Source organism: Lissotriton helveticus, chromosome 2_1 (genome assembly GCF_964261635.1).
Source record: "Lissotriton helveticus chromosome 2_1, aLisHel1.1, whole genome shotgun sequence".
In the NCBI taxonomy this organism is placed as follows: Eukaryota; Metazoa; Chordata; class Amphibia; order Caudata; family Salamandridae; genus Lissotriton; species Lissotriton helveticus.
The window spans coordinates 439,946,949-440,019,037 of NC_136059.1; positions in this window are offsets into that span (position 1 = coordinate 439,946,949).

The window sequence follows — 72,089 nt, forward strand, 5'->3', positions numbered from 1 at the left end:
AAACTCAATCGTTTGGGAAGATGGTTAAAAACACACTCTATGTGCTCCTTCTGAAGGGATCCATGGACCAAAAGGCCTTTGAGCATGCCGTATTTAAAGATCTGGAAACACACCCTAACCCTAAGACCTTTGGAAATGTCAGCACTGCCGAACATCAAGCGCTACGGACGTTGCAGAGTGACACCTCTATAACCATAAAGCCGGCAGACAAGGGTGGAGGGATAGTTATCCAAAACACTAGAGACTACGAGCAAACCTGTAATGACCTGCTTGGAGATACCAGAAACTATACCTCACTCACAAGAGATCCCACTACAGATCTCACTAACAGGATCACAACCTTGGTCCGTCATGCAGAGGAATGCGGACATTTGTCTAAAAACGAGGCGGACTTCCTTAACAACCCTAGCAACGTTGTACCATACTTTTACACCTTGCCCAAGATGCACAAAAACCGATTGCCACCCCCCGGACGTCCCATCGTGTCGGGGATCGGTTCGCTTCTGGAGCCCTTGTCACAATTTTGTGACCACTTTTTGAAACCTCTAGTACAATCCCCTCCCACGTACCTCAGAGACACCAAGAGCCTCTTGAAACTACTATCAGAAATCACGTTCACCGAAAACACAGTTACCCTAGTGACCCTCGATGTAGAAAGCCTCTACACGAGTATTCCACAGGACGATACCATCAATGTCCTTGGAAAATCACTAGACTCAATCGAATGGAACCACCAGACACCTAAAGCCTTTATCATCGAATGTGCCACCATAGCCCTAAAAGAGAACTTTTTCTCTTTTAAAGACAAACTGTTCCTACAATGCTCAGGGACATCTATGGGCAGTGTTTTTGCTCCCAGTGTGGCCGGATTGTATGTTGCGGATTTTGAGGCCAAATTTATATTGCCACCTACTGCAGCATTCTCTACTTATATGCTTTTATGGAAGCGTTACATCGATGACATTCTGCTTCTCTGGACAGGGAGTGATAGTGAACTTGACACTTTTCTGATCTGGATCAACACGCTAGACCAGAATCTGAGATTCACCAACACTATAAGCAAAACAGATATTGTCTTCCTTGATGTGGTCATCTCTGTTGTTGGCACTGGGCTCACCACTAAGACCCACCATAAGCCTACAGCTAAAAACAATCTTCTGGACTTTAGAAGTTTTCATCCTCCCCCACTCAAAGAGAATCTCCCGTATGGGCAATATCTGAGACTCAGAAGAAACTGTAGTGCCCTCTCTGATTTCAAGGAACAGTCCACCTGTCTTACAGAGAAACTGAAAGACAGAGGTTACCCAGCACCTATCCTGAGCAAGGGTCTGAAAAGAGCAAGAAACCAACCAAGAGAGGCACTCTTGGAAGATAAGGTGAAGAACCCGGATTCAATACCACTGACTTGTGTGACAACATACAATAGCCTGTCCAATGTAATGAAAAAGACAATTAATAAACATTGGAATATTATCACATCTTGCAAAGAAAACTGGGAGAAACCGCTTTTTTCTTTCAAAAAAGGTCGAAGCTTGAAAGATGCCTTAGTACATACTCGGCCAAAAGAGAAACCTACCAACAATGTGCCATCAATAACCACAGCGTGGGGTCTACCAAAAGTCACTGGGCACTACCCGTGTTCTGACTGCGTTGTCTGCCACTTGACAGAAGCAACTAAAACTTTATCATTGGAACCAGGTAAAATCTGGGTACAGAGAGAACATACTAACTGTAACTCAACTAATGTAGTGTACCTGATTACCTGCCCGTGTCAGCTTCGCTATATTGGCATGACCACACGCAGGGTTAAACAGCGCATATGCGAACACCGGAGTAATATAAGGTGCAAAAAGGTAACCACTAAGCTGAGCCGCCATTTTCTAGACAGTAATCACACACCCAATGATATGAGGTGGACTGTAATTGAAGCACTCCAGGGGACCACTAATATCACAAGCAGACTCTTTGAAAAGGAGCAACGCTGGGTGTACCGTCTGGGCACTAATACCAACGGCCTTAATGATGACATTCCATGGAATACTGTATTATCTTGAACAGGATGCCTTAGCGCCTATGTGACAATATGATTCACTGCTCTGTATAATGATAAGGTTCCCTTTGAGTTAATGCCTTTCTGTGCCCTTTACTTTTGCCTCAGCACATACCTGTAATAAGAATCTGTGCCACATGCCTGTACTTTACAGAGCATCAGTTTTCCCACTATTCACACCGCTGATAATTTATTACACTATTACTATAACCAGAGTGTACAGTTAGGGCGCTATCTGTCAATTTTAATAGACGCCCGTTTCTGTTCTCATGACGCTGGCAAATTGATTTACAATCCGTTTTCCCGTGTTATATTTTTCCAGCCTCAGACTCGACTGAATAATGTTTTGCCCTGGCTAAACCACGTCCCTCCCATTCTGGGCTGGTGCGTGTCAAGCCTCCATTCCGGCAATGGGCGGGCGCGTTCCAAGCCTCGTCTTGGCTGGACACGCCCACCAGGAAGAACGCGACGCGCAGCTCACATGCTCTAATACTCAGTTACCGGCCCCGCTCTCCATCGTCGGGGTCCGGTTCTGAGGCAGATCCTAGGTTTCTAGCGGGCTGTGAGCGTCAAGGGCGTGAGTGTACCTGGATCATATACAACGCTGATCTGCTACGAAACGAAGCTAAGTACCGCCCGTAAACCGGGGACCTAATGGCTAAACCTCTTTTCAATTTCAGGATGTGCCAGGCACGCTCCAACCCCCCTCCTGAGACCCATGGTGCAAGTAGCGCCACATTTTAAAGTGAGATATGTGTGTGATACTATCATCGTAGGGGGTCACAGACCTTTTGGTCCATTGATCCCTTCAGAAGGAGCACATAGAGTGTGTTTTTAACCATCTTCCCAAACGATTGAGTTTTTAAGACACCCTTATCACCCCACTTCCCAGAGTTACCGATATCATCCCCATAGGGTTATGTGGATGGTGTTAAACCTAGTGTTACTTTGGGCACACGAATTATGCCACATCATAAGGAGCACGACAACCAAACGCAATGGCATTTAATAATTGTTGTCTGTTTGTGTTTGTGTTTGTATGTGTACTTTCACTCCACAGGTGCAGAAACTCTCCTGAATTTGGAGGTTTTTTTTGGGATCGAGCCTTTGCTCTCCCTTTTTATGCACTTTTTTTCACCTTTTTTTCACTTTCACGTCCCTAGGTTAGGGTGGACGATTAGAGAGTCCATACCGCCGGGGTATAGTCCTGATGAATGCCTTGGTAAATTTACGCCTCTTAAATGGCAGAAACATGTTGACTGACTGATTTATTGTATTTCTCTGAATTTTACCATTCCTAAACCTTGGCAACTAAATTCAGACACATAATACTTGTAAATACGTGTCTTAGGGATCATCCATTAAAAAAAAAAATCCTGATACTCTTCCAGACACTTTTAATTTCACTCACCCTCACAACACGCCCTTCTTCACACAACCAGCTCCGCAGTCTTTCTGGCGTTGTAGCACACCGAAGAGGCACTCGGCCTCTTTGGTGGGGCCCGATGATGAAGCATGACACTGACTAGGTCGGTGTGTGAGGGCTTTCCTATTCACCCTAAGTGAGTGTGTGATCCTTTTCTATCTCGCTCCAATTTAGTGGCTATTCTGAGACTGATTTGGCCTCTCTCTTTTTGTTTATCTACATTGAACCGGGGACTGAGAGAAGCCTCCTTGACTCTCCCTACCTCTCCCATTGTTGTTTTGTTTCTACATCTGGTTCATCATCACAGGTTCACAGCACCCTCTGTTTCACCACTGCCACCCTCTGGTACACCCATGCCACCCTCTGGTACATCACTGCCACCCTCTGGTTGGTTTATCACTGTAGATTATGGGGGTGAAAAAAAGCAAGCACACCTGCCCTGGTTCAACTGACATGAATTAATTTGGGGTTGATTAATGTGTCACTGAATTTAAACTTCCAGTCTGGCTGGCACCTGCTTCCTTATCTGTAATTTGCTTTCTGTTGCAGTGCAATTTTTTTTCACAGGACCTTTGTGGCCTACTTGTAGCTATTCTCTGAGCCTGCTGTGAGGGTCAGAGCAGGGTCATAGAATAGTTGCTAGTAGGCAACTGAACTCTGAAGGGGCCCCTCAGGAAGCACTACAGGGAATGGTTACTAATGATAAGATTGAACTTTTGCACCTGCTGAGTGCTTTCAGTTTTGTCTGTAATTGCTTTCTGTTGCAGTGTAATTTTTTTAACAGGACCTTTGTTGTATACTTGTAGCTATTCTCTGAGCCTGCTGTGAGGGTCAGAGCAGGGTCATAGAATAGTTGCAAGTAGGCAAATGAACTCTGAAGGGGCCCCTCAGGAAGCACTACAGGGAAAGGTTACTAATGATAAGATTGAACTTTTGCACCTGCTGAGTGCTTTCAGTTTAGCAAAAATCCAAATATCCAGCAGCATCCACAAAAAGTAACCCTTCCAGGTCAAGATCCAAATCAAAGTGACCAGCACATGAAGAAAGCACTGGGAGGAGCCTGCTGGACAGGAACAGGAAGTTGGAGACTGTGGGGCACTTCCTTCCTCCCACCCCCCCCCCCAAAATGGACTCCTTGCAAAGAAAAAGTGCAGGCAAATGTCAACCTGAGGAGTTATTCTGATAAAAATCATAATTTTCAAGGTTTATGCTGCCTGCTGGTGGATTTCTTGTGCGAAATTGCAAATTTTGCAATCTCGCAATTGCGAGATTGTCGCTGCCCGCCGCATCTACGTGTTCGCAAGTGTTTACTCCCGCCAAATTGTATAGTATTCTAGTTGGCAAGTGCGACCAAGCAAAAAATCCGCTTCGCACGGATTTTACGAATTTTCGGCAAGTTCGCGAGAGTTCGCGGATTGCGAATTTGGCGACAATCTGCCAAATCCGCGAGCGGAACGGATTTTACGCCCATGCTTAATCTCAATTCTTTGATCAGCATTCCTAATGTTCGTACAACTGGCCCCAGGTTACATGTGTCCACACTCAGAGTAATATTGGCTTACTCTTGTGTGGGTGGGTGACATTCGTTTCTAAACCCCTCTTACTCTTCTCTAATCCCATCCCCCTTAGTGCTAAATTGCTCCCTTTCCCACCCACCCCTGGATCCCCTCCCAAATTTACTACAAAAACACATACTTACTTGTGCAAAGACTCTGAAATCGGGTCAAAGAACTCCGGACAAATAAGTATATGCAAAACTTAAACGTTGTACATTTTCTAGTTCAGTTTGTAGTACTGTAAAACAGATTACAAAGTGCAGTTTGAGAATCAGGCCCATAGTCATTAGAATTGCCTCACTATCCTTCCAAGGATGATGTAATCTTCACGTTTTCTGATTATATACTCCCATTGCATTTAATACATTTCATATATTCATTTATTTGAGTGCACATTTCTCATTTTTTAATGCCAGCTGCATTTGCATATTGCTGGCACATTTATACTGTATAACACTTGCTACATTAGGGTTTGGTAGTCTAGCAGTTAATCATATATGCACTCACATAATTTATGTTTTATAAAGTTAAGTGAAAGCGTAGCAAGTTTAATGCTAAATTTAGCATGTGACATAATTTGACTTTTCACACTATAGAAAAGGGTGTTTAAGATGGGTACAGACGAGTACAAGGCAGAGAGGATTCTTCAGCTTCCTGGGAGACTGGGATCAAGCAAGCTAAAGCTGTAAATACAATCTGTGAAGGTCACCGGCGGACACCTTGGAGCCCACCAGGCCATATCAATTTACAGAGACATTTACATTCTTCATACAAAAAAACACTTCAGTTGTTCAAATAAGGCATATGGGTGAGAGGTCCCAGTAGAAACTCTTGTAGGTATGTTTTGTGCTAAAACAGCTTAGCAAGAGGCACCAGGGAGGGGCTGGAGAGCAGACTATCATTTCATGCAGGGAAATGTTAGAAGACCATTACAATGTTTCCATTCTTTTGAGTATGCTATTTATTATTCGTATTTATTTTATTTTATTTTTATTTGCGGTTTTTATAGAGCGCAACACTCATCCCAAGGGATATCACGGCGCTTAAACCAGATAGCAACTACTGATGGCGGATGCTAAGAAGCTAGAGTTTGGGGAAGAGGTGGGTTTTCATTTTTTTCCGAAACTGGAGATAGTTTGTGGTATGTCTCAGGTCGGTGGGGAGCTCATTCCACCTTTTTGCTGCCAAGTAGGAAAAAGAGCGACCCCCTGTTCTAACTTTATAGATGCATTTCGTCTTGTCCAAAGCAGATTGACAAGAGCGTAGGTTCCTAGTGGGAACATAGAATTAGATTTTCCCTTGAAGAATTGTGGGGCCAGTTTTATGTAGAGCCCTGTGGGCATGGCTAAGCAATTTAAAGGCAGCCCTCTGACGCATCGGTAGCCAATGGAGTGTCTTTAAGCATTCCGATGCCGAGTCTAGTTTGCCCTTGTTGCAGATAAGTTTGGCCGCCAGATTTTGCAAAACCTGCAGGCGAGAGAACAGATGTTCATTCATCCCTACAAATAGTGCCTTGCCATAGTCCAGGCGACTGACCAGTAGGGCCTGTGTGACTGAGCGTCTGCAATCCAGGGGTATCCATGGGAATATCTTGGCTAGGAGTTTTAGAATGGCAAAGCCCTTGCCACAAAGGGATCGAACATGATCCTTCATGGACAAGACATCGTCCATGATAATTCCCAGGTTCCTGGCATGTTGCTTTGGAGTGGGGGCCAAACCCACTGAAGGTGGCCACCATGTGTCTTCCCATACACGTTTGGCACCACCGAACAGCAGAATCTCTGACTTACCTGCGTTCAACTTTAGGCAGTGGGCATGCATCCACTGGGCCATTTCGGAGAGGCAGTCATGTAGCTTGGTTTTGGTTATATCAGGCCTTTCGTCCATGGTCACCATCAGCTGCGTATCGTCCGCATAGGAGCAGATGCCGATGCCCCACTTCCTTCCAATGTCGGCAAGAGATGACATATAGACATTGAAAATAGTGGGGCTCAATGAGGCGCCCTGGGGGACCCCGCAGCTGATGGGATTGGGCATGGAGTGGAACTGACCCATATGTACTGCCTGAGTGCGGTTGCTCAGGAAAGACTGTAGCCAGTTCAATGCCGTGGATTGAACTCCTTTACTCCGAAGTATGTTCAACAGGCAGTTGTGGGATACCGTGTCAAATGCCGCTGACAGGTCAAGCAGTATTAGCGCCACCGCTCCACCTTGATCGGTGGAGGATCTGATACTGTCCGACACTGCCAGCAGCGTTGCCTCGGTACTGTTATTGGCTCGAAAGCCGGTCTGGGAAGAGTCCAAAAGGGAATTACTTTCTAGGTACCTGGTCAACTGTACATTCACCAGTTTCTCTAAAACTTTAGAGAGGTAGGGAAGCTGGGAGATCGGTCTGTAATTCTCTGGGTTGAGAATGTCAGATCCCGCCTTCTTCAGAAGGGGGGGTCACAGAGGCGTGTTTCCAGGCATCCGGGAAGATGGCAGTACTTAAAGATTTATTAAAGAGTTGTGTGATCAGGGGGCAAAGCGTGGACGCAACTCTTGAGAACACGAAGTGGGGGCAAGGGTCCAGGGGGGAGCCATCTTTCGCTGTGGTCAGGGCTGCTAGGACCTCATCTTCGGAGAGTGGTTCGAAGCCGGTTAAACGGGGTGCATTTCCTAGGTCTGATGGAGCAGTGAGGACTTCAGATAGCATCACAGTCTTGGATGGGTTGTCGGAGTTGCTTTGAGTATTTTGGGGAGTGAAGGTAGAGTAGATTCCCTTGATTTTTTCAGAAAAGAAGGTGTTAATGCGTTCACAAGCCTCAATCGAAGGGGTGAGTGTTTGTGAAGTACTAGATGGTTTGCTCAGTTCCTTCACTATTTTGAACAGTTCCTTCGCTGAGTTACTGTTTTCCTGAATGTGCTTAGCAAAATAGTCCTTCTTTGCATTTTTGATGGCCAAGATATACTGCCTCCGTTTATGGACATAGTCTAATCTGGCTTCACTGTCTTTAGACTGTCTCCAAAGATGTTCAGATTTTTGACATTCCTTTTAAAAAAAATGTAGGTGAAGAGTATACCATTTTTCTGTTATAGATTTTTTCCTGGTTTCCCGCATCGGGGCAAGTTTGTTTAGTGTTTGCAGTATTCCAGTATTTAGTAGGGCAACATCATTGTAGACAGGGGAGCCATCCAGTAGTTTAACATTAGCCTCTTGGAAATGTTTCTCAAAGTTGGATTAATTGATTAGCCTCCAAGCTCGTTTGGAGATCTGAGGGACTACCTTAGATTTCGAAGATTTACCGGGAAGGTCAAATGAGAAGGATATAAGGGAATGGTCCGACCAGGATAGGGGGTGGACCTCTCTTATGTTGGTGGATTCAATGTTAGTAAATAGTAGGTCCAGTGTATGACCAGCTCTATGGGTGGGGCCCACTACCCACTGCTTGAGATTGAGGATCCCCATGTCGTATTCCAGCTGGGAAGTACCTGGGGCATCCATTTTCTCATAGTGGATGTTGAAGTCGCCAACAATTAGATAGTTTTTATTTGGCACTGTTTTGTTTATCTTTATAGCTACAACCATACACATTATTTACACTAGAATAGGGTGTTGATTCTAATAGTCATAAAATATATTCATAGTGTGTATTTGTGAGTATGTCTATTCACGATGAAAATAGATTTGGAACCCATTAAGAACAAGTAATCAAGTGTGTCTCATAGGACTGATCATTGCCCAGAATGCACCATTCATGTGTAATACTCAGGTGATTCGTACACCAGGTTTACTGTTTCTTGCTGGTAAATTGGTAGCAAGCCTGCCCTTTTTCCAGAGGGTCTAGAAAACCTAAGCTCTGGCTGTATTTGCTCCAAATCTTGATCCCTTCGAGGTATATGCTGATAATGAATATGAAATCCATACATTTTTAGATGCACAAATTGACAGTTGCAATATTTATTAGACCATTAGAATGTTGGTAGCTCAACTGAAAACAATAGAATGCTCTGGCCTTGCAATGGTCGGTAGAAGCCCGGAGCTCCAACATTCCAATGTTGTCAGTCACAGCTGTTGCTGTGAACAAAGCCTCACAGCAAGCAAGCGTGAAGACGGTGAGGACAGTTCAAGTTCCTTTCCTGCTTTTGTGGAGTGATGACATCTTTCATTTTAACAATAGGCTGTCTTGTTAAAGTTGCGGATGACATAGCTAGGAGAAAGATCACCTCATTCATTTAACCAATCGAATCGTGTAGAACTGTGAAAATGAAACATTCGCGGGCTGGTTTATAAACATTTTGGGGTATAAATATTTTTGTGGGAAAATAATTGGGCAGGAGCTGTTCCTATAAGAAGAGAGCCTTTTGCTGCTGTATTCTCTCTATGCTACTCTGGCTGGCTATATTCCTTGCAAATACTGGGTGTGACATGCTGTCAGCCCGACCCTGATTTTCTTGAACAAAATCTATCCTGATTACCTTGCACTTCATCGGCTGGCAATTTGCTCAAGCTATTCCTTTACGGCTGAAGTGTTAGCTATTTCTGACTATTGCACGTGGTATATTAGTTCATTTACTCTAGGTTTGTATGAATTTTGTATTGCATATTGATATTTCAATGTATTGGTTCCTTTGTTTTTCTCTCTCTCTCTCTATCTCCTCGCACTTGTTATTAAAATGTGATGTATTTTTGTCGTGAACTGTATCTCTTTATTGTGATTATTCCTGTAACATTGAAATAATATTGAATTGACATTACTAATGTATTTGGTGTATTGACCATTCGTATTCTGATGATTTAGATAAAAGTGACTTGTTAAGTATATAGAGTTTGTCTTTATTACTCAGGCCTGCCAAGTATCACGCAACAGACGTGACACTAACGCATTTCAGTGTGGTGTTCCGCATCACCGCACTGAAATGCATTGTCACGCATTTTTAAATGGCACTGTCTCTCTGCTGTACCAGCCGCGCTACCCAGACTGCTAGCGCACGCCGGTGTTCCGTTGTTTTCCACTGCCCATCTGTATGCCCTCCCCCCTCGCTTTTGCGCATGTGTGTCATCGTATGCATGCATACCATGGAATTTGATGTATTTCTAAGCTCCCCTTGTTTTTCCGTTTTAGACTAGTGCGAATGTGCGTTATTGTACGCATGCGTACTAAGGAATGTTTCATTAATTTTGCTCTCCGCGGCAGCAGTACTTTCGGATCTTTCCTTCTGGTTTGCGGGTACTGTCGCAATTATGGCACTCGCAGCACTGTCTGCCTGCTCATCAGACGTTCATCTTGTGAGCCCACAGTGAATTCAATTAATCATGATTACCGAGGCGAGCTCACGTCATGGAGTCGATCGATGACCGGCAGTTGCAAAGGCCTCCCAGGACAGTCTGTCACCGGAGTGCAGCAGACTCCAAAAACAGCCCTGGACTAAGGAAGGAGGTGGGCTGATAACAACCCCTAAGTACCAGCCACTCGAGTTTTGAATTGCACCATGCTTCTGCCTAGAGGTGATTCAGTTCACATTGACAGATTGCAGGGGAGGGAGGGGGATGAGGACTGTGGCCAGAGCCGACCTAGCACCCCGCTGCAGAAAGTTCCCGACAGCAGTCACCCTGCCTCCCTGCCCATACATATCTCTCTCACGTACTCACTGCTTACCCATCCCACCTGTTGCCTTGAAAAGACACAGGGCCTCAGAGTCCGACTCGAGAGCTCACTCATCTCTGGCCCGCCCTGTGAATACAGGCAGCCATGGTTCACGGTGTGCACAGAACGTGCTGCTCCCTCAGGCGACACGGTAAGCCCTCCTCACACCCCACTCAGGCTCTACTCCTGCCATGCCCGAGGATCTTTAGAGATCTCTTCTTGGAAACTTCTTCGCACTGCGCCATTCTCACGTGACCCACACTCAAGCCATCACTTAGGAGCATGGAAATGAGCGTAATTCAGCTCAGCATTTACACCAGTCTCAACTGGTGCCCCTCACTTTCTATATTCTTATAGTAATATCTGTCTGGCTGCAGTGTAAGTTATACAGTACTTTTTGGAGTCCCGGAGTGGAGAGAGCCTGCATCCTCGTGACATAAGTCACTCAGCATTTACTAACTTGTTTTACTCGGCCAATGCCAGTGATATAATAATTTTTGGTGTCAGTGAGCAGAGCGCCAGAGGCTAATTTGTTTAATAATGCTGCCGGCTGTCAGTGACATGTATGCCTCAGTGGCGTAGTGCTACTTCTTGCCAAATCAGAAGCCTGTGTGTGCCATAGTCCAGGAAACAGCACTCTTAATTTTTAATTTAGGCAGCTCATCTGTCAAGTGCTCTCTGTGCCTGCAGCCTGGGTGTCCCCTTAGGGGTGTGAGAGGCACAGTAAGGCCAGAGGAAGTGCCTCAGAACCCAAGGAGGGCTAGAGTTCCTGGTTGGCAGTGGTGTGTTTAAGAGGCAGAGCGGCACACACATTCACACATGTAGCATGACCCTACTTGAGTTCTATATGTGTGTCTGTAGCCTCGGTGTGCCCTTAAGAGTGTGAGTGGCATAATAGGGCAGAGGGAGCGCCTCAGAACTCAGGAAGGGCTGGAGATGCCAGGGGTCAGTGCCATGACGTGCTTAGAAGCAGAACACCTCGCACATTTACACCAAAAGCACACGCTGCACCTGCTCTCTGTGCCTACAGCCTGTGTGTCCTCTTAGGAGTGTGAAACGAATGATAGGCCCGACGGTGCGCCCTAGAACTCAAGGAGGGCTGGAACTCCTGGGGGTCAGTGGCATGAGGTGCTTAGAAACAGATCGTCTCACACATTCCCATCTAAGTGCCCTGCCATTTCTGGTGCTTTGCTGCAGTTTTAAAGTCTTCTTGGACTGTCTTGTTGCTCTAATGGGTGTAATTTCTGATATTTATATGTTTGCTCATCTCCGTTGCTTGATTTTGATCGCGAGAATGTGTCACTCATAGTCATTTAAATGTCACTCATAATTGCAGTGAAATTATAAAAATGTCACACATAGCAATCTGAAACCTTGGCAGCTATGATTACTGAATTATTTAGCATTGATGCATACTGTGACTATTATGTTTTGTTAAGCTTTTCCTTCATTTTAGGTCCTCATGAAGGAAATAGCATCTGTCTCTTATCTGAGTCCTTATTAGTTCTCCAAAGATCTTTCGGAGGACCAGATGTTTGTAAATGGTTATTGAGCTTTTATTAGGCTCAAACTCTTAGATGTAATGAAAGTTTCATACATGATATTGGAGATATTGCGAAGGAGTATAAAATGTACACTGCTTCCACTGGATCTGTTTCTGGTAGCGCCATTGGATGGTTACTTAGACTAAACATACTAGGTAATGAAGAAACGGAATTAAGAGACAGACGTTTATTGACTACATACCTTTATGTTATATGTTTTGGTCGGTCGTTGACCTTAATGGAAGTAACGGGTCAGTCGTTGGCCTAGGATCCCGGGATAAGCCTAAGGGTAGTCTTAGTGTGGCATACACTAAGTTGTGTTGTCTGATGTTGATGCAGTAATGAGCAATGGTTGTATTGTCGGTACTTGCACAGGGAATCTTGATGTGTGAATAGCGAGGCTTATTTAGGTCACTTCGGAAAGCGCATCTGGAGAAGTCCTGACAGTTTTCACTCTGGTCAAGGTTTTGCTGAAAGTAAAAGAATTCTCAGAACGTATGTTCTATCGATTTTTCCTTTTAGTGGGGCAGACAAGTTGTTTTATGTTGTTTGTTTTTGTTAAAGGCTTTGAAAAGACGCAGACGATGATTTTGTAAAGGGAGGGTCAGTCGCAGGAGTTGAACTGAAGTCACAAAGGGCCACTCTGCGATTTGTCAGCTAGTGAGAAATCGTCACAAAAAGTGCAGCGCTGGTATAGTCTAATTGTTGTGAGTCGCGCCGGGATTGGACAGCGTGATTAATTCTGATTGGTAGCAGAGAACCATAACACGGAAGAAGTATTTTTGAAGACTTTACTTACATAGTTTTACTGTTAGCGTAAGAGATTATGAACTTATTGAAGTTGTTAAAAACTTTATTTAGTAAAGATAAGCCAATACCTATTAAAGAAGGATTTTCTGTAGCTCCTGATGGAACTCCCGCTTCATTCATGTCATTAGAAATGAGCTACCATACCTGTACATGGTTAGAAAATTGGATGAAATATACTGAGCAGGATGGTAATTTATCATTTCCAGAGAATGGGACTTTTAATCCTAGAATCTTAGGAACTTTAAGGAGACAAATGAATAATTTGAGACCTAATCCTATAGCTATACAGTATGAAGCTCTTGAAGAATGGGAAAGAGAAAGGTATCAGACTAGATACAAGAATACTGTGAGTAGATATTCAGAAGACAAATGGGATGCTCAAAAGAAAACCTGGAGAAGAGACATAGTAGAAAGAGCAAGGATGTTTCCAGTTATGGTAGCTGAGACTAATGAGGTAGAAAATGTCAAGGAGGAAATGAGGAATGTTGACGAACAAAAATCTAGAAAAACTGAATTAGTTGAGAACATTTATGACATATATGAAGAGTTTTAAAATAAGTTATTGATGAATAAACCTCCACCTTAATAAGAGGGAGTGAACAGAGTAGAAACAAATTCTTTACCAAGTGCTACATTAATTCAAGTAGATGTATCCCATGACAAATCCCTTGTGAGACAGAATCAAAATCCAGTTAGAAGGGAGTTGCCGAGAATAGTAACGCCATTGAACCCAGAAGTTTTGTCAGTCCCAGTGACTATTGGTCCATTTGTTCCATTGTATAGTGATGGACAAGGAGTTTCTCAAGAGCATATTTTAACAATACCGGATAGAAATATGAGTGGAGTTCATACAGTCTACAGAAAAGTAAATGAAAGTAATCAGGGATTCATGGAAAATAGTGGATCAAATGTGAGTATAGTTCCAGGAGAAGAATCAGAGCCATTAATTAGTAGTATTTCAGAAAGATTAGTTGAAACACCAAAACGAGGTATATATATAGATCCAAAAAGGTTATTGCAGGTTGCAAAAAGAATGACACCTACATCAGGAGGGTCCAGAAGTGAAATAGGTGAAAATACTCAAAGATCATTAGGTCCTTCTCCGGAAGAATTAGATGAATGCATAAAAGAAATACCACCTGGTTGCAGTATGCAGAATAATGATTCAAGCATAGATTTGAGCAAATTAAAAGCAGATTTGGAAGAAATGATTTTACGTACAATTCGCTCAGAGAGACTAGGTAAATATCTGGATGAAGAATTACTTTTTATTTGTAAAAATATTATGAGGAAAGTAAGAAGCTTACATGAGAAGTTTTCTGAAATTGCACAAACCTAAGGAGTGGACATAGAAAAATATAAAGCTTTACAGAAAACAAAAATCTAAAGCTTTATAGAAAACATACGGGTTGGATTTTAGTGACAAAGATTTGGAGAGTTTGAATGTTTTAGGAAAGCGTTTGCAAATTGAGGAGTGAATCAGCACACTAAAGAGTTGGGGAGAATTGGATCGATGGAAAGGAAGATGGGCCAAAAAGAAGTAAGAAACCTCAGTAGCTTTACCATTGTATCCTGTGAGGGAGACAGGAGCTGAAGCAGCTGATGCAACAATATATCCCATCAGAGAAGTACCAATAGGTGGGTTTGTTCATGTCCCATGTCAAGGCAGGACATGTTATCATTTACTAATGATTTCTCAAGATTGAGAGAAAAACCACTGGAATGATACAAACAGGTGGAAAGGTTTGTGAAAGTTTCAAAGGTTTTATGGAAGGATTTAGATGGCTTGTTTGATATTGTAGTTCCAGCTGATTCGCAAGATTGTCATAGATTAGCCAAAACAAAGAATATTCAAGAGATCCAAAGACAGGAGCACCATCTGAGGAAGTCATGAAAAAGTATAATTAGGTCATTACATATTTGAAAAGGAAATATTTCATCAAAAGAAACAGATTGGGTAAGAATTGGCAGGACTACTCAGGAATTGAAGGAGTCAGTACAAGCATATCATGAAAGTCTTCTACACGTTTTTAAACAGTACAGTGATATTAAGAACATCACTGAGTAAGATATGGGGCATTTTGGGGACAGGTTTGTGTATGGATTGAGACCAGAAATAAGTGCCATGATTCAGCAAGATTTAATTTGTTTGCAGAGTGAGCCAATTAATGAAATTCTTGGTTATGCAAAGTATTGCGGTGATGACATTGAGATGAGACAGAAAAAGTTCAAGGGGAAACTAATGTTAGCACAGATGAAAGCGGCAAAGAAAGGAGGGTTTTTGAATACAGAACTTACAGAAGCTTACCAAGGAAATGGTCAGACTATTACTGGTATGAGAGGTGTAGAGTCAAATGGAAACACTGTGACACAAATGATACATCTTCCACAAGGAAGAGGTAGAGGTAATATGGATGAGTTGAAAACAAAATGTCCTTGTCATGCGTGAGGCAAGTTTGGAAGCACAAATGTAGAAGTATACAGGTAAACACAGGTGATACAGGAAGTCATGGAATGAATCAGATGCAGATGAATCAGCAACATCAGAATCAGCAGATGTCGGTTGGCAGAGGACAGGGTCTGCAGATACCACAAGCCCCTATGCAGAATGTAAATGGTAAAGTACAATGCAACTCTGGGTTTACCTATAAATGATCAATTAAATTCAAATGTGCAGGTGTCTTCGCAGTATTTGATGCAGTTGGATGGAAATGATTCAGATACATCTCAATGACAGTGCCTGAGGGAGGAGGAGGAGTGTGTGCTTGGCACATCCGTAGAGGTAGATCAGTGCGGTCCCTATGTGGATGGCGAGGTTGCCGAAAATTAAATTACGTTCCTCGTAGATACTGGTGCAACCAGTTCCATTGTGAGAACAGTGGAAATTCCCAACCTACCCCTCTGGGGAGAAAGAATCCAAGTTCTAGGAGTTTCAAACAAATTGATTAAAACCCCAGTGACTAAACCAATGAAATGGGAGGTTTCCAAGATTTGCACAAATTTGTGGTGTATGACAAGGGTGCAGTTAATCTGTTAGGAAGGGACTTGGGGGCATTCGTCATCTATATTGACATTGTGGTGGCGATAGGGGCTGCGCCTTATGTAAAAGGCAGCATTAAGCCACTTAACGTGGCTTAACGCTGCCTTGCACATAAGGCCCCCTTTCGTGCCATGCTTAGTGTGAAAGGGGTGAGCAGTGGGTGTTGCGGTGGGCCTTCCACCTCAACACCCATTCATCTTGATACTACCCCCTATGTACAAGGGTGGCATACATAGGAGGCAGCGCCAAAAATTAAGACCAGGGAAAAATTGGTCTTAAGAAGGCAAAACGAGGAGAAATGCATTATTTCTCCTCGTTTTTGCTTTTTCCACGTGTGCTGCCTCGGGCAGCACACGTGGAAAAAGCAAAATGCCATTGTTTGTTTAAGTGTAGGAAGGTGTCCTTCCTGCACATAAACAAACTTTTGAATAAATGCCATTTTGTCACTTTCATGTGTGCTGCATGAAGCAGCACGCATGAAAGTGACAGGATAGCATTTCTAGGACTGTGTATGTGCAGGAAGGGACACCTTCCTACACATAAACAATCCTCCCCTGCACACAGACACCCTTGCACTCTGGTGCAAGGTTGCCTGCGTTGGTGCTAAGTTGCTAAACTTAGTGCCATTACAGGGGGAAACGAAAGGCTGCACCCCTTTCTTGTAAATATGGTGCAGCCTTGGGTTTCAGAAGTGGAAGAGAGAGGCGTTAAGCCAGGAAGGCTCCAGCCTCTCTCCTCTACTTCCTTGTACATATTCCCCTTGATGTGTAAAATGAATTGATCCATCTAGTGTACACCAGATGGAATAGCATTTCATGCAAAAGATGAGGACCTAGGGCCTGATTCACAAAAATAATCTGAGACAAAATCCTAACTTTATGACTTTCAGTATTCACAGAAGGCATTTAGGAGTACTAAAGTTAGGATTCCTAACTTTACTACTCCTAAACTGAGAAAATCCTAACTTTACGACTTTCTGTATTCACAGAAGACATTTAGGAGTTCTAAAGTTAGAATTCCTAACTGTACAACTACTAAACTGAGAAAAATCATAACTTTATGACTTTTGGTATTCACAGAAGACATTTAGGAGTACTAAAGTTAGGATTCCTAACTTTACAACTACTAAACTGAGAAAATTCCTAACTTTACGACTTTTGGTATTCACTAAAGGCATTTAGGAGTAGTAAAGTTAAGAATCCTGACTTTAGTACTCCTAAACTGAGAAAAGTCCTAACTTTCGTACTCCTTTTAACTAATTTTAACAATAGACTGTCTTGTTAAATTTCCGGATGACATAGCTTGGAGAAAGATCACCTAATTAATTTAAGCATGGGAATTGTGTAAATGAAACATTAGGGGCTGGTTCAGGAACATTTTGGAGTATAGTTATTTTCCGGGGAAAAGAATTGGGCAGTAACTGTTACTATGAGAGGAGAGCTTTTTGCTGATTTAATCTCTCTATGCTACTCTGGCTGGCTATATTCCTTGCAAATACTGGGCGTAACATGCTGTCGGTTCGAACCTGATTTCATTGAACAAAATCTAGCCCTATTACCTTGCACTTCATCAGCTGGTGATTTGCTCAAGCTATACCTTTCCGGCTAAAGGGTTAGCTATTTCAAACTATTGCACGCGGTGCATTAGTTCATTGACTCTAGGTTTGTATGAATCTTGTATTGCATACTGATATTTCAATGTTTTTTTCCTTTGTTTCTCTCTCTCTCTCTAGCCCCTCACACTTGTTATTGAAATTTGATGTATGTGTTGTGAACTGTATCTCTTTATTGTGATTATTCCTGTAACATTGAAATAATATTTAATTGATCTTACTAAAGTATTTGGTGTATTGACCATTCATATTTTGATCATTCAGAAAAAAAGTGAATTTGTCTTTATTATTGAATTATTTGACATTGATGCATACTGTGACTTTTATGTTTGGTTAAGCTTTTCCTTCATTATAGGTCATCATGAAGGAAGTAGCATCTGTCTCTTATTATCTGAGTCCCTATTAGCTCTCCAAAGATCTATCGGAGGACCAGATGTTTGAAAATGGTTATTGTGCGTTTAGTGGGCCCACACGCTTAGATGTAATGAAAGTTTAATACATGATTACAGAGATATTGTGAAGGAGTATAAAATTTAGACTGCTTCCGCTGGATAAGTACATAACCACATGAAGACAAGAGTTGATCCCTACAAGTCCATACAAATGATGTATGACAGCATATCACCTGCTACTGCCACTGATGTTCCCCTCAAAGTCAACTGCTGAACAATTGAACAATTGTCCTTGAACATGGTGGTGGTAATGTCTTCCTTGACACATCAACTGGAGAGAAAGCTATTAGGAAGTTGAGTTATGAGAGTATGGAAAAGAAAAGAAGGGTTTTAGTTGACACAAACGTTATCAACACAGATAGATGTATGTGAGACATTCGCCAATTCCACTCACAGCTATAAAAGGCTGAAAGAGAATACATTGATAAAAAATGTGAAATGATACTGAGAATGTACAAATGTTGACATATTGTGATGGAGGTATGATGGTCACAGAGTTACATGACAAATGTTTGCTATACTGCTGAATTGCTTCTGCCAGGATGTCTGCTGATATCATCTGAGGTATTGGCCACTGTATAGACACTAGGGCCATTTTATCACTGTAGATGACAAGAAAGGGTTTATATAGTAGAATGGTGTATTGATACAAACAGCATGAAGATCCAGTGACATGTCGTTGCTACACAGTATATCAATGCAAAATTGTATGATTGAGGACAGACAGGCATTGTTAACCAATAAGAAGAAATGTTACAGAAACAGGATCAACAATACCTCCAACATACATAAGGAGGTGTTCAAAACTGTTCAAGAATCAACCTCAACAGCTATAGTAGCCTTTAGGGTTAACTCCCACTCCAATATTTTGTGATCAACTAAATAGCTGTTTTGTTTTGTAGCTTAAATTGATGCAATCAAAAATTAAATAGCTCAAGAAATTTTCCGGCCAATCTACATGCTAGACAAGATCAACGCAGATTTCTTTTTTAAAATTCTTTAAGGTAATTTGGTAACAATATATAATATGGCTTTTAAAATTAAAATCAGGCTTACCCTTAGATCTGTGCCCATTGACCATCTTTTTACAGTTAGGGTCAGTACTGGGTGACTATTCAAGTATTAATTAATACATCACTAGCACAGGGGTTGGTTCCTACATCGTTTGAACAAACAGTGGTCCTACTTCTTGTGAAACGAAATCGAATGATGACCCTTCTATACTGAAGAACTACAGGTCCATATCTTTACTTCTGTATGGTGCAAAAAGTATTGAAGCATGTGATGCCAAAATATGGAGTCATCACCTTGAAGCTACTAACTTCCTGGATCCCTTTCAATTAGGCCTCAGACCTAGACATAATACTGAGTCTGTTATGTTGGCTGTAATGAGTGACCTTAGACAGGAGTGAGATGTTGGAGAGGCATCCACCTTGACTTTGCTTGTACTGTCAGCCACTTTTAACACTGTCAATCATAAGATTCTGTTGGACCATGGCCAGACATTGGCTTTTAATGGCAGGCACTGTCTTGGCTGCTATCTGTTTTGACAATTTGTTCACAGGCAGTACAGCTGTCTTCTTTTAAAGCCAACTATCGACATGTATCTGTGGAGTCCCATCTTTCTTGTCTCCACATTTATTTTACTATAGATCTCCAAGTGCTGACTAAAGAACGTGCTGCAAAAGGATGTAAAGTATACCTGCATGCAGATGACTCACACATCTTGATGGGACTTGATGATCACTCTCCTTCTCACCTTGCTTCTAAAATATAATCTGATACATGTATATGAAATTAGATGGATCTGAACTTTTTAAAAACTTAATGCAGACAAAACTGAGATGCTGGTTCTAAATAGCATATAGTCCTTTGGCTAAATATGTGCTGATTAATAGAGATAGGAGTATTACCTACCCTCAAAGCTGCTGTTAAGAGTTTTTTTAGGATGTCATACATTTCCTCAGCAGTTTCAAACTGCATTTTCCTACTACAACAGATTAATACATTAGTCCCATACTTATCTGCAGATGCCCTTAAATCTGTTTTTGTGGCACTTATATGCTCAAGGCTGAACAATATCAATTTGTTATACTTAGCCTCCCAGCCAAACAGTTACACTGGATGAAAATCATTCAAAACATAGCAGCTAGAATGATTACAAAATCTTCCAGCAGAGCTCATGCTTTTCCATTGTTAAAAAAAGTACATTGGTTATCAATTAAATACAGAATTCAATGTAAGGTTCTATGAATAGTATTCAAGGCATTACATGGCCTGGTGCCAATTTTCATTTGTAACTGGATCAGCAGATACATAGCAACATGTAGGCCGCCTTCTTCATCAACACATTTTATTGTTGTTCCAAGGGTTGCAAAAACAACAACAGGAGAGCATAGTTACTTATCTTGCATACCTAGATTGTGGAATTTCACTGAGATCAGAATCAAAAATCCTGCCTTTTAGAAGTTCATAAAAAAGTTGGTTGTTCAGGCAAGCATTGTCATGACAGACATGTGGCATATTAGTTTGCCCATTAGACCTGTTTTTAAAGCTTGTAGTCCAAACAGTGTTATATTACAATGAACTATACGTATCCTGAAAATTATGTAGAGGGAGGTGATTAAACAAAACACAAAGAAGCAACCATCAACTTATTAGTCTCTACCACCTGCTTGTTGTCTGTGGCCATGCTAGGTGTTGATGCAGTAGTAGAAGCAAATGTTTAGATGGTGACAAACGGTGAAAGGTATGACAAAACAGGACCTTTAACATGGATTAGGATACAAGTGGATGAGCATATTTGAGGCCCATTACATGAAAGTAGAGTACATTTGCTCTGCAAAGTGATACACAAGATAAGGTTTGCTTTATCATAGTGCAACAAACAAATGTTAAAAAGTACTCTATAGTGGGGTAATGACATTAATATCACTGCAAACCAGCGTGTATAGGGACATGTTTTTCGGCCTGCCGCACTAGGAAGAACTTCTCCCACAGCTGTTGAAACTAAAGTATTGTGATGGGAACTGTGTGAAAGAAAAGAAGAGTGCGTAGAAAATACTATAACCAGGTTACTCTGCGGAGCATTGGCTATGCAGCCCCCCTGTGGGTGTAATGTAATGTATAGCGGGTAAGCAGTTTCTTTCACTTGATTGTTGATATGGACGCGGAAAGCTGTTTTTCAGTCCTCTATAGTTGATACCCTTGAATTACTTGAGATTTAAATTGTTTTGCTTCCATATACAAATTGTACTATAAAATCTGCAAAATGACAATAAAGATATTTTTTTTAAAAGCCAGTTCACTCTGTAAAGGGGTGGTTTTAGAGGTTGTGAATATGTGACATATGTGATATCTGCCTAATTGGCTCGTTCGGGGGTAGGACAGGATCTTTTGAGTTATTATTTGGGGGCGTATTGGAATAGAGACCACCTTATCTGCTCCACCTAGGTTGTATGGCGGTAAACCAGGTCGAACGACGATACAACGCAGTTAATTACTTATCTTGCCTTTGCCACACATTTGTTAGCGCGCATGTTTTTTCTGCGAATATGCATTTATCCAGTATTAGGGTACCTTTCATAGATTCACATGCCTGAATCATTCCCCGTCGTTGGGATGGGAGTCCCCGGTACATAAATAAAGTAATGTCCCAATAGACATATAGAGTTATACGCCACAGGCCCCACATTAGTAACATATCCATGTCCTTTTGTAAATAGGACCAAACTCTAGAGAAGAGCCAATCAGCTATCACCTCCCTCTAGAACCCTCCTGGAAAGAGCTCCAGTCCCTCAGATTTTCTAACGCACGTTGTGTTAAGGGAGTCTCCTATAAGCTCTGCTCAGTTTACTTCTCTTCTGGATTTCCAGTGTTTTCTTGTTTCATATTTACATCTTCTGATTGAAGTTCTTTGGTTCTTCATGGCTGAGACACCCAAGAAAGGCCTTTTTAGGCCCTGTGGTTCCTGTGGTAAAAAGAGACTTCGTGTGGATGATCAGCATAAAGATTGTCTCTACTGCCTTTACCCGGACCACTCTTCAAAGGACTGCAAGGTATGTCCACTAAGACCCTCAAAGATCAGGATGGACGCCTCTTAATTTGGCTGCAGAGACTTAAAGATAAAGACCAACTGGAGTCTTCTGACGAGAGTGAGGGTTCTTCTATATCCTCCAAATCCTCTCAGAAAAGACCAAGGGTAGCTTCTCCAGGCCCTTTGTTGCAGCCTCCTCAAAAGAAGAACAGAAATAGTGGTTCTGTCGGGTGGGCAGCAATTTCTTTGCTTGTCTATATAGATAGTCAGTCTTTACGTATGTTGTAGGGGAACATCCAATGAATCAATCTTAAAGACACAACACCTTTCTTTAAGTTTGAAAGAGTTTTTCTTATTTGCAAGTATCAATTAAGTATAAATAGTGGATGTCGGAAACAAAACGTGATAGCAATCACATACATGGTGAAAAAGGTTTCTGTGACTGGTAGTAACAAGTGAAGAGTAAATTATATAGAGATCATGACAAATGACATAATAACATACAATAAGACATAACATAAATTATCATCAGTCCAATTGTGGTTCATTAGCCACAGCGAAATGTCTTATTTTTCTTTTGTACTGCAACTTTCCATGGACAGATTGACATATATAATGTCGACGTTTCGACCCTAAACTATGGTGCAGAGTTATTTGCATCCGGGCGGGTCTTCATCAGGACAGGGAAGGGGGACAGCCGTAGCAATAAGGCAGGGGTTGAGGACATGTGCGTGTCTTTAAAAATGCAAGGAAAGCGAACATAGCCGTGTGGCATGCTCACCTGAGAGAGAGATTTAAGATTTTTTTACGTTTTTCAGAACAAGGTGTCAGCTGACAACCTTCAATTGATTTCCGTGAAGTGGTTTCTTTTAATGGAGGAATCTGGGGAAATAGACACGTGACTGTCAATAAATTAACCCTTTGATGTGTCACAAGGCAATTGCTGAGTAATGGTGTACGTACCTTGTATTGAATGGGTATAGTTTCTTCACCAGCCGGTGGAGAAACACAGGAAGTGCCGCGTTATCGATCACCTGTGAAAACAGATGTAATGGACAGTTTGAGTCCATGGAACCCCATGTGATATATTGAGCTCTCAGTAGGCCAAGTGCCGTTAGTTGGCGAGTGTTTATTCACTTATTAACATTATACGGCCCCGGCAAGAGGATGACCTTTTTTCAGTGCAACGTGTTGAAATGAGCGAGGCTCGGGCATTATTACAGTAGTGTGAATTTAAATAGTACCGCGTGGATAGGTGCGCCTATCTCTAGCATGCAGTCATGGATCAGTTATCATGTATGTACAATGCGGCATGTGGCACCTGGTGGTTTAGTCATTGTGCAAGTTCATGAAGCATCGCATGTATTTATATAGGCCCTATCGATATGTGGGTCTAACTCAAACATACAATCATTGATATGTGACCATTTAGAATGAAAGCGGCATGCGGCACGCGGTGGTTAAGTGGGACTCACACTCAATCGGGACAAGTCGGTCCTCCTGCCTTCCCAGCGTATAAATTTCCTAGGCGCTACTCTCGACACGACCAAGAGGAAGGCATTTCCCTCACAAGAAAGAAAAGACAGACTTCTTTCATTGGCTATTCTCCCAAGTTCCAAGATATCTTTAACAGTTCGCCTGCTTGGGATGATGTCATCATGCATTCTACTGGTTCCACACTGCCGACTCAGCATGCGCCCTCTTCAAGAGGCACTCTCAGCTCAATCAGTCCAATGCACAGGTTCATTTGATAATGTCATGCGAATGACCCATCAAATTGTCAAGGCTCTGAGGTGGTGGATTTGCGCTCAGAACCTTTCTCAAGGCGTGCCTTTCTTGCTTCCAGCTTCGCCACATATCATCACAACAGATGTGTCACTGGAAGGTTGGGGAGCTTTCCTCCAAGAACTGCAGATAAGTGGGACCTGGTCCCCCTTTGAGAGAAAATTTCATATAAATGTCCTCAAACTGAGAGCGTTCTTCCTCGCCCTTCAAGCTTTCCTACTAAGAATCAGGAATTCTCTAGTGCTTGTGCGTACGGGAAATACCACGACGATGCACTATCAAAACAAACAGGGAGGGACTCGCTCGCTTACACTCTCTCACGAGTCGCAAAAAATCTGGAACTGTTTGACCTTCACAATATTTCCCTTCGAGCAGAGTACGTCCCAGGAACGGACAACGTTCTGGCCGATTCTCTGAGCAGGCAACAGGAAACGTGTCACGAGTGGGAATTGGATCAGTGGACTCTCTACAAAATATTCTCACAATGGGGCACTCCTCTCATAGATCTATTCGCTACAAGGCAGAACGCTAAAGGCCAACACTTCGCAAGCTGGCATCCCCAGAAGGGATCTCTAGGGAATGCATTTTCGATCGCATGGTGCAACGTCTTTCCATACGCTTTTCCACAGTTTCCAATGATTCCCAGAGTTCTCAGGAAATTCAAAGCGGAGCCTTGCACACTCATTCTGATAGCCCCAGCTTGGCCACGACAGCATTGGTTCACAGAGCTTCACCTTCTCTCCCTGGAACCACCAATCCGGTTGAAACCGTTTCCTTCTCTCCTCACAATGAACCTCCAGCATCCGGATCCGGCATCTTTCAGGTTATCCGCTTGGCTCCTGAGTTCAAGGAATTTCAGAATCCAGACATTCCGCCGGATTGTAGAGCTGTTCTGGCTCAGGCTTGTGCGGACAGTACTAACAAGACATACTCTTTAAAGTAGAAAAGGTTCTGCATTTAGTGCAAGTCACAGAAAATACACCCTTTTTCATCTTCTCCAGTACAAATATTGCCTTACCTTCTCCATTTGGCAAACTCAGGTCTTGCTCACACTTCCATCAGGGTTCACTTGGTGGCAATATCCCGTTACAGAAGATCTTCTGCTGGCCCTTCTCTCTGGTCTAACAGGTTGATCAAGCAGTTTCTTAAAGGCCTGTTCAGGTCTTTTCCTCCTGTGAAGACTTTACCTCCCGCTTGGCAACTCAACACAGTTCTTGCTCAGCTCATGAAACATCCCTTTGAGCCGATACACAGAGCTGATCTTAAGTATCTCTCTTGGAAAACGGTGCTCCTTCTCGCCCTTACCTCAACGAGACGAGTAAGTGAGCTCCAGGCTTTTTCAATTCAAGACCCTTTCCTTCAATTCAAGCAAGACAGGGTGATATTAAGAACAAATCCAAAGTTTGTGCCGAAGGTCCCGTCGGACTTCCATCTCAACGAGCCTGTAGTCTTACATTCTTTCTTTCCAAATCCTTGCACTATGGCAGAGAGAACTATGCATTCTCTGGATCTTAAACGCTGCCTAAGTTTTTATATTGAGAACACAAAGACCTTCCGCAAATCAAACCAACTCTTTGTGGCTTACAGTCGACCTAGAAAAGGTCTTCCACTCACTAACCAAAGTATCTCTCGCTGGATCTCTGCAGCTATTACATTCTGTCACCAGCAAGCGGGGCAACCCCTTCATTCTAAAGTCTGGGCCCATTCCACTAGAGTGATGTCTACATCCATGGCGCTCTTCGCAGGTGTGCCTATCAAAGACATTTGCAGAGCGGCAACTTGGAAGACGCTGCATACATTCACCAAGCATTACTGCTTGGATACAGAACTCATGAAGGATGCTGCAGTGGGGCAAGCAGTACTCTGTCATCTATTTCGATAGAGGTGAGCCTTCTTTTCATCCCACCATCCTTTCTTGTATACCCACATTTCTCTATTGTATTTCTTAATGGTATCTTTGATTACAATTTGATACTTTCTATGTGTCACTTTGATATGTTATTATCTGGTGAATTTGTATATGCTGTGCCATCCAAAATGTGCTTATCATTGCTTACTACTCTTATTCAGGCATGTGAATCTATGAAAGATACCCTAATACTGGATAAGAAATGCATTACTTACCTGTAACTGCAGTTATCCAGTATTGGTATCTTTCATAGATTCACATGCAACCCTCCCACCTCCCCTGGAAGGGCTCATCTAATTCTCTCAGTAATACGCCTACTTAGCACGGTGCTTACGAAAATCTGAGGGACTGGAGCTCCTTCCAGGACTGTTCTAGAGGGAGGTGATAGCGGATTGGCTCTTCTCTAGAGTTTGGTCCTTTATACAAAAGGACATGGATATGTTACTAATGTGGGGCCTTTGGCCTATTACTCTATATGTGTACTGGGACATTACTTCATTTATGTACCGGGGACTCCCATCCCGACGACCGTGAATGATTCAGGCATGTGAATCTCTGAAAGACACCAATACTGGATAACTGAAGTTACAGGTAAGTAACCATTTCTTACTACGCATGCCAATACTACGCATTGTATTTACACTTAAAAATAATGTATTTGTGGAGGGAACTCCCCAAACCCACAACTTACCTTAAATGTGTGGTATTGGCATGTGTTGTAAATGCATTGTCGTCGTAAAAGTATGAGTGGTAAAGGCACAACGAGGTAAAAACCTTGTTGTAAAGGCTGTTTTCCGGTAAACCATATTGTACACTCTGCTGTCCTACAATAAAGTTAACTACAAGGCCTGTCTACTTTTAATGAAGTTCCTCTTGCTCATGAGTGGGAACAAATGCATCTGGGGGTCGTAGTACACAGTTTACCACAGGTACAACGGGCTTTGGGCCCTTTTTTTACACCCTGGGGTGCTGTAGTATTCTAGAAGGGCCCATCCACACTTGTGCATCCACTTCAGCAATACAGATAGCACTGGTGCATACATACCACCTGTGCTATCCAATGAGGGAATTCCCTCATTTGCACGGGGGCGGTGGTCCCCTACAAATGATGGAAACACTTTGCCTCCACGCCTGCTTCATCTTATGGATTCTTGAAATGTTTCTCCATCATGGATCAGTGGTTCGTAACCTGTGACTAGGGGACCACTTGGGGTCCATGAAGCCTTCTCAGGTGGTCCACGACTGTTTAGAACATTTAATAATATTTTTTTAAGTTTAGAAAGCTTTATTGAATCAAATAAGCCAAGTAAAACATCAATACAGAAACACAATCAGTAAAAGATAGAAAAGGAAAAATTGGATAATACAATATGAATGTGGAATATAAAAACAAGAACCCCTAATGGGGAAATATAAAAAATATACTGAGGGAAAATGCTTTTTTTTTAAAAATGTTATGGGATTAGGAAAAGAAAGAAAAAAGGGGTAAAAGAAAGGAAAAGAAAAGAGTGAAAGAAAGGCTAGAAGAAAGGGGGACAGAAAGTAGGAAGAGAGAGAAAAGGAAAGAAAGAGAAAGAAGAGGCAGATCAGGGTAGGCGTCTGGAAAGAAAATCCGTTAAGGGTAACCATAACAAATCGAGAGGTAGTCGTAGCATGTGCACGATCAAGTCTGTGATGATGACATAATAGGTTCCACCAGGCAGTAGAAGAGATCTTTGAGGTATCTTTCCAATTTGATGTAAGAATCGGCAAAGAAATGGCTATAAACAAATCTATAAAATTACGAACATTACGTGAAACATTACAAATAGGAGAAGAACCACCTAGAAAAATGTGAACAATATCAAAAATATGATTGGATTTTAAAATCTCATTCAACTTACACCATATATGCTGCCAAAGGGATGCAACCAAGGGACATTGAAAAAACATATGAAACAAAGTGCCATCAGGGTGAGAGCATGACCAGCAATGGCTGGAGTCTAGGACTTTGAACTTAAAAAGGTCATTTGGGGTAAGAAAAAGCCTATTATAAAAGAAATAAAGAGTCTGAGTGGTGCCAGCTGAACGGGAAACAGTGTGAATTTTAGACCAGATGTATTCCCAAATTTGAAAGGAAAAATCCTGTGCTAGATCCTTTTCCCATGAAAGTTCAGGTTTGGATTTGGGGCGATCGGAGATAGAACGGGAGAGGATCTTATAAATGGTGGCCGCTTTATGTGGGATAGTAAAAGTTAAGGGAGTGGAATCAGGAGGGGCAATATCTGATAAAGTAGTGTGGTGTGAGAGGAGGGTAGATAGGGCAAAATGGAGATCAGGAAACTGGGGAGAATATTTGTTAGATAATTGAAATGAGGAGCTAATGGTAGGGAAATCAAGTAAGGAACCATCATCAGAGAGCTCATTTACATACATAATGCCTTTGTCAATCCATTCCTTCCAGAAGAGGGCCTTGTTGTTGATCTTCAGAGAGTGATTGTACCATAACGGGATAAGGGAATGTAAATGCGCTTGAGACAAGGAGGAACGAAACAATGAGAGGGAAAGCGCCCTATAGATCTTAAAAGTGGGAGAAAGGAATCGTTTTTGGGGTTGAGATAAATGGATAGCAGCGTGAAAGGGGAAAGGCTAAAGCTGAGCTTGCTCTAAAGCACTACATGCGGTGGGAGGAGGGGGCGAATCTGCAAGGAATGGCCAAATTTGCTTTAAAGTAAAGGAAGAATGAAAACGTACAAGGTTTGGAAAATTCACGCCACCTAAATGCTTTGGTTGTTGAAGGCGAGATATGGATATCCTGGATTTAAGGTTATTCCAGAGGAAACAAACAAGAATACGATTAATTTGAGTAAAGAAATAGGCAGGAAGAGAAATAAGCAGCATAGAAAGATAAAAATTAATGATAGGTAGAAACATCATCTTAACAGTTGCCAATCGACCCCACCAGGATAGGAATAAAGGAGACCATCGCTCTATGAGGGCAGAAACCTTGGAAAGAATATCCTTATGGTTAGTTTTAACGGTATCTTTAATAGATGAAGAGTATAAGACACCCAAACATTTAATACTGGTAGGATTCCATGCAAAACCTGAACCATGAAACATATGCGCAAGACAATATTTATTAAGAGGTAAGACTTCAGACTTATCAATATTTAACTTATAACCAGAGACTGAAGAATATTCGGTAAGTAAAGGAAAAAGTGCCGGTAAGGAGGTAGCAGGGTTGGAGATATAAAGTAAAATGTCATCAGCATAAGCTGTGAATTTAATGTCTATTGATTTATAAACAAAACCGGAATAGGAGGTGGAAAGACGATTTTTTTCAAGGAAAGGTTCTAATGCTAAAATAAAAAGAAGGGGAGAAAGGGGGCAGCCTTGTCTAGTGCCTCTGTGTAAGGGAAAATAGGATGACTGAGCACCATTAACCCAAATAGAAGTAGAGGGGGATGAATATAATAATTGGATAAGTTTAATGATGTGAGGACTAAAACCATGCCAGAGAAGTGCCCCAAACATGAAATCCCAATTAACCCTGTCAAAAGCTTTCTCAGCGTCAAGGGTGATGACAGCGAGAGGGGTTGTCATTTTGGAATCTAGGTGAATGATATTGAGAAGAGCTCTAGAATTATCAGTGATAGACCTGCCTTTAACGAAACCCGACTGATAAATGTTAATAAGGTCTGGAACAAAAGTAGATAAACGAGAAGCTAAGATTTTGGTATACATTTTGCAGTCCGTATTGATTAAAGAAATTGGCCGATAATTCTCACAGAGGGAGGGATCTTTATCTTTTTTGGGGAGTAAACATAACATAGCTTGGGTAAAAGAGCCTTTAGACTCACCCGCAGAGAGAAAAGAAGCGATCAAGGAGGATAAGTGTGGTATTAAACAATTTTTGAACTGAAAATAAAAACGAACAGTAAAACCGTCTGGGCCGGGAGATTTATCTTTGGGTAAGAGAGTAATTGCTTGTAATATCTCTTTCTCAGAAATAGGGGCGTCCAAAGAGGAGAAATCGAGGTCAGCAGAAGAGGATTTGGGTATATTGAGGGAAAAGGAATCGATTTGAGAAGGAGTTGGGGTAGATTCAGGTGTGTATAGAGAAGAGTAATACTGAACAAAACAATCAAGATTCTTATTGTCCGTGCAGTGAGGAATCCCAGCGGCATCAGATATAACAGCAATTTTAAGTTTTTGTTTCTTAATTTTAAGGTAATTTGCAAGAGACCTGCCCGCTTTATTGCGCCCACCATATATCTTGGAATTAAATTTTAAGAGTTGGTTGCAGGCAGAGTCACAAGAAAATTTATTAAATTGAAGTTTAGCTTTGATAAGAGAAGAGAGAGCTTCAGGAGAGTTGGATGTATAAAAAATATGTTCTAGATCTTTAATTTGTTTGAGAATAAGAGAGGATTTGGAAAGGGCCAATTTCTTTTTACGCGAAACAAAATCTATAATGAGGCCTCTGGCCGAAGCTTTAAAAGCATCCCAAACAAAATGGAATAAAGAAGTAGAATTAAGATTAGTACGAAAGAAGTCGTCCATAAAAAGAGTGAATTGGTCAACGAACTGCGGATCCAAAAGAAGAGAGTTATTGAAACGCCAACGATGAGAGCTGGGAGTAGGTGAAGGTAAATCAATATCTAGGATGACAGGGGCAGGATCTGAAATGAGAATAGAGCCAATTTCAACATTCGTCATGAATTGGAAGGTATGCTGGGTGAGAAAAATATAATCTATCCGGGAGTGTGAAGCGTGGACAGGGGAAAAAAAAGGAAAATTCCAAACTATCTGGGTGAGAAAGTCTCCAGGAATCAATTAAACCTCTAGAGGAGATTGCTCGGTAAAAGGATTTTTGCATTTTATTAGGAATATACCTGGTCTGGGATTTATGATACAAAAAAGGGTCCATTAACTGGTTGCAATCACCTCCAACAATTAAATCAACACTAGTATGAGAGGAAAGGAGTGTGGCAAAATCAGTCCAAAAAGTAGGGTCTATACCATTTGGACCGTAAACATTGCAAAAGGATAAATCAGTATCATTAACCTTAACATCTAAGTATAACCATCTACCATCAGAGTCAGAGATCTCATTTTTTAACTGAATTAACAACGATTTATGGAACAAAATAAGAACACCATTCTTATTGTTAACTGACGGTGAACAGAAAACCTCACCCACCCATTGTTTACACAGAGAGGAAAGATCTTTTTGGGAGAGATGAGTTTCTTGCAACAGAGCAACTTGGCATTTCAGTCTGGCTTAGTGGGATAAAACCCGTTGTTTTTTAATCGGGTTACGAAGACCTTTGACATTCCAAGAAATAACACGAAGACCATTCATTTAAAAATAAAAAAGAAAGGTAAGCATAAAGTTAGAAAAAATTGAAGAAAGAGAAAAGACACAAGAGCAATAGAGAGATTGCCTAGAACGGAGAAGGAAGGAAAAATCTGAAATACCACAAGTGTATGAAGAGAGAACAAATGTAAAAAGTGAGAAAGAGAAGAGAAGCAGAAGTACATGAAAAAATGCCATGAAGAAAGAAAAAGAAAAGGAGAGAGGGACAGTGGAAGGAAAGAGGAGTGGGAGAATACAGCTCCCCTGAGAAAGTGAGAAGAGAGAAGGATGGAAAAAAACCAAGAAGGTTCCAACCATACAGAACAACTAATGTGAGGATCAATAGAGTGAGAGCGGGAGCAACAATAAAAGACGAACGCACAAAAAAGAGAAATGACGTCAAATGCATGGTCGCAATAACATGAAATAAAGGAATGAAAGGGAAGATACAAATCAAATGAGAGACCAAACACGACGATATAAAACAAATGAAGGAGACTTACCAAACAATTGTGAAGGGAGGGCAGCGAACTGGGGCGACTAAAATGAACAACAGCACAGTACGTTGGGGAGATCAAGGAACCAAAACACTTGTAGAGGAGACCTAGAAAACAAGGTAGCAAAACAAAGGAATATTACTAGGAGGAGCAATAAGATGTGGAAATAAAAGAAACAATAGACGGATTACAGTGAACAAAAACATTAAGAGATTAAGAGTTGCTGAGTTCCATGGAATCTTCTTTGTGAGAGTGGATAAATTTGCGAAGATCAGCCGGATCGTCAAAGCTAAATGTCCTTTCCTTATATGTAACCTTGAAGAAGCAAGGATGGATAATGCCATATCTGGCGTTCATGGATCGAAGAGTAGGTCGTAAGTCCAAAAATTCCTTGCGACGTGCAGCAGTCTGTTTCGAAACATCCTGAGAGAAAAAGAGTTTGTGACCCGACCATAATAATTGTTTGTGCTGTTTGTCAGAATGTAGAATAGTCATAAGGTCGGAGTCAAGAAGAAAATAAGCGATGATGCCTCTGGGTTTTGAGGAAGAAGAAGAATTCTTGGGGCCAAGACGGTGCACCCTTTGAATGTTCACATCCACATGCTTAGGCAGACCAACGATAGGTAAGACTTGGGACTTCAAAAATTGGATGATGTCTGACCCCTCCGAATTCTCCGGAACACTATAAATGCGCAAATTATTGCGCCTATTTCGATTTCCCAAATCCTCGGAGGTTTTCCGGAGCATTTCAACATCCTTAGTGAGGCTATGTACTTTGGTGCCAACATCTTGAGCGTCACTAATTTTTAGTTCAACATCAGATACTCTCTTGTCCAGGTTGGACCATTTCTCGTCCAATCTCTGTAAAGTGGTAGTAGTATCCGCCATAAAAGGGCGAATGAGGCGAAGTTCCTCCATAATATCCTCAAGAGTAACAGGAGATGGAGATTTGGAGGGAGAAGGAGGGTCTTTCTTAAGGCGTTTACCAGTTGAAGCCGGGTCTTTGCGTGTAGCAGAAGCTGCGGTAGAGGCTTTGGAGTTGTGTGCGGGTTCCATCGTTGCAGTGCTGAAGGGACCAGCGCAGTTTGAGAGAAAAGGCAACTCTGCTTGATGCGCGGCCAGGAAATCACATAACAAGCCGCATCAATGAAGCCAGAAAAAACACCTTAAAAAAGGATAAAATGCAGCCGGAGGCAGGAAGTGGCATAAAGATGGTACCACAGATAAGCGGGTCACAAAGTAAATCCTGAAGCTAGTGACCGACACTAGAAGAGAGAGTCTCAGGTAAAAAGCAGTTTCAAGAAACAGCCATGGACGGAGAAGAGAAAAAAAATGCTTCATAAAGCAATAGTAAAGGAAGAAGATATGGTTTAAAGGCCAAATCCAGGTAGCAGAAGCCACATAAAAAATGTTTTCACAAAAAAACGAGTGAAAAAGAAAAAACAAAATGGCGGCCGTTTTCGAGGAGACATCATTTTCGCATTTTTCTACACCAAAAAATGCAGGTGGCAGTCTACAAACATACCCAGCAGCACGGGGTAGTTCCGACGCCGAAGACAGCCGTTTCTGCCCAGAAACGCTAGCTGGAAACGGGTCCTTCGTCATAAAAGCGCCGCCGAAATCGCGGAGCTCAACGGGGAGCGGCCATCTTGTCCGCCGCGTCGTGCGCCCTCTCATTTAATAATATTAATAGATTAATAAAGTGTATATAAATAAATAACCAAAATTGAAAATTGAAAATATTTAAATGTTCTGTAAATTTGAAGTAATTTGAAACTGGATGTCATAAATTAAAGGCCTTATTTACAAGTGGGCTGCGCCGCTGGGGCATCACTTTTTATGATGCTCTGGTAGCATAGCCTATCAATCCATATCTATGAGGTGACACAAAGCCACTCTGTGTCGGTTTATAGATTTGGAGTAAGGCAAGGCTTTTGCGCTGCCTTGCCTTACTCTATGTCAAGGAGGTGTTCCATTGCATTGCAGTTGATTTTCCCACACAAAACTCATGGGTTTTGACACATTTCCAGATTTACAAGGATCTGTAAACCTGGGAATGCGTCAAAACTGTGCACCTCCCCAGGGGAGGCGTAACAAGGAGAAATAACTTTATTTCTCTTTGTTTTTACCTCATCACACATAGAAAGAGAAAAACGCCTCCATTGATTGTTTTTGTGCAAGAAGTTGCCCCTTCCTGCACAAAAACAATTGTGCCAACAACACAGACATCCTTTCAACATGATGCCAGGGTGCCTGCATTGGCGCTAGGCACCAATTTTGCACCGGCACAGGCAGAAAGGACAGGCGCTTTCCTGCCTTTTCCTTTTGAAGAAGGGCAGCTCAGCAAAAAGCCTTAAAGTTGTGAATGTGACCCTAAGTTTGTATCTACAGATTGATTAGTGGGAGCAGTGCAAGTACATCAAACCAAATATAGTATGGCCAAAGAGTTGCCGCAATTGAATTAGGAATTGAATTGAATTTAGAAAAGCTCCTACTTTTCCATTAAAATTAAAATGTTGATTTTTTTTATATTTGTTTGTGAATGAAAAATAATATTTCACCATTAATGTATTTGTTTGATTAAACCTCGTTTCTGTATTTTCTTCTGAATAGTTTTGCAGTTCAAATCATGGCTTCCAGTAATGACTCTGTGGGGTCCACGGATTCCAGTAATGATTCAGTGGGGGTCCCGGGTTGTAGAATGTATATGTGGTGGTCCACAGAATTCAAAAGGTTAAAAGACACTGTCCTAGATCATTTTATATTATGTTCCTCTTCCAGCTATGGCATATTGCCCATTTTTGCATCATCCTAACACAATATTATTTCACTTTACAGTATAGTAAATAGTAGTTTACAGAACTTGGATAGAGTTCATGAAGTGTAATTTGAACAATGTTATTATTTAATCATAGAACGTGATTTAGGTTTTCTAAGGGTTGTTACACAACTCTGAAGTCTAGTACTCACGCTGCCCACACTGACGACCTGTATGTTTTAAATAAATAATCAATTAATGCACTATTCATGTTAGCCTCTCTATTCACTTCCCGCTGGCTTTCCCCGCAGAAGTAACACACTTCTAAAATGTAAATGGTGATCAGGATTTATGCTGTTTTGACAAGCTAAATCTCCTTAAATTAACAGTTTGCAAACTAGCGGGTGTTTTTGACTCCATAAAATGCATTTAATTTGATCAATCTGTGTTTTGATGACCCTTACTGAGTTCAGTATTATCCATGTTCCAAACCCAACTCCTGGCAGGTGCTTGAGAAGCCATTACGCACTCACCCTTTTGTATTTTTTTCTGCAAATGTTGGAATCCAACTGTTACACTGACAATGCCTTCCCTTGACAGCATACTTTGTTCTACTGCCCTATCTCTGCTGTGCGACGGCATCCAAAAATTACAGAGAAAGCTGCACATTCTCAAATCTATTTTCCCGGCCAAGTTCTGCTCTTCAGTCATTAAAATCTGGCACATGTCCTCATCATTTAAAAATATATCTCTGACCAGGGACCTAGCTTTGCAAAGTGTAACAGCATGTCTCCTGCATGTGAGTTTCCTAAAAGCTGATCTTTGCTTTTGAAATGGGAACGCGCAAATACATTTTGCAATCCCTAAAGGTGGAAATCACTATTTCAGTTCGTTCCGAAATGCAAAATGGTGTTTCAGTATATCCAAAATGCATTTTCACTGGCGTAATTTTCCATTTCCATCATGTAGAATCTCATTGTTTGCATTTCGAAATTGCAAATTAGTATTATCAAATAGCAAATCACTAACACCATGTACAAAGGATATCATAATTGTGACTAGTCGCAAAAGGGAAATCTAGGAAATGCAAATACCATCAATGTGTACCAGGTGCAAACTATAAAAAGCCATCTAAAATGCATTGGGCTCTTTCAGAAGGGCTGCTCTGTATGTTTTGGCGAGGAGGTTGAGGATTTTAGCTGGTAAAGACAATAGAGGATATTTAGGGTGAGGGTCACCCTGTTTGAATAGACTGAGGATGAGATTTATGAGAAGTATAAACTGAGTAGTGGGGAAATTTTGGATTTAATTGTTGAGTTACATCCTCGACTACAATCCCAAATATGCAATCCTAACACATGTGCAGGCATTATGTTGTGTACACCTTTTAACTTCTGGCAGTTACGAGGGAATTATATCTGTGGGAGGGGGGTATCACAAATAGCATTTTCTAGGTTCTTTTATAGGTTTGTGGGCATCATGGTTGGCAAATTGAATCAATATGTTTGGGAAAAACGTAGCTCTGGTTCCAAACACTATTGGTTGTGTTGATGGCACACATATTGCCATTTGACCCCTGTCTACAAATGAATTTACTCAAAGTACAGGTAGTATACAATGCCTTATGCATTATAACTTACCTTGTGTTCAGATTCCGAAGCTTCACACATGACTCATTTATGTTCCGCCACAGTGGAATAAATAACCGTCTGTCACAGAATTTGGCGATTTTTTTTTTAATTTGGTAAGAGGATTGTAGACTCTATTCTTTCAGTGTTCAAAAGTATGTTCATCAAAAAATCTAATTGTTTCTCCTCCTCATACTATTTAAGTAAACAGTACATATGACTTGCGCCCTTGGATACTGACACCATACTTACATCCAAGATCAAGAAGTGAAAGGCAAGACAACAAGGCACATAAAAGCATGCAAGCAGTAATCGAACAGACTTTTAGAATTCTCAAATCACATTTTAGATGCCTACACAAGACTTTTAGAGTGCTACTCTACAAACCAGAGACCCATTGCAAAATCATTGCCACATGTTCCATTCTTGAAAACATAGCTTTGAGGAAGGGTCTTCACAATGTCAACATAGAGCCAGAATCAGACCCAGATGATAAGCTACCACTACTTCAGAATCAGCAGGATGTGACACGTGCAGCAGAGGGTCGAGAAAAATGCACAGAGACCACAAACAACTATTTTTAATGTAAGATTGATGACAACATCTAAGCAATAGCCAACACTTATGATGGTACTGTTTTTCCATTACTAAAAGATAACCTTTAATTTAGGTTGTAACAATGTATTGTTATTGTGTGCCATCAACTGTATCCTGATGGGATGTCATAATTTAAACAAAGCAACTAGTTTTGAAACACACATACATTTCACACTAGTTTCATACATCTGAGTGTAAAGAAAAGTCACTTTTATGACCTGTGGTGTTGGTCGCCTTTTCATCAGAACTTGGCTATGGATTTGGGGATATATCTTTTCCAGATGTGTTTCACCGTGTTCCTTTTGTACAGCATCCATCTGGAACAAATAAGCCATAGAGACTAGACCCGTCTTCACTTTCAGGTACTGACAAAATGTTAGGGACAGGCATGTTATGTGTCTGAATGTTCTCCAGAACTGTGTTCACACGGGTCAGCCTGTGTGCTACATCTTGACAGCAGTGCATCATGTTATTTTGGATGTTCATAGTTCTCCTGGCAAGAGTGCTGGTGGCTATTCAAAAACAAAAGAAGGTCCCTGAAAAAACTAATATGTATGGAGAATAACCCAGGTAAGGATACCAGCAAAAAAGCTGAACATAAACATCTCCAATTGATTTAATACAGCACCCTTATGAAGGTTGCACCAACTTCTTTAACCAGCCTATAAATACCGAAACAAGCTTCGGTGCAACACAGTCTCTTTATTTCTTGCTTTATAAATTAGGACACAATAAATGTCCAAAGTGTACAACAAGTTTAATCACGATATGAAATGATCACCATTATACCTTGTTTTATTTGTGTCTGATGTTTTGTAGAGTATGATTGGGTGTGATTATTCCTCCAAACATGCTATGTAGTTAAGTTCCAGGTCTTGGTTTTGTTTTTGTATGTTTTGAATTCATGTGGCGCCCACAAAAATCTATGTAGATATTTTTGATACAAAACAAAGATTTTCTAATGTAAAAAACAAATATTTATATTGATAAAAAATAAACCATAAATTGAACTGGTCTGATTATTGGTCCTCAATATTGTAAACGCATTATTTTTGTATTAAGTCAATTGGAGAAGTTTATCTTTCTAAGAGCGTTGGTGGCTACTACCAATCAATTGGTTTGCAAATGCATATTAGGGTGCCATATGCTGCTTGTGCCTGCAACTTTGCAAATGCTCCTCCTTCCCCATGGCAACAATTCAAAACTTTTGACCTGTCGGCAATTGCAGCATTTAATGTGACATGTTTTGCAGATGACTATTCACTGCTTTTATCCGTTTGGATTGCAGACGTTGTACTGTGATGATTGATTTCTCAAGGCCACCAAACAATTGAAAACTGTCTGACATGTCATCAGAGACATTATCATTGTGAAAAGTATGTAGTTGGACTGTGTTCCTGCCTTGTGTTTGCTTCTTATCCCCTTCCTCAAGGTCTGGTAGTGGTGCCATGTTTGCTCTCCGAGTAGTTGGAGTAGAATTTTTGGGCATAGGAGTAGCAATTGCACTGTCCTCAATTTCCACTTGAGTGTCAATTGCTCCATCGGCCTCAATGGTTAAGTCATGTCCTGGGTGTGATCTGTGGAAATGTATGTATATAGTTATGTACATAAATGATTACTTTGTTAGCTTAATATGTTAAAAATGTGATGTAAGTGTTTTTGACATGAGGATTATATATCAGAACAATTGTTAAAAAGAACTGGCCAGTTCTGTGAACTGACTCCATATTAGGTTTTCAGTTACCTGATAAGCCGTTGGTCACCTTCTGGGGTCTCTGTTAGATGAAAGCAGCACAGAAATCAGACAAAAGTATGTGGTTGAAACCTGCCACAGGGTTTCGTAAGTGTTCAACTTGCAGGGCGTGTAAATTTGGAAGCAATAAAACACACTACCAAACGCCTTTTCAACAGAGAGAGATTCCTATTGCTGGCAGTTTTAACTGCAAAACAGAATTTGCAGTGTATGTCCTGACGTGCACCTGCGGCCTTCATTACATAGGCAATACTAAGTTGCAGGTGCACGTCAGGATTTTACAGCATCTTAGAGCCATTCTGCACAGTGACCCCACCTATCCGGTAGCACGTCATTTTAAGAACAAACATAACAATGACATAGCATGCCTGTATTATTATGTAGTGGGGTCTATTATGAAACTGCGCAGGGGCGGGAATAGAGAACAGAAATTAAGGCAGTTGGAGACAAAGATGATTTTAGAGTTTGACAGCAAATGGCCGAATGGTCTGAATAACTCAGAAGATATGTACACCTTCCTCTAGGTATGTATCACTGGTTGTCTCCAGTGTTTAAGTTTAGGTGCTGTATAGACTGTCTGGGCGCTACCAGCTCTGTGCTTTCAGTCATATTTAGGCGGAACAATGCAGGTCGTCAGGTTCCCTGTCACCTAGTATGGAATACATATGAAGAGTTCCGTGGGTTAGGCATACTTCATCCAGTATCTTGTAGTATCTCTTGAGGTAGTCAGATTCCCAGTTGCCTCAATGAATAACTTCCTTTCCTTGTAAATATTATGAAATTCTGCTCTCTTTTTCTATTTTTATAGGGTGTTTATATTTTCAATAATATATGATGTATTAGGGTGTTTTAAGAAATGTGATTTTTATGTGATTTTAACAATGAATTTAGGCAAGGACCTAGATTTTATATTGTTATCCATAGTTTAACACAGTTTCTATATCTCAACATCATACACGTGGCACTTTAATCAAATGCTTTTTTTGCACTTTCATATTTGCACAGCCATTTTTGCACAGTTGGTAAAGGAGTTACCTTAAAATGTATATATAAAAAATTGATGTTTCAAATATATTTATATATACACAAAAAAATGTTTTATGCACTTAAAACTGTTCATAAATTTCCCTTTTGAAGTAGTGAGGAATGTTGTGTATAATGTTCAACAACTATGGTGTGAGCAAGCAAGGATTCATACTGATAGATACTAGTATAGCTAGTTTGCTTTGCCTACATGGAAAGCAATAGGCATTCATGCCGTAATATGCAGCACCATTTAGTAGTTGGTTTTTCCACTCCTTCCTCTTCAGTAAAATAGCCTTTATGCACTTTATTATTTAAAAAAAGAGCTTACTTGGCACAGTAGATATAACGGAGAGTTTTTCTACTATGTCTATGGTCATGTGATCTAGGAGGCCATTGCATTCAGGGGGCGGGTTTGAAATTCACAGCATATAAAACTTGTAAAAAATGTAACGACTTTGCATGTGATCAAGGGCCCACGAGCCCGAAACGCGTCATTGCTGCTGTTGTTTACCTGCGCCATTAAAGACATCTGAGGCCAGATCCAGTAGTCCGTCTCCTTTTTTGCTTCGCTGGTCTATTGGATTGGAGGTGGCTTGGGGAGTTTTCTTGTGCGCATATATATATATATATATACATATATATATATATATATATATTACCTACTGGCGGTCGCCAGGACGTATATATAGTTAGGATTTTTTCTCTATGGGATTTTTGAAAATTCTATGTCGAATAACTTTGGCGTTTGAGGACGGAATTCGCAGAAATTTTCAGGAAAATGGAACATTTTGTTTCCGAGCAGCCACTGAAATTCTGGGGGGCTTTCGTCAAGGGGGGGGCCGAGAAAAATTTCCATAGGGCGGTTGGACTCACTTTTAGCTCGAACTCCTGAATGGATTTAAATGAAACTTGGCAAAATTGTAGATATTGTTTGCCCGATGTGCCTTTGCTAGGTCTCAATATATGTGCTCCAGTGGATTTTGAGAAATTAACGTTCAAAAAAATATATATATCTGTAAGCGCGCCCCGGTTAGCGCCCCGGTTCGCGTACTTGATGCGTAACGGAACTTCGCGAAGCGAAGCTGATTGGCTCTCCGGTGTCTGTCAACATTCTAAACAGTCCGGAGCGGCCGCCATCTTGTCTCTCGGTAGGATCGAGAGACAAGAGGAGGCCAAAACAACGGGGGAAATGACCATAAGGGGGCATAGTAGATCCTCCCTGACCCCCTAGGTTTGATGTGGAGGCTTTAAAAGGGCCCCGCAGGGGCAAAAAAAAAAAAAAAAAAAACATTTTTTTTGCGTGGGGAGCGCCCGGTACGCGCACGGGGAAGCGGTCCGGGGAGCGTACTATGAGGAAAAAAGAATGATAGACTTTTCAAATATTGTATGTTTATTGATTGTTCGTTTTGTTGGTTTTTTTTGTTATATTTTTTTGTGATTGTTTTTCAAAATTTAATAGAACGTCTAACATTTGACTGTCCGAAATTTTGTCATTTTCAGTGAACATAACTTCCAACATTTGAGTGTCGGAAATGTCCTTATTTTGAGTGAACATAACTTGCAACATTTGAGTGTCTGAAATGTCCTCATTTTGAAGGAGGAAATCTACAGATTGTACACATTGTAGTAGTTCATGGTCCTGTGATTCATCCATGAATTCAATGTCATTTGGTTCAATGTTTTCTTGATTGGTCTCTTCAAGGACAATTTCAAATGACACTTTTTGTTCTCCTTCCATTTTGCCTGAAATTTGCATTAAAAAAATATATATATCAGTAGAGATAGGGCACTGTTGGGATTAATTTAACAGTGAATTTATCTTTGGGCAGCGTATGGTATCAGACTGGTAGTAGAAATATAAAAATGTGTATGTGATGAAACCTTAGTAAATTCATAATTATACAAGACAAGCCTAAATCCATCCATAACTATAACAGAGAAGTCTATCTAAATCTATAACTATTACAGAGGGATAGTATATAACTATCAGAATTTTTTTTCCATATTAACTTAAAGTGCACAATATACTTCAGTTTTCAAAATAACATCTTACCTTTTAAAAACAAGTTTAAGTTGTCAGTGAAAATGCTCTTACAATGTACTTCAGGAAGTAGTAGTCAAAATGGCTGTGTTTCTCTCTCTTTCTTTATATATATTCAGGTACATAACCAATCAAATGTCAGGTAAAAAAAATAGAAAATGAAAGTAACATTTTAATTGGTTGTCAATTCCAACACTTCAGATGTGTTTTGTGAAGTAATTTACCTCAGGGTATTTAGAGAGGTCTACAGGCTAAATGGCTAAATGGAATTCCAATCAAATTTGTGAAAATGGTAGTGATTGGTATGTAGTATGAGCTAATCTATATTTGGTGAAAGTGTCTCCAGTGGTTTTTCTGTGAATTACTTTCCCACCTTTTTTAAGCGAGCGCTTCCCGGTGCGCGCCCCAGTACACCAACCGGCAGCGTTACGGGAGTCCTCCATTTTGTGTTTTGGTAGAATTGAGATACAAGATGGAGGGCAAATAATGTTCAGAATGGGTAGAAGGGGGCACGGTAGACGTATCCTGACCCCCTAGGTTTTCTGAGGGTGGCTGAGGAGGCCCATATGTGCGAAAAAAAACATTTTTTTTTCAAATTTTTGCGCGGGTAGCGTCCGGTGCGCGTACCGGGTAGCGCTCCGGAAAGCGTAAATCGTGAAAATTAGTAAAAAAAAATTACATTTAAAATTTGTTTAGAGTGATCATAGTTAGGGTAGCTCTGAGAAGAGCTTTTGGGTATGTGGTAGATTTAGGTACTTATAAGTAGGTACCAATACATAGTCTTAAATTCAGGATGAAAACTCTGTTCCCCTCATCTGAGAAGTGAACTCCATCTCCTCTGTAGATATCTTGCATGTAGTAACGCAAGTTATTGTTGTAGATGGAGCCCATTCCATGGTCTCTCATGTAAGCTGAAACAGACTTATTTACATGCTTCCTCGATTTCTCAATTTGTGGACAAAATTGGTTGGACCACCTCCATTTCTGTCTTTGGCATATATTTGAATATACCAAGGCAGTTTGAGGAAAAAGTGCCATCAATTGCTCAAAGGTGTCCTTTAAAAGCATTTCCAGACATACCCCAGTCAAAGTACCCAAGTCATTTCCTCCACAGTGCACAATTAACAGGTCAGGGTGTGGCAAATGCAAAAAGGTTTTCACCAATGGTATCAATTGGTGACATCTCAATCCTCTGTGGCCAATCCAGTTGATTTCCACATTTTGTAAATTGAGGTTGTGTAAATTTCTGTTATCAGCATACCTTTGAGCCCAGTGGATGTAACTATGTCCAATAATCACATTTAACTTCTATTAGTCCCACTGCTTCATTTCTTTAACCCTCAGTTTCCTGCCTTTGCTACTTCCCTCATTCCTTTCTCTATTACTTACTTACTCTACTCCTTCCACTCCTTTTCTCAGTCCCTCTGTTCTCATAGTTCCTCACTCCTGTTCACTCACTCCGTCTCTATTACTCCTACTGTCTCTGACTGATCACTCTTTCACTACTTGTTCATTATGCTTTCTCCCTGTAGTTCAAGCACACTATGTTATTTACATTTCTTTGCTGTTTCAATTATTCCTTTTCTCTCACTTCTGCTTTTCTGCTTTCTGTTTTTTCTCTCTGTTATTCCACATGTTTTAACCTTAGTCACTATCATACATTTTGTTTTATTCCTATTTACTTTTGCTCACTGTTTTCTTAACACTTTCCCTCAGGATTGTTCTTTTAGTCCGGTTCTATCCCTACCTCTCATTCCACATCCTTTACTATTTTTCTTCTTATTTTGAACATTCACTCACATTCTATAAGAAACTCTTGTTTATTATTCTTCTACTCTCCTTTTTTTCTTTCACTTCCTTATCTATTTTGTTTTTCACAATTATACCCTCTTCCATCTTTTCTTCGGTAAATAGATCTATTAAACAGTATCTCTGTGTTACTCCCTCTAGCTGTCTTTCTTTTAACATTACTCTCTGTTTCCTTCCCTTATACTTACTCTTCTTTTTTTTTTAATTTTTTTTTTTGGTTCGCTTCCGGTTCGCGTACCGGCGCGCGAACCGGGAAGCGAATCAAAAGAAATAGAGGTTGCCAGAGTGCTAAACATTCTAGCAATTTTTTATAAAGGGGAGGTAGTTCTGAAAAGAACTTTTTTTTAAATTATTTTTGTTGTTTTATCTTTTTTTTATTATTTTTCTGAACATTTTTTTACTTTTTTTGTATTTTTTGAACGATTTTATATTTTTTTAGTTTTTTTGGGGGGGGGAGAAACGAAAATTATTCATTATAAAGGGCTCAACAGGAGCAACAAAAAAAAAGATAATTTATTTTCTGGGGAGTTTTGGACAATTATGATTGTCGATAGCTCTGTTGATTAGAGTGATGCTACTTTCCCTGTACCAAATCAATTGGCCGCAATAAACGCAGACTTGTTTGACACTCCCAAACTTCATCTGTATATTTGGGACCGTCTCCCTCGCCTCTGGTCCCGTCACTGCCTCTACATTTGATGTTCTGGCCACAAGAGGGGGGTTTTCCTGCAGGTCACGTACTTGCGCAGCACTATAATTATTAGGGTGCCACCTCTGCATATGGCGATGCATGGTGTAATTGCCATAGCTATATTTCTTATCTGTCCCTCTGGACAGATCTTTCTTGCAGATAAGTCAAGTAACATAGCGGGCATTCACTTTCTTTTGGCCCTGGGGAAATGAATAAAATTGCCATATGAAATCTTCCTTTACATGGGAAATTCTTGGCTCCTCAGGCAAAAACTGCCTCTCCCCTTGCGTCTCTTCCTCTTCTTCCTCTTCTTCCTCCTCTTGCTGAATGATAATCTGAGGAGGTGGTCCTCTCTTCCTAGGAGGTGGTGGTGGTGGTGGGGGTGCACCAGCTGCAGCTACAAGACTTGCCATTTCTAAGTAATCAAAAAAGGTCTTCCTCTCACAAAGTTGAAAGTCAGAGTGAGGAAACAAGGAGGGGTTTTCATCATTTGGGAAAAAAATAGTTCTAAACCAATGAAAAGTGTTATTTTTAGGTCACATGACCTAGCCTTACATCATTAGGAAACCAAAAGTGAAATGAACAAATGAAAAGTTTTGATAACAAGTTACATGACCTGTTACGCTTACGTTACACGCTGCGCGCCGCGCCCCGGATCGCTTCCGGGGCGCTGCACTTGGCACCTCGGTTCGCGCTCCGGAGCACTTCCGGGTGCGCTAACGCGGCGCGTCATAAGACGCATTACGCGAGAACGCCATACGTCGCAATTACGCGACGCGTCACGATGTTGTTTTCTAACGCGCCAGTTGCGCAAACGGAACGTTTACCGGTTCGCGGACCGGGTCGCGGCACCAAATTGAGCTAACGGGAAGCTACCCTGTTCGCGGACCGGGAGCGAAACAAAAAAAAATAATAAAAAAAATACATAAAAAAATTGTATTAAAAACATATAAAATATATTTTTCGAATTAAAGAAGAATACATTTTAAAGCTTTTGATATTTGCTATTAAAAAACATTGAAATTCACTGAAAAAAACATAGGTTATAGACCATATATAGTTAGGAATTAGCATTTACAAAACCTTATTTTACTCACACAAAACCATTGAAATTCGCATATATAGTTAGTTGCACTAACTATATATCGCGCACCCGCAATCCACTGCTGATCATGTTGCATATTACATCATTCATGACATGGTCAGTGACATCACTGATGACATCACTGATGACATCTCAAATGACATCACTGATGACATTACTGAGCACATCACTGATGACATTATTCATGTGATAATATAATGAACCTCTTCAGACTCTAATATAACCTTAGATACACTCAGTGTAAACAGACACTCACAGACTGTCACTCATCCATGGAGTTACTCACACACCTATTCAGTCATGCAAAGAATCAATCACACCTCCTTTTTCTCAACTATACAGTTATTCACACCTTACTTATTCAAACATATACTAACACATATTTACTCTCTTATAAATCCCTGATACAAGTTCACAATGATCCATACAGCCACTCACACATTTACTAGCTCTTATGCACAGTTATTTATATATGTCAACTCTCACATGTACTGTGTTTTACATATGTATTTACTTTGACATGTAGCACTGAGATATCCATTCACTCACCAATACACTCATGCACACAGTCAACCGCCCATACAGCTGTTTCCACATGCACTTTTGAACCCATACATCTTGTGAATCAACTGCTCACACATCTATGCACAGAGTCATACACCTCCCAGCCACCCACACACACACTCAGTCTCCCATACAAATACTTGGGCAACCAATCAATAACCCATATAGTTACTCATATAGCTACTGATCAACACATGCAGCATTTTATAGAACAACAGACATAATGATGCACAAATTAAGACACTTTAGTCACAAACCCATGCACTCAGTGAGACACATTTAATCACCCACTCATACAGTCAGTCATGCACCTACTAAATCCTTCATCCAGACACTTATACATCCACTCATTCTTCAATATGTAAGACATATTTTAACTGTACAGAAATACACAGTCACTGGATGTTGTCATCAGTGATGTCATTTGAGATGTCATCAGTGATGTCATCAGTGATGTCACTGACCATGTCATGAATGATGTAATATGTGACATGATCAGCAGTGGATTGCGGGTGCGCGATATATAGTTAGTGCAACTAACTATATATGCGAATTTCAATGGTTTTGTGTGAGTAAAATAAGGTTTTGTAAATGCTAATTCCTAACTATATATGGTCTATTACCTATGGTTTTTTCAGTGAATTTTCAAGGTTGTGTAAATGCTAATTCCTAACTATATATGGTCTATAACCTATGGTTTTTTCAGTGAATATATATATATATATATATATATATATATATATATTACCTACTGGCGGTCGCCAGTAGGTATATATAGTTAGGATTTTTTCTCTATGGGATTTTTGAAAATTCTATGTCTAATAACTTTGGCGTTTGTGGACGGAATTGGCTGAAATTTTCAGGAAAATGGCACATTTTGTTTCTGAGCAGCCCTTGAAAATTTGGGGGGGGTTCGTCAAGGGGGGGCCGAGAAAAAAGGGGGGTCCCAAAACGTGTTTTTAACATTGAGTTTTCCATAGGGCGGTTGGCCTCACTTTTAGCCCGAACGGCTGAATGGATTTGCACGAAACTTGGCAAAATTGTAGGGACTGGTAGCCCGATGTGCCTTTTGTAGGTTTCAATATATGTGCTCCAGTGGATTTTGAGAAATTAACGTTTAAAAAAAGATATATATCTGTAACAGCGGACCGGGCAGCGGCCCAGGACGCGTACTTTTCGCGCAACGGAGCTTTGTGAAGCGAAGCTGATTGGTTCTCTGGCGTCTGTCAACATTCCAAACAGTCCGTAGCGGCCGCCATCTTGTCTCTCGGTAGGATCGAGAGACAAGAGGAGGCCAAAGCGAAGGGGCAAATGACCATAAGGGGGCATAGTAGATCCTCGCTGACCCCCTAGGTTTGATGTGGAGGTTTTAAAAGGGCCCCGCGGGGCAAAAAAAAAAAATAATAATAATAATCGAACGGCTGAATGGATTTGCACGAAACTTGGTAAAATATTAGGGACTGGTAGCCCGATGTGCCTTTGCTAGGTCTCAATATATGTGCTCCAGTGGATTTTGAGAAATTAACGTTCAAAAAAAGATATATATCTGTAACAGCGCTCCGCTTCGCGTACTTTTCGCGTTACGGAGCTTTGCGAAGCTGATTGGTTCTCCGGCGTCTGTCAACATTCCAAACAGTCCGTAGCGGCCGCCATCTTGTCTCTCGGTAGGATTGAGAGACAAGAGGAGGTCAAAGCGAAGGGGGAAATGACCATAAGGGGGCATAGTAGATCCTTCCTGACCTCTTAGGTTTGATGTACCATTTTGCCAAGTTTGGTGTAATTCCGTTCAGCCATTCAGGCTGTAGACGTATGTAAATGTCCTATGGAAAATTGCATGGGGAAAACACATTTGAAAGTGTTGAAATTTAGAACCAATTAAAATGTTACTTTGGTTTGTATTTGTGTGTGATGAAAGTTAATTGGTTATGTATATATGTCAAATGAGAGGAAACCACAGCCATTTTGTGATACTACTGTCTGAGGTACATTTGTGAGGAATTTTTGGTGGTGAATTTCTGGTGTTTGATTTACACAGTACTAACACTTTTCCTACTTTTAAAAAGGTGAGTTGTTAATTTGTAAGGGGAACTATGTTGTACACTTGAAGATAATTTGAAAAATGTTTTCTGTTATTTATTTGCAGTCCTTCTGTTATACTAAATACTTGATAACGTTAGTTTTATATTATGTATTACTAAAAACTATAAATGAAAGTGATTATTTTTTTCTGCAATTTACAGCAAGCAATTTCAAAATAAAATGGCTCACAATGAAGAGACCGTGGCAATTTCTTTTGAATTGTCCACTACATTGATTGAAATTGAGAGCACCAATAATGAAATATTGTCACAAGGAGGACATGACTTGTATGATTCCATTAGATTGATTGAAATGGACAGCACCAAGAATGAAATATTGTCACAAGGAGATGACTTGAATGATTCCACTACGTTGATTGAAATTGAGAGCAGCAATAATGAAATATTGTCACAAGGAGGAGATGACTTGTATGATTCCATTAGATTGATTGAAATGGACAGCACCAATAATGAAATATTGTCACAAGGAGGAGATGACTTGAATGATTCCACTACATTGATTGAAATTGAGAGCACCAATAATGAAATATTGTCACGAGGAGATGACTTGAATGATTCCACTACATTGATTGAAATTGACAGCACCAATAATGAAATATTGTCAGAAGGAGGAGATGACTTGAATGATTTTTTTGATCAATCTCTTGATGGCGAATTTATCGAGTGTTTGGAGACCATAGAGTTACAAGAATCATTATTGGAGACTTTTCATGAGGACATTGCTGATGAGGACATGTTACTAGTTCTTTCAAATTTAGAAAATTCTGAAGAATAAATGTATATTTAGAAATCAAAAATTGTTTGAGACATTATTCATTTTTATTTTTAATTTATGAGGTTGTAGCGAAGTGATTGTAGTATAAAATGAGACTTATAGTATAGAGTGCAACATTTTTATGTTACATGGTAAGTTTACTCATATTTACTTCCCTTCTGCCACTATATTATCTCCAATGTGTATTTGACATCTCTTCTTCATCTCCGGCCTCCTTTCTCTCACTGTGTGTCTCCGATGCATCTTATCGCTGCTATTTTGTGTAATTACAGAAGAGAGTAAAATAAAATAGTTCGGAACGTGAAAAGGGGGCAAAGTAGAGAACTCCTCACCCCCTAGGCCTTTTTAGGCGGTCCCAAAAGGATCAGTTTCTGCTTTCCTGAGAGATTATGGTATGAGTTCCATATACCACAATAACTTGCATTACAACATGCAAGATATCTATCTCCTATTACCAACTTTTGGAGATATTCGCGCTAAGCGCGAATATCTCCAAAAAGTAACACCTGCCCTGAGCAGTTCTTAGCCATGTTATCCAATGGGAGGTGGATAACATGGCTAAGAGCATTAGCTCGGTAATGTATGAATATCGCTGAGTTTTTAGCGATATTCATGCATTGCGGCCGTTTATTATCGCATTTGTGATAAACCTTGATAATAGCAAGGTTTATCTTCGATAATTTCTGATGATGCTTAGCGGTAAAAAATTCGTTGGTAAGCATCGTTAGCGATAAATATCGCTTAACTTTGGTAATATGCCCCAACGTCTGTTAACGTTCGATTCGAAGGAAATGAGGAAGTGTTGAAAAACATTGTCTGCGCCATCTTGCCTTTTTTGAAATGCCACACTTTTGTCGTGCACGGCAGCCATTTTAGATGTCTTGACCAGACCCACTCTCTGCACGCTGTCGATTCGTAGCATGGCTCCTCACCCTCGCAAGCATCTTCCCCAGGCACTGGTCACCCCCGCTCTCTGTCTTATGCATGGGCAATAAACCTCCCCCCATCTGCGCTGCTCTTCCCTGAGAATCACACTGTGCCCGCCCGACACCTCCCTTTCGCCCTATTCACTACCGCACCCTCTGACACTCCTCTTCCTCTGTGTCCGATTGTCCAGGCTATCAGCTAGCCCTGCAGATGTAGTTTATGGCCCCAGCTGTAAAGAATCACCCCTCTTCAAAGGAGTTATAGTAGATCAAGGCCCACACCCGATGAGATCCGTCACACCACACGTGTTCCTACTATCTGAAAACTATCCTGTATTGTGATTGGGGAGGGGACAGAGCCTGAAGCGGAAGATTCCAGGAATGACTCTTTGTACATCAAAGTTTTTACAATTATGTGTCACATTAAAAATATATAGCACTCCAACAAAGTAGTAGGAATATAAAACTTTAATAACATATAAATATATACAACAAAACAAAAACAGTAAAAACATTTAAACAACGAAGAGACCGTGGCAATTTCTTTTGAATTATCCAATAGATTTATTGAAATTGACAGCACCAATAATGAAATATTGTTGTCAGTAGCGGTCTGTTGTGCGAATAGTTCCAAGGCAGCAGAACGCGCTGAAATCTAGATGGCACGAAAGTGATGTCTAGCAAGTTGCCGCCCAGCAAATAACGGCGTGGGGCGCCGCGGGGGTGAGTGAGTCCAGTAGGCACCACAGCTATTCTTAGCGGCATTGCAGAATTACTGCTGGGGACAATGCCTGTGCTGTAGCAGGGTCACAGCAGAAACAAAAAGGATTCTGTTGAAGATGTTGTTGGTTTTCAATTTGAAAACAGTTCTGGTGTCAACTGCTATGCTATTGTAGTGGTTAATGTTTTGTTTTCTCTAGAAAATGTAAAAGAGGGGGAGGCAGTCCAAAGTTCCGTTAAAAGGGCAAAGGAAAGGATCGGTGGTTTGAACTATCAGTCAAAAAGGGGAGGGGGTGCAACAATTTTTCCTACAGGGTCACACTGTGCTTTCACCGGAAGTGAGGTCTGCAGGATTCTAGTAATTCAAAGTGAGGCTGGCGCCGACGTCCCGCGGATACAGTTTCGTCACTCCACGGGTGATCATGGCAGTCATTCCCCATCGGGGGTCGGAGACTCCCGCGGCTCCTCTAGAATCTTCAAGGTCGTGGAGGACTACGGTGGTGGAGTCAACCAGTGACCGGGCCATTTCTTTATGCTGGGCCCGCTCTTGCCAGGTCGACCGCCATTTTGAGAGTTCGGTAGCTACTGGCGATCGCGGGGTCAAATGAGCGGACGGGCTCCACCCTGCCGGGCGAGACGTTGCAGCATAGCCACAGTGGAAGAACCCTTTTCCGGGCGCCTGGAGCGCTGAGGGTGCAGCTGGGAAGCCTCCACCTGGGGAGGCGGGAGAGGCCTGTTCGCACCGTCTCTCCCTCCCAGTGCACCCCACGGCGTCTCGCTTGAGATTTGTTATGGCCGGACCAGGCGATGAGGACGAGGGGGGGGGGTCGGAGGCATGTGCAAGACATCCCCCCCCAGTGTTGTCGCAGCCATTTTTCAAGAAAGAAGAAGTGTCCCGTCCGTCTTCGGGCCGGGCTTCCGGTAGATGTCGGCCGGACGCCCCTGGCTCTGGCCCCATTAACGGGTTTCTTGGTTTATTGGCTGCAGCCGGATCCCGTCGGCCTCGGCCCCCCGACCGTTGGTGGCCGGACCGGAAGAGCATGTGGCGGGACTACCTGCAACTCTCAAGGGCCACCGCGGCCGGACTGGGAGAGAGAGGGGAGGGTCGAGGAGACATTCCCCCCCCCCCTGCAACTGTTCAGCGTTGTAAAGGCAATCCCCTGGCCGGGTCCCGCTGGTCTCGGCCTCTCCTCCGGCTACACCCTACGTTAGGATCTCCTGGCCGAGGCGTGGCAGCAGGACCTGCTTTATATGGGCTGCTCCCGGCTGGGCGTAGCCGGAACCCTGCCCCACCTTGGAAGTTTCCAGAGTGGGGGCGGATGTTCTACTGACTTGCATTTTCCCTAGTCTATCGATTTTTTGGGCGTGGCAGGCGGTGGGACAGCGAGGGGTGATTTGGTTTCTCTTACTGTTTTTCTGGTCTCTCACCACTGGCATATTTCTAACGTTTTCTTGTTTCTAGGACATTAATAGGTTTTATCATTACGTTATGTTATCGTTTCTTTGTTCGTTGTTTAATAAAAGTTCATGTTCATCAGTGGCCTACTGATTTTCGATTTCCTATTCTTTTCTTTCCAGGTTGTTTCATGCTAAAGTTTCTGTTAACAGGATACAGTGATCACTTCGTTATTATTGCATATGTCTTTTTCACTAGGGGTGCTCTCTGGTCGGGCCAGATGACGTATGTCTAGTAAATGGTCCGGGTGAAACAGGTGCATCAATCAGTGGGGAGTAGATAGGCATGACAGATTACAACGGGGGAGAAAGGTCCGCATTACGTACCCTTTCACTACTTGCAAAGATTTTCCTACGTTTATTTGCAAACAGGGAATACCTCCAAAAAGAACTAATTCCCAAACAGTCAATGTTCGGACAATCAATCAATCAATGAGGAATGAAATAGGTACGACGTGTTAAAGGCTTGCGTTACCTACCCTTCACTATCTGCAAAGGGAGAGAGAATATTCCTATTCTTCCTCGTTTGCAGGCAGAGAAGATCCTTAAGAGAACCAACTTCGAACAATTCAATGCTCGATTCAAACAATCAACAAGGGGTACTGTGAACACAAATGAACGCCGCTTATGTACATACGCATTGCTATTTTCAACAGGTTGTTCCTAATGTTTCTATTTTAGCGAGGTCAAAAAGAGATCCCATTAGTGGCCTACTGATTTTGCTCGATTCCTTTTGTTTTTTTACACGGTTTTTCGCTATCTGCAAAGACTAAACAGAGTATTTTGACTCTGTGCTTGTTTGTAAATAGAGAATGAACCAAAGAGAACAATCAATCAAATGGAGAGAGAAGCAGGCACGACGGATTACAAAGGGGGCAAAGGGCTGGGTTAACTACCCTTCACTATCTGCAAAGAGAGAGTACTCCTAATAGAAATGAGGGGTGGGGGGTATCATTCAAAGCAGATCAGTGTGCATAAACACGAAAATGTTTTTACTTACCACGTACTTGACATTCGACAGCTTATGATATTTGCTATTAAAAAACCATTGAAATTCACTGAAAAAACCATAGGTTATAGACCATATATAGTTAGGAATTAGCATTTACAAAACCTTGAAAATTCACTGAAAAAACCATAGGTTATAGACCATATATAGTTAGGAATTAGCATTTAAAAAACCTTATTTTACTCACACAAAACCATTGAAATTCCATATATAGTTAGTTGCACTAACTATATATCGCGCACCCGCAATCCACTGCTGATGATGTCACATATTACATCATTCATGACATGGTCAGTGACATCACTGATGACATCACTGATGACATCTCAAATGACATCACTGATGATATCTCATTTGACATCAATGGTCACATCAATGATGATATCATTAATGTGACAATACAATGCATCTCCTCACACTTTAATATAACCTCTGTTACACCCAGTGTTAAATACAGAGTATAATTTTTGAAACCATTGACACACCAATACTAGTTACTACATACGCACTCACTGATTCCTACGTCTACACACACATTCACTCATTCACCCATACAATCATTCATACATACAATCACTCATCTTTACAACACTATCATATGCACTCATACACCTATACAGACACTCACACTCTGCCACTCATCCATGGAGTTACTCACACACCTAGTCAGTCCTGTAAAGAATCAATCACAGTTCCATTTTCTAATCTACACAGTTAAACATAGAGTACCTTACATTTTAAAACATATACTAACACATACTTACTCTCTTATAGAATCACTGATACAAGTACACATTGATCTGCACAGAGTCACACACCTCCCAGCCAGCCATACACACACTCAGTCTCCCATACAAATACTTGTGCAACCAATCAATAACCCATATAGCTACTTATATAGCTACTGATCAACACATGCAGCAGCTTGCACAACAACAGACATGCTGATGCACACTTTCAGACAGTTTAGTCACTAACCCGTGCATTTAGTAAGACGCATTTAATCACTCACTCATACAGTCAATCACGCACCTACTAAAACCTTCATTCAGACACTTATACATCCACTCATTCTTCAATATGTAAAACATATTTAAACTTTACAGAAACACATAATCACTGGATGTTGTCATCAGTGATGTCATTTGAGATGTCATCAGTGATGTCATCAGTGATGTCATTTGAGATGTCATCAGTGATGTCATCAGTGATGTCACTGACCATGTCATGAATGATGTAATATGTGACATCATCAGCAGTGGATTGCGGGTGCGCGATATATAGTTAGTGCAACTAACTATATATGGAATTTCAATGGTTTTGTGTGAGTAAAATAAGGTTTTTTAAATGCTAATTCCTAACTATATATGGTCTATAACCTATGGTTTTTTCAGTGAATATATATATATATATATTACCTACTGGCGGTCGCCAGTAGGTAGTTATAGTTAGGACCTAGTTTCCATAGGAAATCCTCAACATTCTATTTGGATTAACTTTGGCCCTGGTGGATGAATCTTTGCGAATTTCTCAAAGAAGATGGCTCGGTCCGCTGCGCTCCTTCCCTGAAAGTGGGGGGGATTGGTGAAGTGGGGGCTGAGATAAAAGGGGGGTCCCAAAACGTGTTTTCTCCATGTTATTTTCCATAGGACGTTTAGACACGGCTACAGGTCGAACGGCTGAATGGATTTATAAGAAATTTGGCGAAACTGTAGAGTCCGGCTCGCAGATTACGCTTTTTTTGGAATGGTGTAAATCCGTTCAGTAGTTGATGAGAAAATTAAAGTTAAAGTCAATTATATATCTGTAAGCGTGGACGGGTGCGCGTACTCAAGCGGCTGCGCGCAAGCGGAATTTTTTTTTTGCTGCGTGACGTCTGTTAACGTTCGATTCGAAGGAAATCAGGAAGTGTTGACCGCCATTTTGTCACTGCGAGTAAATATATTGTCATTTCAAAGCGTTGGAACATGGAAAGGGGAGAAGGTAGAGATTGTTTTGCTGCATAGGTTCTCTCAGGGTGTGCAGTAAGGCCCTTAAACCCGAAAATATATATATATATATATATTTTTTTTAAAGTTGCGGGGTGCACGCACCCGGGCGCGCACACCTATTTACAAGAGTGTGAAAATGGAGATAAATCAGAAGTTTGAGTGCTTTGATATAAGGTGGCTCTGAAAAGAGCCCTTGTGTTAATTGAGTTTTTTCTGCATTTATAAGTAAGTACCGATGCAGAGTCTGATGTTGCAGAGGAAGATTCTGTTTCCCTCATCCGTGAAATGAACACCATCTGTCCTATAGATGTCTTGCATGTGGTAACGCAAGTTGTTGTGGTAAATAGAACCCATGCTATAATCTCTGAGGAACAGTACAAATGAGAGTTGATCTGAGTTACAGGTATATTAATATCATACAGTTCTGTAATATTTAGTTCAACACACAATCACCATCAAATTCGAAATGATTGAAAGAGAATTATTGCGCAGGAATAAATTATTCATTTAATTTACATTGGCATTTATTCATGCAAAGTCAGTGTTTGATCAAATTGCAGCCAATAGTTCCTCATGTCAAACAGAAGTACTAACATGTAATTGTGAAATCATTACAATTGGTATTCAAATTAGGTGCTCTCAGTGAAGAAGGGAGGGGTAAGTGAAAATGTGAAGGGGACAGGGTAAAGGTGTTGTGACATAATTACAGCATCATGTTAAAATTAGAAAAACCTTTACAACCAAGTTAATGGGCAAAGGTTCCCAGGTTACATCACACATAGACAGGGAGAATCAATCTCATATTTGGATCCTATGGTGTGTAGAGAAGCGGCGTAGTTCTACGTTTCGACCCCTGATTACGCTAAAGGGTGGGTTCAGGCCTCATGTTGGGGTCTTCATCAGGAAGGTAAGGAGAGCCTATGAAATAACGTAAAATTGAATTCAGTACTAGGCGGTGATAGTGCATGATTGTATTAGGGAAGAGATGTGGATATACCTACATCATAAGACGGTCACCATCTATTCCGTCCAACAGTGGGCTCGCACCAAGCTCCAAGGATTGCTGGAATAAATTAAAACGTGCCATCAGGGTGCTAGTTCAGATTCATTATAGGGGGTGGAAAGGCTAGGGAAAGGGGGGGAACTTACTTTAGTGACGTACTCGCAGTCATTAGGCCATTGTGTGCAGGCAGGTCAATCCTCTCAACTGGGGTCGTGATGAGCTTCTTACTGTAATTTAAAAAGAAGCGTCATTTCAGACCCGGCTACAAGCGGTGGAAATTACAAAGACATAAACATGTCTGAACGCATCTGTAATGCCACTGAGTAAGATGTCTCCATAATGTGGCTGGCTTCCAAAGAGTTATGGTAGTGTTTACCTTAGATTAGGGATCTCCCAGGAGGGTTACTGCTCCGCCGGCGTTCTGCATCGGACTGTGCTCGCGGTGCAGGCGCTTGATGCTAGTAAGCAAAAAGGGGCTTGGCAAACGGGTCCAATCAGAAACGAGGAGTGACTCATAGGCTCCGAGGCTTAAGGGAGCGTCTGTAAAGGTTTCAGGAATAATTCTGTAGGGAAGGCTTTGAGGGTTCCATGCCCCCGGACGGGATGCTGGCTAAGTAACCCTGGGGTAGTGAGATAGTGTGAGCGAGTGGAATCGTAGGTCAGAGAGGTGACCCTGGCTTCACATTGAATGAACATAATGGAGGGACAACCCTAGGGCAGTGAGGTAGTGTAAGTAGGTCGAATAGTTAGTCATCAAGATGACCCTGGCTTCACATTGAATAAACATGATGTAGGCAAACAGCTTAAAGGGCCAACAATTTAAGAGGTCAACGAATGTATAATGCACATTGAATCTAAATATACATTTACCAAACATATTGAATGTAACTACCTAAGTCAAATGTTCCATGTAGTCCCGACATTAAATCTGAATGTACATTTAGCAGACATACGGAATGTAACCACATAAGTCAAATGTTCCATGTAATCCCGACCTGGATAAACATGTAAGATCTTTAGTTAGTCAAGTGCAAGTGTATAGAGAGTGGTCTGTCCAGAAACAGTACAGAGGGAGCATTACAAAAGACCCCACTAAGATTATCCACAGTCTATTCCGGATTGAGTCCCGCCATTTGCGAGAAATTAGCATCGAGTTCATTCAACCCCCTACTTATGGTCTGAAATTTCTGCATCCATTTGCATTCTCTTGTATTGAGGATGGAGTTCAAATTACCCCCCCGTGGTCCGAGGGAGATTTTCTCAATTACTAGCCAGCGGAGGGACTCAGGTGCATGGTTTCTGTCTTTGAAATGGTCTACCAGGGGAGCCCCCGGTGTAGTGCAGCGGATCCTGCTACAATGTTGAAAAATTCGATTTTTGACTTTTTGCTGTGTCTGTCCAATGTACATGAGGCCACACGGGCACAGAATCGCATAAATGACCCCACTTGAGTTGCAGTTGGTCAGGGACTTCAGATCTATGGTGAGGTTATTGTACTGCACTTGTTTTGTCTCCCAACACATCGGGCATGCTTTGCATGTGGTACACTTGAAATGGCCCACTAACTCCGGTAATTTCCATAGACTCCGAATTGTGGGTTCCGGAGGGGTATCCAACAGTGATCTTACCACAGAGTCTCTGACATTCCTGGATCTTTTGAAGGCGTGCATAGGGGGTTCAGGGACCTTGAGGATGTCTGCTACCAAACCCCAATGTTTATTTACAATTTTACGTATGGCATTGCTTTGGGTGCAGAAGGTGGTAACGCATATCATACGTTCTTGTGATGCTGTTCGTATCTTAGATTCGAGTAGGGTTGATCTGTCCTGGAACCATGCTCTTTTTCTGGATCTCTTGACCAGACGTTTGGGATAGCCTCTATCTATCAGGCGAATGATAAGGTCATCCGATTCCTTAAAGAAGTCCTCTTTGAGGGAGCAGTTTCTCCGGAGGCGGAGAAACTGTCCGAAGGGCAAGTTGTCCCTTAATCCTCTTGTATGATGACTTGTGTAGCGTAAGAGGGAGTTTCTTTCCGATGATTTTCTGTAGAGGGTGGTGTAGAGATATCCCTCCTTCTCCTTAATACTGATGTCCAGGAAATCAATCGACTCTCTGTTCAATTGCATAGTAAACTTGATGTCTTCTGATTGATTATTCAGCCAGGTTAGGAATGCACGGAGAGATTCCTCTTGTCCAGTCCATACCATGAGGACATCAGCGATGTATCGATGCCATGATGTGATCATCTCCCTGTATGGATTGTGATGTGAAAGGATACAATCCTGTTCCAATTCCGACATATAGAGAATGGTCAGATCTGGGGCAAAGGCAGCGCCCATGGCTACTCCTTTGCTTTGTACAAAGAAGTTGTTTTGGAAAATGAAAAAGTTCTTGGTCATTGCAATTTCTAATAGTTCCACCAGGAATTCAGTTGGTACTGGCGTGGGTTGTTCCCGACCATTGAGTACTCTCCTCATACACTCCAAAGCTGGTCTCTGGGGGATACTGGTGTATAAGGAGACAATGTCCATGGTTACCAGGATCTGATCGTGTTTGTTGAATACTCTCTGATCAATGAGATTGATAACTTGCATGGTGTCTCTTAGGTAGGAGGGGGTGGCCTCTGCTAAGGGCTTCAAGAATATGTCAATATACTTGCAGAGTGGTTCTAGCAGACCCACTTGTGGGACACCCCCGCGCCGCACGGCCACCAGCTACTGCGTGTGCCCCTGCCCGCCCTCTGCCTCGCGCTGCCTCGTCTGCCGGCTGCCGCCGCTGCGAGTGTTGTTTTCGCTTGTTTTGCCTGTTCTTTGTGCTTGTTTTGTGATTCTCTGCGTAACTCTCTTTTTTCCCCGTTTCTTTCAGTAATTTGTGCTTGCTTTGTGATTCTCGGCGTAACTCTCTTTTCTCCCCGTTTTTCTCGGTAATTTGTGCCTGTTTTTGCACTTATTCCCGTGTCAGCTCCTTCCTTGTCCTCCGCCTACCGCGCCGCCCCCCGCCCTCCCTTCCCGCCACCGCCGCTTGTCCCCGCCCCTTTTGTCTTCTGTATCCCTCCCCGCTCCCGCCTCCCAGCTGCCCCGCCCACCCGCGCACTTGTCCTTAAATGGCGACCGTGCGACGCAGGTGAGTGTGACCCACTTGTGGGACACCCCCGCGCCGCACGGCCACCAGCTACTGCGTGTGCCCCTGCCCGCCCTCTGCCTCGCGCTGCCTCGTCTGCCGGCTGCCGCCGCTGCGAGTGTTGTTTTCGCTTGTTTTGCCTGTTCTTTGTGCTTGTTTTGTGATTCTCTGCGTAACTCTCTTTTTTCCCCGTTTCTTTCAGTAATTTGTGCTTGCTTTGTGATTCTCGGCGTAACTCTCTTTTCTCCCCGTTTTTCTCGGTAATTTGTGCCTGTTTTTGCACTTATTCCCGTGTCAGCTCCTTCCTTGTCCTCCGCCTACCGCGCCGCCCCCCGCCCTCCCTTCCCGCCACCGCCGCTTGTCCCCGCCCCTTTTGTCTTCTGTATCCCTCCCCGCTCCCGCCTCCCAGCTGCCCCGCCCACCCGCGCACTTGTCCTTAAATGGCGACCGTGCGACGCAGGTGAGTGTGACCCACTTGTGGGACACCCCCGCGCCGCACGGCCACCAGCTACTGCGTGTGCCCCTGCCCGCCCTCTGCCTCGCGCTGCCTCGTCTGCCGGCTGCCGCCGCTGCGAGTGTTGTTTTCGCTTGTTTTGCCTGTTCTTTGTGCTTGTTTTGTGATTCTCTGCGTAACTCTCTTTTTTCCCCGTTTCTTTCAGTAATTTGTGCTTGCTTTGTGATTCTCGGCGTAACTCTCTTTTCTCCCCGTTTTTCTCGGTAATTTGTGCCTGTTTTTGCACTTATTCCCGTGTCAGCTCCTTCCTTGTCCTCCGCCTACCGCGCCGCCCCCCGCCCTCCCTTCCCGCCACCGCCGCTTGTCCCCGCCCCTTTTGTCTTCTGTATCCCTCCCCGCTCCCGCCTCCCAGCTGCCCCGCCCACCCGCGCACTTCGCCTTAAATGGCGACCGTGCGAACGCGCAGCGTTGACGCGCAGCGGGCGCGCCGATTGTGCGCCGAAGGCGCGCCAAAGGTAAGCCCGTCTGCGCCCGTCCGCGCCTGGACCGCGCCCAGGGCCAGGACCCCTGGCCCCCACCGACGGAAGCCGACCCGACGAACCTACAGCGCCGCCGACCTCACCGCACTCAACACCGGCCACATCCCAGGATGTCACCGAGCCGCCCCGAAGCACACCCACGGACCCTTCAGCTGCCTCGCCTGCAAGTTCTCCTGCATCCGGACCTTCCCTGCACCCGACAAACCGAACTCCAGCAGCACCCACCTCAAGTGCATCCTGCTCAACACCCGCTCCGTCCACAGACACGCCGTAGAACTCTGGAACCTGCTCGACACCACCGCTCCCGACGTTGCCTTCATCACCGAGACCTGGATGAACTCCTCCTCAGCCCCTGACATCGCCATCGCCATCCCAGAGGGCTACAAGATCACCCGGAGGGACCGCGACAACCAGACCGGAGGAGGCATCGCCATCATCCACAGAGACACCATCCGCATCACGACCAACACCGACGACACCCTCACCACCGCGGAACACCTGCACTTCCAGATCCACACCAACCCGAAGACCACCCTCAGAGGCACCCTGATCTACCGACCCCCGGGACCGCGCACACGATTCAGCGAGGACATCGCCGACTTCGTCAGCCCGCACGCTCTCCCCTCCGCCGACTACATCCTCCTGGGGGACCTCAACTTCCACCTGGAGAACAACAACGACCGCAACACCACCACCCTGCTCGACAACCTCGACAACCTCGGACTCAAGCAACTGGTGACCACCCCCACCCACCTCGCCGGACACACACTCGACGCCGTCTTCTCATCCAGCAAAGACGTCACCTTCAGCCACGCAGCAGGACTCCACTGGACGGACCACAGCTGCGTCCACTTCACCTTCAGAAGAACGACGATCCACCACCTCCAGCAACAGGTTGCTCGAAGAAGCTGGAACAAGATCACAGCCGACCAGCTCACCGCCTCCCTGAGCCAGCACCCTCCCGCCAACTCAGCGAACCCCAGCCAGGCCGCCGACAACCTCACGAAGTGGATCAGCAACTGCGCGGACGAACTCGCCCCTCTAAGGACCCCGCCCAGCAGACCCTGCAGCAGAAAAACACCATGGTTCACCGACGAACTCAAGTGCTCCAAGAAGAACTGTCGAGCCCTCGAGAAAGCCTGGAGAAGGGAACCAACGACGGACAACATGACCACCCTCAAGCTCGCCACCCGGAAACACCACCAACTGATCCGCGCCACCAAGAAAAATGCATACAAGGACCGGCTGGACAACAACGCACACAACTGCAAGGAACTCTTCAACATCGTGAAAGAGCTCTCCAACCCCAACGCCGGAAACAACGACATCACACCGTCGCAAGACCTCTGCAACTCCCTCGCGTCCTACTTCCACAACAAGATCACGGACATACACAACAGCTTCAACAACCAACCAACGCAAGCCACAACCGCTACGACGCCACCATCCACCACCCTCCGCACCTGGACCCCGATCAGCACCGAAGACACCATCCGCACCATGAACTCCATCCATTCCGGATCTCCGACTGACCCCTGCCCTCACCACGTCTTCAACAAGGCCGACGCTGTCCTCGCACCCCACCTGCGGGACATCATCAACACCTCCTTCGACTCCGCCACCTTCCCTGAGAGCTGGAAGCACGCCGAACTCAGCGCTCTCCTCAAGAAACCCACAGCAGACCCCACCGACCTCAAGAACTACCGTCCCATCTCGCTCCTCCCGTTCCCGGCCAAAGTCATCGAGAAGACCGTCAACAAACAGCTGGCCGCCTTCCTCGAGACGAATGGATCCCTCGACCCCTCACAGTCCGGCTTCCGAGCGAACCACAGCACCGAGACCGCCCTCATCGCCGCCACCGACGACCTTCGAACTCTGATGGACAACGGAGAAACAGCGGCCCTCATCCTCCTGGACCTCTCCGCGGCTTTCGACACTGTCTGCCACCGCACCCTAGTACAGCGCCTCAGCAACATCGGAATCCAGGAGAAGGCACTGGAATGGATCACCTCCTTCCTCGACGGAAGAACACAAAGAGTCCGCCTACCACCGTACAAGTCGGAGGCCACCAAAGTCATCTGCGGCGTACCCCAAGGATCCTCGCTGAGCCCAACCCTCTTCAACGTCTACATGAGCCCCCTCGCGGCCATCGCACGCCAACACAACCTGAACATCATCTCCTACGCCGACGACACCCAGCTGATCCTCTCCCTGACCAACGACCCCGCCACCGCCAGAGCCAACCTGCACGAAGGGATGAGAGACGTAGCCGAATGGATGACGACCAGCCGCCTGAAACTGAACTCAGACAAGACGGAGGTACTCATCCTGGGCTCCACGCCCTCCGCCTGGGACGACTCCTGGTGGCCCCCCGCCCTGGGCACCGCACCCGAACCGACGGACCACGCACGCAACCTGGGCTTCATCCTGGACTCCTCCCTCTCCATGACCAGGCAAGTCAACGCCGTCTCCTCGTCATGCTTCAACATCCTGCGCATGCTACGTAAGATCTTCCGGTGGATCCCCACCGAGACGAGGAAGACGGTCACCCAAGCCCTCGTCACCAGCCGACTGGACTACGGCAACGCCCTCTACGCCGGAACTACTGCCAAACTCCAGAAGAGACTCCAGCGGATCCAGAACGCCTCGGCGAGACTCATCCTCGACATCCCCCGACGCAGCCACATCTCCGGACACCTGAGAGATCTGCACTGGCTCCCGGTCAACAAGAGAATCACCTTCCGGCTCCTCACCCACGCGCACAAAGCCCTACACGACCAAGGCCCGAGCTACCTCAACAACCGGATCAACTTCTACACTCCCAAGCGCCTCCTCAGATCAACCAACCACGCCCTCGCCGCCGTCCCCCGCATCCGAAGAGCGACAACAGGAGGAAGATCCTTCTCCTACCTGGCCGCCAAGACCTGGAACTCACTCCCGACCAATCTGCGCCTGACCCAAGACCACCTCTCCTTCAGGAAGAAGCTCAAGACCTGGCTGTTCGAGCAGTAGCGGCACCCCCCCCCCCTCCCAGCGCCTTGAGACCCTACGGGTGAGTAGTGCGCTCTACAAATGACCTGATTGATTGATTGAGCAGAGAGCCGCATCCGGATATGATGGGTCTCCCCGGTGGTTTGACTGGATTCTTGTGTACTTTCGGTAATACATATATGGTTGGTGTTCTAGGTTGTTCCACATTGAGGTATTGGAATTCTTTTTTGGACAGGAAACCCATCTCTAATGCTTTAGTTGTAATAGCTATGATGTCTGTACGTGTTTCCTTGGTGGGATCTCGCCTCAATGGTCTATAGCTGACACCATCAGTCAGTTGAGATTGGATCTCTGCTTTATAGTCTTCCACATCCAGTATGACTATAGACCCACCTTTATCAGCTGGCTTTATCACTACTGACTTGTTGTTTTTTAACGATTCCAGTGCATTTCTCTCGCCCATGCTGATGTTATGTCTTACATAACATTTCTTGTCAATAGTTTTGAGGACATCTCTCATGACTACACTTTCGTATGTTAGAATTTCATGGGATACTGATGACATTGTGGGCATGAAAGTAGACGGAGGTCGTAAGTTTGTAAAGGCCGTCATGGCTGTTGTGGGTTTGTTCCTGAAGAAATATTTCAACCTCAATTTTCTGAAGAACCTGGTCAGTTCAGTCTGTATGTTAAATTTGTTGGGATAGGAGGTTGGCACATAGGATAGGCCTTTGCAGAGTATGCTTCTCTCATCCTTCGTGAGTGTATGTTTAGATAGATTCAGGATGGGGTTGGTCTTGTTGAGTGTGTCGGTTACCATCTGTAGGTCTTCCTCCTGGTGCTCCTTTCTCCGTGGTCTTCCGGCTGGAAACGCACTTGTTTGGTGGTGTTGCCTTGCTGTCTCCCATTGTCCCAGTTCTGTTGGTTGTGGCCTCGATTCGGACGATTGTTCCAGGATCCACCTCGGCCCCGCCCTCTCGGAGGTCTCCACTGGCTGTCCCCTAAAAAAGCCGGCTGATGTTCGTGCATGGGTTGCTGGGGCGGTTGGTACCATTGGTCCTGTTGTTGATAATTGGTACTAGATGCGGTCTGGTCGTTCTCACTCTCCCTACTGTACGATGAATCCGAGAAATGTGTGTATCTTCTGGTGCCCCTGTATCCTCCTCGGCCTCGGTTTGAAAAATGGCCTTGATTATCTTGTCTGTAGTAATCCGGTTGTAAGTAAGGGTAGGTCTTTTTACGGTCGTAATACTGGATATCTTTGGCTAGATTGTCCAGTTTTTTAGTTTGGGTATCCACGTCAAAGTCTTTCAAGGTCTTTTTCAATCTTTCTAAAGTGTCTTTGGCATCTGCAAAGGCTGAATGAGTGGCAATCTCAGCCTTGAGGTCGTCGATTTCCTTCGTGAGTTGTTCCACCTGGTCCCTGGCTGTCTCTACTCCCAGCACCATCCAGTGCCGGGAGCAGTTGTTGGCCACGAAGCTGAACCCTTCTTTGAATTTTGGATTGTCCACGAAGATGGCAGGTTCGTTACGGACTTGGAGTCCGGTTGGGATGATGTTCGCTCTAAGGTAGCCAGTTAGTAAATGGCCATGCAGTTTGGTTCTTACCAGTTTTTTCTCTAGACGTTAAAATCTGGTAATCTTCTCATTGAGAGAGTGATCTACACTGGCGTTGTTAGTGGCATTACAGAGGCGTTCAGACATGTTTATGTCTTTGTAATTTCCACCGCTTGTAGCCGGGTCTGAAATGACGCTTCTTTTTAAATTACAGTAAGAAGCTCATCACGACCCCAGTTGAGAGGATTGGCCTGCCTGCACACAATGGCCTAATGACTGCGAGTACGTCACTAAAGTAAGTTCCCCCCCTTTCCCTAGCCTTTCCACCCCCTATAATGAATCTGAACTAGCGCCCTGATGGCACGTTTTAATTTATTCCAGCAATCCTTGGAGCTTGGTGCGAGCCCACTGTTGGACGGAATAGATGGTGACCGTCTTATGATGTAGGTATATCCACATCTCTTCCCTAATACAATCATGCACTATCACCGCCTAGTACTGAATTCAATTTTACGTTATTTCCTAGGCTCTTCTTACCTTCCTGATGAAGACCCCAACATGAGGCCTGAACCCACCCTTTAGCGTAATCAGGGGTCGAAACGTAGAACTACGCCGCTCCTCTACACACCATAGGATCCAAATATGAGATTGATTCTCCCTGTCTATGTGTGATGTAACCTGGGAACCTTTGCCCATTAACTTGGTTGTAAAGGTTTTTCTAATTTTAACATGATGCTGTAATTGTGTCACAACACCTTTACCCTGTCCCCTTCACATTTTCACTTACCCCTCCCTTCTTCACTGAGAGCACCTAATTTGAATACCGATTGTAATGATTTCACAATTACATGTTAGTACTTCTGTTTGACATGAGGAACTATTGGCTGCAATTTGATCAAACACTGACTTTGCATGAATAAATGCCAATGTAAATTAAATGAATAATTTATTCCTGCGCAATAATTCTCTTTCAATCATTTCGAATTTGATGGTGATTGTGTGTTGAACTAAATATTACAGAACTGTATGATATTAATATACCTGTAACTCAGACCAACTCTCATTTGTACTGATCCACGGACCCAGGTCCTGAGTTTTAAGGGCCTACCCCTTCTACACTCACATAATCTCTGAGGAAAGCAGAAACAGATTTATTAACATGTCTCCTTGCTTTCTCAATTTGTGCACAATGTTGATTGGACTAATTCCATTTCTGTCTTTGGCATATATTGGAATATACCAAGGCAGTTCTGGCTTCGTTATTACGAGCACTAGAAAACAAGACATTCTGGGCAATACCATCCTTGACGCAGCCTTTTATTCTACAAGATGGTGTCTTTCAAAAGCCAGGGGTATAGGAGTATGTAACAAGCGAGCCATTTAATTGAAAAAACTAAACGTGACAAACGGTTGCAGGATCAGTGAAGGTTGATTTTTTAATTGAAAGTATAACAGGATCAGTTACAATAAAATCGTCAATACGCATACCATGGGCGAGTATCATGGGTAACATTATTTCGAAGCTTTATTAATACAATAATCAATAATGAAAAATCGACATCAATAGGGTTGTCCGTATTCCTAGTCAGTACCCTTCCCCGCCCGCAATGTGCATAAAGACCGCATACATCCCCCATAACGTCAAGGCTAAGTAACTAGAACGTCATAAGGAGTTGTAATTCGCTCCCATACTGGCGCCATTTTGGTCGAGGTCAGGCAGGACCAGAGTATAGTTCAATGTGTCCAATAAGTAGCGGCAGGACCAGAATCCCTTTCGGCAGTTCTGGCTTCGTCATTACGAGCACTAGAAAACAAGACATTCTGGGCAATACCACTCTTGACGCAGCCCTTTATGCTACAAAATGGTGTCTTCCATTCAGAAAATATTGTTGGCAGCATTTTGAAAGGAAAGATAAACGTCCGTTCTCCTAGTGAGTCTCACATTGTTACATTTATGAAGAAAAAGCCTGAAGAATGTACAAACTGAAAACCAGTTTTTGTCTGCATAGCTTCAGCAGCAACACTTGAGTCAGCTTTGTGTGAAGCCGCCATCTTGATGCAATCAATACCGTCCCCCTGCACACATTCAGGGACCAGGCCGCATTGCGAGGGCACCGCAGGACGTGTCTTCAGGTCAAACGGATTGTGGGACAAGGTCCAGAAGACAAGAGTCACCAAAAGGCTAAAAGTCCCGCCGGACCCCGGGAGCCGGCCGCCTATGTCGGGGGCGATCTCAGATGGTGTCTTCCATTCAGAAAATATTGTTGGCAGCATTTTGAAAGGAAAGATAAACGGCCGTCCTTTTAGTGAGTCTCACATTGTTACATTTATGAAGAAAAAGCCTGAAGAATGTACAAACTGAAAACCAGTTTTTGTCTGAATAGCATCAGCAGCAACACTTGAGTCAGCTTTGTGTGAAGCCGCCATCTTGATCCAATCAATACCGTCCCCCTGCACACATTCAGGGACCAGGCCGCATTGCGAGGGCACCGCAGGACGTGTCTTCAGGTCAAACGGATTGTGGGACAAGGTCCAGAAGACAAGAGTCACCAAAAGGCTAAAAGTCCCGCCGGACCCCGGGGGCCGGCCGCCTATGTCGGGGGCGATCTCAGATGGTGTCTTCCATTCAGAAAATATTGTTGGCAGCATTTTGAAAGGAAAGATAAACGGCCGTTCTCCTAGTGAGTCTCATATTGTTACATTTATGAAGAAAAAGCCTGAAGAATGTACAAACTGAAAACCAGTTTTTGTCTGCATAGCATCAGCAGCAACACTTGAGTCAGCTTTGTGTGAAGCCGCCATCTTGATCCAATCAATACCGTCCCCCTGCACACATTCAGGGACCAGGCCGCATTGCGAGGGCACCGCAGGACGTGTCTTCAGGTCAAACGGATTGTGGGACAAGGTCCAGAAGACAAGAGTCACCAAAAGGCTAAAAGTTCCGCCGGACCCCGGGAGCCGGCCGCTTATGTCGGGGGCGATCTCAGGCCACACCAGGGCAACAAGACTGAGATCAATTTGCTCATACTGATCCATAACACCCCGGCCTCTCCATGTCGTAGGCCGCAAGAGTGGGCGAAACTCAGCTGGCCGAGCGAGACTTGGGGAGGGCGCAGGAGCCAAGCGCCCCATCCCAGTCCGCGCTACCACACCGTCCCTCGGGGGCCTCCGTTAAGCTGTTCAGGGAGGCATCGCAGGCAGCGGTTCTTTAGATCAGTGGCTCTCACCGGCAAGGCTCCCCTCCGTCAGCAGCGATCGTTGGCGCTGTGGTTGCGGCCGGAGGTCCCGCCTAGTCAACGCCTCGGCCTCTCCATGTCGTAGGCCGCAAGAGTGATCGGAACTCAGCTGGCCAAGCGAGACTTGGGGACGGGGTAGGAGATAAGCGGCCCCTCCCAGTCCGCGCCACCACAACGCCCCTCGGGGGCCTTCATTAAGCGGTTCTGTGAGGCACCGCAGGCAGCGGTTCTTCAGATCACAACAGAGTCTCATGCTCGATCGATTGAGCTGGCTGAATCAGGCAACATGAAGGTGGGGAGGGGGGGCACCTCTTGCTCAACCACCACCTGAAGAGGTGTGGTTTAGTTCTAAACCAATGAAAAGTGTTACTTTTAGGTCACATGACCTAGCCTTACATCATTAGGAAACCAAAAGTGAAATGAACCAATGAAAAGTTTTATTAACAAGTCACATGACCTGTTATGCTTACGTTACGCGCTTCGCGCCGCGCCCCGGATCGCTTCCGGGAAGCTGCGCTTCGCGCACCGGATGCGCTAACGCGGCGCGTCATATGACGCATTACGCGACAACGCGATACTACAGTGTTTCTGGATGTTTCAGACTGAAGCTGGCGTCAGCATGAGAGCACCTCGTGGCTACGTCGTGGCCATTCTGCGAGCAATCATGGCAGAAGCTGCCCACCGGAAGTCTGCGGGAGTCGGGGCCCCGGTGACTCTTGTAGTATCTTCAAGGCTGAGGGGACGCTTTTGGGAATGGGGCCCATGCCGTAGCAGTCAAGCGTCCGAGTTCCAGGGTTGTCTAGAGCCATCCTTGCAGGCCAGGCCCAAGTCTGTGGAGCCGACCGCCATTTCCTGAGCTCCGTGGCAGCCGCCTGTCGCTGTACCGGAAGAGTGGGTGCAATTCAGCCGGATGGCGGGTGAGACGCTGTAATAGCAAGAGCAGGCGTAATTCAGCTGGCCGAGCGAGGCACTGTGCCACAGGAGCGGGCGCAACTCATCTTGTCGAGTGAAGCGCTGGGGTGCAGCTGAGAAACCTCCACCTGGGGAGGTGGGGGAGGCTCGTTCGCGCCGCCTCTCCCTTCCAGTGCACCCCACGCCGTCTCCTGGCGCAGGTATATGTGATGGTTGGACCAGGGCACCGCAGGACGTGTCTTCAGGTCAAACGGATTGTGGGACAAGGTCCAGAATGGAAGAGTCACCAAAAGGCTAAAAGTTCCGCCGGACCCTGGGAGCCGGCCGCCTATGTCGAGTGAAGTGCTGGGGTGCAGCTGAGAAACCTCCACCTGGGGAGGTGGGGGAGGCTCGTTCGCGCCGCCTCTCCCTTCCAGTGCACCCCACGCCGTCTCCTGGCGCAGGTATATGTGATGGTTGGACCAGGGCACCGCAGGACGTGTCTTTAGGGGTGTAGCTGAGAAACCTCCACCTGGGGAGGTGGGGGAGGCTCGTTCGCGCCGCCTCTCCCTTCCAGTGCACCCCACGCCGTCTCCTGGCGCAGGTATATGTGATGGTTGGACCAGGGCACCGCAGGACGTGTCTTTAGGTGAAACCCTCAACTATGGCACCCAACATCCAGGACTTATGACATTTATGGAAGGCAGTGACATCGAAGAATCTCAGGGACCAAGCATATGCAGAGTCTTCCCCGGGGTATTTGCACAACGGTCCTCCACTTCTAGGCCGCCAGCTATGCTACCTTGACAGGAACAGTGTCATGCATTTGGATCGATGTTGCAGCAGGCTGCCATGTAAATAGTTAATTAATTAAACGTTTTACCCTGTTACTTTGTTGGTGTGTTGTATATATTTATAATATTTGCATAGGGTTTCTCGTTATTTTGGCAGGGGTGGGCGGCGGAGGAATTTCACTGAAAAAACCATGCATTTGGATCGATGTTGCAGCAGGCTGCCATGTAAATAGTTATTTAATTAAACGTTTTACCCTGTTACTTTGTTGGTGTGTTGTATATTTTTATAATATTTGCATAGGGTTTCTCGTTATTTTGGGCGGGGTGGGCGGCGGAGCAAATTCACTGAAAAAACTATAGGTTATAGACCATATATAGTTAAATATCTCAAGTCCATCTCTGCACTCGATGGAGATACAGGTCGTCGATCAAAAAATGTGCTGGCCACCTCTAATGGTAATAGCGTGGCCAGGGCTTTTGTCAATCCCTCTGCAAATTGCACAGGGTGCTCTTGTTTGACATGCCGCACCATGGTATGTATGGAAAAGGAATATTTTTTTGTTGGATTTCCTCTTGAGAGAAACGAGTCACATATCGTGCAGGTTACTTTTGGTGCATTTACTTTCTTTTGATCTTCAGGATAAGTGAAAAATTGCCAGATGAAAGATTATTTTTTTCTTCTTAAAGGTAGTCGATCATTTTGTTCAGATTCGGAAGATGAATGAGATACGGTAGCCATTTCACCAAAGTCTTCCGAAAAATGTAGGACGTTGTTCTCGCTTGAGAGTAGAAAAGATAGTGAGAGAAGTAGGTGGAGTGCTGCGTGTAAATTCCAGAATAGGAACTAGTAAGAACCAATTGGAAGTGTTCTTTTCATGTTGCAGCAGGCTGCCATGTAAATAGTTATTTAATAAAACGTTTTACCCTGTTACTTTGCTGGTGTGTTGTATTTATTTATAATATTTGTATAGGGTTTGTCGTTATTTTGGGCGGGGTGGGCGGCGGAGCCGAGCTATCTTGCAGCCATCATGGCGTCGAGCTCCGTTTCTCTCACTAGTTTCATATTTCTCATGAGGGGTTGTTCCTAATGTTTCTATTTTAGCGAGGTGAAAAAGAGATCCTATCAGTGGCCTACTAATTTTGCTCGATTCCTTTTGTTTTTTCTAACGATTTTTAAGTTAAAGTTTGCTAGCACGATACAGTGGCTAGTCCGCATTTTATATATGTCTTTTTTATTAGGGGTCTCCTCCGGTGGAGTCGGACGATCTACCTCTAATAACCGGTAAGTGTTCCTCTGAAGGAATGCGTCTTGAAAGTGGCTGACTGTAATGTATGATATTTCACTCAGTGACTTTCAGGCCCATGCTGTTTCAAAACTGTGCATGTGCTTGAAGCAGGCGTAGGTATTGACGTAGCATTGTGAATATAGTGCATTGGTGAGCCTTGCTGGAGCTGCATCACAGTTGCGATGCAACTCTAGCAATGTATTAGTTTTTGAGCACAGATGTGTTACGCATGTATGGTGTTTTTGTACCATGGTGCGCCACATTTCAAATGTGGCACACCATGGGTAACGGAGCACTACCATACTGTGGTGCACATTAACTGGTGCATATCTGGGTATGAAGTAGTTAACATGAATCTGCCCCATAGGTTACAAATCCGCGTTTAGTAGACTGTTTGGCCTTTGTAGTTTTATGTTTTTTCTGTTATTCTATGTAGGTATGTAATATTGCAAGATTTTTGTCACGAAAAAGAAGCCATGAGTATTGGGTTTGTGAAAGATTGCAAGATTTTTAAAATTAAAAAGGAAAAATCATGGCATTGTTTAATATAGTATTGTAAATACTTATCTTTAACAATGATGACAGAGTAAAAAAAGGTTAACCTGATGTTCGAAAGTTATTCACAGGCTTCTTTAGAGGAAGTATTCTATATGATTGTAGCGTGGGTGTTTCACTTTTTTATAGGTAATAGAATGCATTCTGCAAGCATGTAGTACTCCTCCTGCTACAGCATAAATATTCTTCAGTGCTTATTTTCATTTCGTAAGTGGTATTGAGACCGACACAGAACTTCAATGGATCGGAGGGGCTGTTCCTGTGCATCTGGAGGACTGCCAAGCCGTTGCAGCAGTGGGAGTGAGGCCTCTCAAGACAGAGAACTTCAATGGATCGGAGGGGCTGTTCCTGTGCATCTGGAGGACTGCCAAGCCGTTGCAGCAGTGGGAGTGAGGCCTCTTACAGGGGCGTAGCGCAGCTCCTTTTGATGTTCACAATTGCAGATAACAGGGTAGAGATGTGAGAGAAGTGGGTGGAGTGCTTCGTGTAAATTGCAGAATAGAAACTACTAAGAACCAATTGGTAGTGTTGTTGTGAAGTCACATGACTTCACATGCGCGTCTCAGGACGTGTACGCGGTGATAGTATCTGGTCACGTATGCCATTTGGAAGTAGCGTTCTAACTCAGCGAAGTTTCAAAACGTGAAAAGGAGTAAATCCAAATATATCCGGATTTAATATATCTTCTGAGCTGGAATCAAGCATACAATTGTTAAAGTATAAAACCGTTTATATATTTTTTTTAAATATCAAGGTGTGTACATTCGGTCACACACGAAAGTTTAAAAAGACATTCGGCTCCATTTAATGAAAATGTTCATAATATTAAAAAAGAAGCCTGGGTTTAGTCTCTTTGACGTATTATAAGTTCTTTGATGGGTCTATGAAGAAATTCAATAAGTTCAGATTGCAAAGTTTTCACGAAATATATAGGCGGGTGCGCGCAGTCGGTCGCGCACGAAAGCCTGGAAATGCGCTATCCATTTTATTGAGAACTGTTGCCGAGAGTGCGCACACCGGGTCGTGCACGA